At 35.6% G+C, this 72089-nt stretch overlaps 1 protein-coding gene across 1 annotated transcript; it reads left to right on the top strand.

The window, feature by feature from the left end:
* The first annotated feature begins 42713 nt into the window (after nucleotides 1–42713).
* On the top strand, nucleotides 42714–47888 carry LOC142231458 (uncharacterized). Its single transcript, XM_075302065.1, has one exon. It carries the CDS (start codon nucleotides 42714–42716, stop codon nucleotides 47886–47888), a length of 5175 nt encoding a protein of 1724 aa, XP_075158180.1.
* Nucleotides 47889–72089: the final 24201 nt, after the last annotated feature.

Raw genomic sequence — 72089 nt, 5'->3', positions numbered from 1 at the left:
CCTTTGACAAAATTTTTCTATAGAAATAAAAAATTAACAATTTTTTTAAAATTAAAATTTTGACAAAGTTTTTCTGTAGAAATAAATTTTTTTTATGGGATTAAAATAAAAAATAGAAATATAATTTTAATAAAACTTTCTATACAAGTAAAATTTTTGACAAAATTTTCTATAGAAACAAAATGTTGACAAAATCTATAGGAATAAAATGATGACAAAATTTTCTATATAATAAAATTTTGACATTTTCTATAGGAATAAAATTTTGACAAAATTTTCTATGGAAATAAAATGTTAATAAAATTTTCTATAGAAATAAACTTTTGACAAATTTTCTATAGGAATAACATTTTAACAAAATTTTCTATAGAAATATATTTTTGTTTGGTAATTTTGTTGCGTGCTTCCTGATGCTAATCGACCCCCGGCTACTCTTGTCTCTCAGTGAGTCCCAACCCTACTTGCACCAACCCACAGGCACGAACAATAAATCAAGTCAAATTTAACTATTTCATGGTCAACAAAAAAACGATCACAAACACTATGTACACCATTGACACGGGAGCTTGATGGAGCGCCCCCACACTCTGCTCGCCCAACCACGGTCCTTTAATCTACCACTAAGAAATATTTATTATAAAGGACCCCACATTTCAATAGCATTCACTCTACAAAGCCATTCATTCTATACCCCCTTCCAGACCCGATTAGCACAACATGATTTCTTTTTGTATTCTCACATATAACTACATTTATTCGTTTAACGAAATTGTTGCTTAAATTACAGATAAAAATTATTGCGTACTGGTTATTCTTCTCTTCTTTTTTTTCTGTTTTTATACAATACAAAGACCTATCAAATCATTAACACCAGTTTACCTTAATTTTCGAGACATTAACTCAGATTTACTCTGCACTTTACACACCTAGACGCTCACTCAAGCCTTTTAAGTTTTTAGGCTCACCAACACATTAAGTGATTAATCTCGCTATTTCCTAACTAAGAGAGCTCCTTTAGTCGGATATTGAATCCACCAAACCCGTGGATTATCTAAACAAGTCAATTACTTTTGGCACTCTAGTTCGCTTTATGTGACGTTAAGGCAAATCTTATTCTCACTTAATTCTTTAACACTGGCATTAATAACTTTTACAATTAATAAATTTCAGACTAAATTATTGGAAGACATAAATCTTAACAACCGACACATAGGACAACACAAAAACACTCAATCAAGGGTAAAATACACCTTAAAATTTTTGTTTCCTCTTTCTAGCAAATTCAGGCATTTAGCCCTATATTGACACCACCAGTATATCGGACTTTCTTCTTCACGGCCTCTCGCCAGTGTTTAGATTGAATGAAAGTCAGCTCAGACAATTTCTGTAATTATCACTACTCGGTTCTTCTTTCGTTACCTTGCTTTTCACTAAATAATATTAGATTCTTCCGTTTTAGGATATAGTTTCTTGCTGCCAGCTGGAAAATGCCCAATCTCACTATTTACGAGTAAAGGCCACAATAATGCTTGAATCAGTTTCTGACGAACACACACGATATTGTCAGTGTAATTGCCCACGGCAGAGGTAAAAGTGATGAAAAGACTTGAATCGATGAAAGGGCTCCGTCCAGCCTTTATAGTCGTTTGATTTGCACGTCTTGAAAACAAACATTGAAACACACGTAAATACATGCAACATTTTCCTATTTTGTCAATTACCATTTTACTCACTTTATGGAAAGCAACGAAACACAAATAAAACCCCAAAGAAAAGTTTTCTTCTTGCGATTCACTTGGTCTCATCAATCTACTTTCTCCTTAGTCGCGGCAATTAGTTTTGTTATATCAGTATATTTCGGTTCGCTTGGACAATCTTACTGCAGAAAATCTGACTTGTATTTCAATGCGGCACTGATGGTTATGTCGAGGTCAACTGACGCCGGACAGACATCCCTCCATTTGCAAAACTTTCCCTCGCATTTATCATTTTGTATATATAGTTTTATGTGGAACCAAAAATAAAAAAATTGCATTGTAATTCCCCGTCCGGTGTAGCATACTCTCTATATTATTCGCTTAACATTCCTTAATATATATTTCACTAACTAGTGATAGGCGTTTAGATACGGAACAACCAATATATTGTTTGGCATCACCCTAACTGATCAGCTGACTTCCTTATCGACGCACACCTCATTTTCTCAAAACAATTATTTCCCTGTTGGACGTTTCTTTTCTCGAATCACATTCCATCAAATACTATATGTATGTATCACATATATGGAATGATGTGGACTACTTTCCATCCTGGCCGGCGACGCCAGTATCTACATAATTTTTCCATGCCGATATTCACCAATCGAGCCTCCCATTTTTTGGCAAAATGTACCCCAATTTTTGTGAACATTTATACAGATGGTTCTAAAATGGTGGCTGCATTATAGTATATATCTGTCATAAATTTCTGCAATTGCAAATGCTGCTGATTCGCCGTTAATGGGGACGTTTTCAGAAGTGATATCAGTTTCTTTACTGACAGTCAAGTAGCTATAAATGCCTTGGGCAATATGGACATAAGGTCTAAGATAGTCAGCGGCTGTCGTAGAAAACTTAAAGTTCTCACTGAACACCATAATGTAACTCTGTGCCGGATACCTTGGTACTGTGGAATAATGGAAAATGAATAAGCAGATGTGCTGACTAAGGAGGACGCTTGTGGAATAAATAATTTCACTGCGGACGGTTTCCCTCCGCTGTCTTCATATATTTACGGGATTCATTTAAAATATGAAGAACTATGGCGAGGGTATCAGGTCTTCTCGGAGGGTTGCGAAGCAAACCCAGTTAATTTGACACGAAACGCATCGTAGGAAGATGGCGACGGACAGAGAAGAATTGAGGCTTTAATTGGCATTATAACTGGGCATAACACATATGGTAAGAATATGCCTTAAAGATGATGGCATTTGTAGATGATGTCTGGATCCGGAAGTTACAGAAGACTCGTACTACTTCCTGTTCCAGTGTCGAACATTATCCTTCAGAAGAAACACGATAATGGGCTGCTTTTTCTTTCAGGCTCTCACCTATCTTAGGAAGTGTAGCTTAAGGAACATACTCACGTTCATCAGTGCCTGTGGTTGAATTTTTTAAGCAACTTTAAACAAGACGGACAAATGAAAGTTCTTGAGAGACATCAAAGGAATCATAATGGACCTATAGTAGTCTAAGTGGACAGTATTTTGATTCAAGAATTCTTGTCCTCCTCTACAACCTAACCTAACCTAATTACACTTCAGCTCCATCATGTTAACCAATAATTATTTCCAAGTGTACGCATAGATTTAGCATCTCCTACACTCCATCAGAAGCGAGAGGATAGATGTACTCGTCTCAACCTTTGACTCGGAAGTTGTACTTGTTTTTAGCCGACATACTTACTCATATTTCTTTTCCTCTTGGCTTTTGCATAAACCCCATTTTTATTTGGTTAAGATAACAAGAAACGCCTGTCACTACTCACTGACACTCCTTGCACACCCATATGCATAGGCAAGTGAGTAAAGAGCAAAGCGTGCGTATGTGTGTTTGTGTGAACGGATAAAGAAGGATAACAAATAAATGCTTTGATGTTGTTTTGTTGCCTCCTAGGGTGGATGTGGACGAAGGCATAGGGAGCAAAAGTTTGGCCAAAAATGATTTATGATTGGTTATGCTTCAATCTTGGTCTTCATCTTCATAGCCCGAAACACGAAGCCAGTAGAGAAAAGTGGCCACTTGTGTTGACAATAGGGGGCATAAAGGCCACTCGCTCAAAAAAAAAGAAAAGAGAAAAAAACCAAAAAAGAAGAACATAAAATAACCCAAAGAACTAGTAGGTTCATAAAAACTCACCAAATAAAGAAACCATCACACATTCGCAAACCTCCCCCCACCCCACCGAACAGATATGCCATTGCAATTTGGAAAACTTGAGAGAAATGCAGTGAAATGTTTTCCAAAGAAAAACAATTGCGGAAACAACTGAATGACCTTTACCCTTAGGGTATACTCCCTGCAAGGGAATTGAAGAGAGAATGGTAAACAAATTATGATTCAGCAAAAACAGAGAATGAAGTTTACGGTCTTATCCCAGATGATATTATGAACAAGATACAACATGTCCTTTTAATCCCAATGACTTATGAACATGGCACTGAAGGTTGACCCACACACACTGCTGGACTGCATGTGTCGCATATGTAATCCCAATTTTTTTTTTTTTTTTTTTGAAATGGAAATAATCAATTTTCGCATCCTGATGTGCAATTGTATTGGCTCAAGTCAAATCAATTTGGCTACCACAGCAAAGTGCAGGAGGTCTGGTAAGGACACTAAAAATTATTGTGTCAACATAAAACTTATTTATAATTTTCACTAATTTAATCAGACGAAATTTACATGTGACCATAGAAGATCTCAAGGACATCAAAGTAACTAATTGCGGTTTTATATGATTTTAATTACAATTTTCTTTTGGAAAAATTTAGAAGGAATGTGATCACCTCAAATATGTTTCAAGAGCATAATCTTATTTTTCAACGGGGAAAAATATTTTCACAAAATTATTCTTTTTCGCCAAATCATGTTTATATTTGTCGAAATAGGATACATAATTTTCCCAGAAAATAATATGGATCCACTACAACAATTCCAAGAGAACAAAATCATGTGGTTACCCCGGTCATGCCCCAACATCGATGATAAACATTTGGAAAGTTATGACATTTGGAAAGTTGCAAAACCCTTAAAAATCTGATTTGGAAACACTCATATTCAAAGTCCTAACCTACCCGCAGAATGGCCCATATATAACTCCTTTCGATTTCCACTTGTTCCGAGATTACACATATATGTGAGTTGTATTTCTGTAGCAGTACTCGTGTGTTGCCACAAATATAGCCCCCACATAAACGGACCCCCAAATTTGGCGTGCGGATCCTCTAGGGGAAGCAAATTTCATCCGATCCGGCTGAAATTTGGTACATGGTGTTAGTATATGGTCTCTAAAAACTATGGAAAAATTGGTTCACATCGGGCCATAATCCCCCGATCCCCCGATTTGGCTTGCGGAGCCTCTAAGAGAAGGAAATTTCCTCCGAATTTGGTACATGGTGTTAGTATAAAGGGTGATACGGTCAAAATTTGGTCAAGGGAAAACGTGTGTAAATCGGTGAAATCGTTTATTTAAAAACTCAAATTAAATTTCTTTTTCAAGTTCAATTAGTATAAAATTCAGGAAAAATATTCAGTTAGACTTTCGCTTTTCCAAATCCGAATTACCGGGCCTCACGCTTGACACCTGCCATCAGATTTTGTACAGCCACCTTGTCCACCTTCTTCGCCGCAGAAAGCCAGTTTGCCTTGAACTGCTGCTCGTCCTTAGCAGTTTTTTTTTTGTCTTCTTTAGGTTCCGCTTGACAATAGCCCAGTACTTCTCAATTGGGCGGAGCTCTGGCGTGTTGGGAGGGTTCTTGTCCTTGGGAACCAACTGCACGTTGTTGGCGGCGTACCACTCCATGGCCTTTTTACCGTAATGGCAAGATGCCAAATCCGGCCAAAACAGTACGAAACAACCGTGTTTCTTCAGGAAAGGCAGCAGACGTTTATTCAAACACTCTTTCACGTAAATTTCTTGGTTGACAGTCCCGGAAGCTATGAAAATGCTGCTTTTCAAGCCACAGGTACAGATGGCTTGCCAAACCAGATATTTCTTTGCGAACTTTGACAGTTTTATGTGCTTCAAAATATCTGCTACCTTTCCCCTTCCTTTTGCCGTATAAAACTCTTGTCCCGGAAGCTGCTTGTAGTCGGCTTTGACGTAGGTTTCGTCGTCCATTACCACAGCCTCCGGGATCGCGCTCGTATTTTGCCGTCGTATTTTGTTTATCATCGCGATTTGGAGTCACTACCTTCTTGTAAGTCGATAGTCCGGCTCGTTTTTTGGCTCGATGCACGGTTGTAGACGATACACCCAGCTTAGGTTAGGTTAGGTTATGTGGCAGCCCGATGTATCAGGCTCACTTAGACTATTCAGTCCATTGTGATACCACAGTGGTGAACTTCTCTCTTATCACTGAGTGCTGCCCGATTCCATGTTAAGCTCAATGACAAGGGACCTCCTTTTTATAGCCGAGTCCGAACGGCGTTCCACATTCCAGTGAAACCACTTAGAGAAGCTTTGAAACCCTCAGAAATGTCACCAGCATTACTGAGGTGGGATAATCCACCGCTGAAAAACTTTTTGGTGTTCGGTCGTAGCAGGAATCGAACCCACGACCTTGTGTATGCTAGGCGGGCATGCTAACTATTGCACCACGGTGGCTCCCATACACCCAGCTTATTTGAGGCATCTCGGAGAGAGATTAGGGTTTCGCTTGAAACTACCGGCAACTCTCTTTGTCGTCTAAGCTGCTTCCGGTTTTCGATTTCCCCCCGATCCAGACTTCCTGGCTGTCGACAAACGTTTCCCAAACACTTTAATTACATTTGTAACGGTTGATTTAGCAACTTTTAGCGATTTTGCCAGCTTTGCGTGCGAGTAGCTCGGATTTTCGCGATGCGCGAGCAAAAATTTGATACGCTGCTCTTCTTGCTTGGACGGCATTTTGATAACTGCAGTGTGAATTCCAAAATCAAAATAGGAGCAACATTCTACACACACAAACCTTCAAAATGAGGGGTGTTCAGGTTTTATACATGAAAAATTGAAAGAAATACGTCAAGTTTATATTGACCAAATTTTGACCGTATCACCCTTTATGGTCTCTAATGGCCATGCAAAAATTTGTCCACATCGGTCCATAATTATATATAGCCCCCATATAAACTGATCACCAGATTTGACCTCCAGAACCTCTTGGAAGACCAAAGCTCATCTGATTCAGTTGAAATTTGGTACGTGGTGTTAAAAATTGGTCGAAATCGGTCAATAATTATATATAACCCCATATAAACCGATCCCCAGATTTGACCTCCGGAGCCCCTTGGAAGAGCAAAATTCGTCCGATACGGTTGAAATTTGGTACGTGATGTTAGTATATGGTATCCACTAACCATGCAGGAATTGGTTCCTATCAGTCCATAATTATATATAACCCCCATATAAACCGATCCCCAGATTTGAACTCCGGAGGCCCTTGGAAGAGCAAAATTCATTCAGTTTGGTACATGGTGTTAGTATATGGTCTCTAATGACCATGCAAAAATTGGTCCACATCGATCCATAATTATATATAGCCCCTTTATAAACCGATCCCCAGATTTGACATCCGGAGCCCCTTGGGAGAGCGAAATTCATTCGGTTGAAATTTGGTACGTGATGTTTATATGGTATCCAACAACCATGCGGGAATTGGTTCATATCAGTCCATAATTATATATATCCCCCATATAAACCTATCCCAAGATTACACCTTTTGGAGAAGCAAAATTCATCCGATCTGGTTGAAATTTGGTACGTGTGATATTTAACAACCATGCCAAAAGTGGTCCATATCAGTCCATAATCATATATAGCCCCTATATAAACCGATCCCGAGATTTGGTTTTGGAGCCTCTTGGAGGAGTAAATTTCATCCGAGTCAGTTGAAATTTGGTACATTGTGCTAGTATATGGTCGTTAACAACCATGCCTAACTAGGTCCATATCGGTCTATAGTTATATATAGCCCTCAGATAAATCGATCCCCAATCACACAAAAATTGGTCCATATCAAATTAATAATTGTATATAGCCCCCATATAAGCGACTCCCATATTACAATTCTGGCTCTCTACGTACGTGCAAAAGTCCATATCGATTCGTAATTATTTGTAGACTTACCTATATATACCTTTTTTTGTCTAATATATACCACGTGTGGACTAACTTACAATTTAGAAGACTATGTTAAGAAGTTTTAAGATACCACAACTCAAGTAATACGATTGTGAATTACAGTCTTTCGTAGATGTTTCTACGCAATCCATGGTGGAGGGTAGATAAGATTCGGACTGGCCGATCTTACGGCCGTATATACTTCTTCCTTTATTCCTTCTTCAATTTATTTATTTATTTATTTATTTATTCCTTTATTGTAATATAAAGCCTTCAAGGCCAATAACATTATTACAAATATAAGTAGTTTGCAATTCAATTACCTTCTTAAGCAATGTACAAATAACGCGGCTCCCCAGCCATATATTAAAAACACAAAAAATGTTTACAAATATTAATATTAATAGCCCTAGCTGCACTAATGTTAAGTTGGTAGATCATCATAAAACGAACTTCCATCATAGAGTTAAAAAATATGAAGCGAGTTTGTGTCTAAACATAGGAACAGAATATGAAAAATTTCTTAATTCAAGTGGAAGACGATTCCAAGCGCGAATCACTCTCACCAGAAAAGAACGTTCGTAAAATTGGGTTACCATATGGGGAATTATCAACTGCGGATTTCTGGCAGTCCTAGAAAAAATAAACTTGTCTCTCAAAGGGGGCGGTAAACCAGACTTCACAATTCTATAGAATAACACCAACGCCCGTACGTCATATATAAATTTAAATGGATATCCCAAAAACTGAATCGCATAACTTGAGATACTTTCGCGCCGCCTAATACCGAAGACATATCGAACGATCATATTAAACGTACGCTCAATCCTGACTAAATTGGCATTGGACGTTCCGGAGACTACCTCTAAGCAGTAATAAATATGTGACATCAACAAAGCTGATGCAACACGCTCTCGCACGTAGCGCGGCAAAAAGGTGTTCAAGGAATACAGTCTACGAAGCGTGAAAATAATCCTGGACCTAATACAATTGATATGAGTACCAAAGTCAAGACGACAATCAAGGACTACTCCCAAACACTTCATCTCATCAACAATACTAATTCTTACACCACCAAATACTATCTCTGGCTCCCGTTGAACACCCCGACCAGTTAAAAAACACATAGCTTTGCTCTTAGAAGAATTAACATCAAGTCCATTCAAAGTTACCCAATTCTCAACATCGACCAACACACTATTCGCCAGCGCAGATATATCACTAATCGAACTGCCAATAAATAAAAGATGAATGTCATCAGCATATAAATAGGGTATGCAATGGGGGTGATGAATATGGTTAGCGATATCGTTTATAAAAAGAATAAATAAAAGCGGTGCCAAAATGGAACCCTGTGGTACCCCGCAGGTAATTGGACGAACAGATGAATTAAAACCACCTAGCGAAACATACTGCGACCTACCAGACAAATAAGACAGCAGAAGCCTACAAGAAGTATTTGAAAAACGGTAATCGTGTGAGAGTTTTTGAATTAGTTTTAAGTGATCCACACTGTCAAAAGCTCTGGATAGGTCGAGAGACACGAGGACAGCACTTAACCCAGCATCAATACTCCTTCTAACCGTGTCCGTCAGTTGAACTAAATGAGAACACGTACCGTATCCATGCCGAAACCCGTACTGATGAGAACTTATGAGATTATGACCATTAACGTAATGTTGAATAAAATCGTTCATAATATATTCGAAAATCTTAGAAAGAGCGGGTAAAATGCTGATAGGCCTGAAATTCTCAACATTGGATGATTCGCCAGATTTTGGTACTGGTACCACTCGCGCAAGTTTCCATGCCGCAGGATATGTGGACGTAGTGAATATACTGTTAAAAATGTGTACTATGTACCTTGAAATGTAAGGAAAAATTATCTTGAGAAATTTAATGGGTATTCCATCTACTCCGACAGCATTTGATTTAATTCTCTGAATCGCCACCATAACATCCTCTTCAAAAATGCAGTCAAACGAGAATTGGTCATTTTCATAAGAACTCATTTTCATTCTAAATAAAACAACAAAAAACTCAAAGCAAAATGTAAAGAATTCAGAGAAATAAATAAAGTAAGTAAGTTGGAACATTTTCTAGTACTTGGTCCATAACCCTTTATTTTTAAATACCATATTTATACGTTTTGGCATACTTTCAACTAATTCCTGTATAATTTCATCTGGTATATTCTGCCACTCAAGGTGTACTCGTTCCCACAGGTCTTCTAATTTTGATGGAGCTGATTTGTACAATCCCAGTCGTCTTCCCACAATTTACCATAAATTCTTAATCGGGTTGAGGTCGGGGCTTTGCGCTGGCAAATTCATTACTTGACATTTTTGCTCACTAAGCCATATTTTCACTATTTTTGCACTATGCTTCGGATCGCCATCCTGTTGAAATACGACTTAATCTTCAGGATAAGCACTCTTGTCAACAAACTCGGGAAAATGAGTCTGCAAAATGGCGAGGTAGTCTTCCTTCTTCATTATATCATCAATTTTCTGCAATGGCCCAATGTGCCACCAAGTGAAGCCGTTCCAAAACATGATGCTTCCACCACCATGCTTCACAGTTAGTTTAACATGATAGAGTTGAATGGTATCACCAGGACGACGCCAGCAATATTGTTTACCGTCCTATTGGAAACGGTTAAATTTTTTTAACACGTTTCCAGTCATCTGTCGTCCAATTTTTATGCTCTCTTGCTAACTTCATTCGCATCTTTTGATTCTTTTTGGATAATGCAGGTTTATTTTTTTTACAGCTGGGACATAACCAATGTTCTGGAGCGCTCGTCTTGCGATTCATTCACTAGGCAAAGTTAGGTGACAGCCCGATGTATCAGGCTCACTTAGACTATTCAGTCCATTGCGATACCACATTGGTGAACTCTGTTATCACTGAGTGCTGCCCGATTCCATGTAAAGCTCAATGACGAGGGACCTCCTTTTTATAGCCGAGTCCGAACGGCGTTCCACACTGCAGTGAAACCACTTAGAGAAGCTTTGAAACCCTCAGAAATGTCACCAGCATTACTGAGGTGGGATAATCCACCGCTGAAAAACTTTTTGGTGTTCGGTCGAAGCAGGAATCGAACCCACGAACTTGTGTATGCAAGGCGGGCATGCTAACCATTGCACCACGGTGGCTCCCGTTCATTCACTAACTTGCTTATTTTTGACAACAGTAGTGTTTTTCGGCGTTACGGACTTGTTCTGCCATCATAAGGCGAGCGTCCGCTTCGGTCAACAGTTTTCGGCGGCCTCTAGTTTGGGAGTAGCAATTCGTCTTTTTTGGACGCGTATGACCACAGACTGACTTATATTTAGTTACTTGGCTATTTTCCGCGATGAAGAACCACTATTAGTAAAGGAAACTATATTGTCCTCCACATCGCGCGATAACTTTTTCACTTTATTTTTTACTAGATATTATTGCAGTACACTTCGAATAAAGCTTTAACCCTTACTAGCAAACACGTTTCTAAACACAAAGTTGTATTACTGTTCATAAAGAAAGAAAAAAAAAAAAATAAAACAAGTATATACGGCCGTAAGTTCGGCCAGGCCGAAGCTTATGTACCCTCCATCATGGATTGCGTAGAAACTTCATCTAAACACTGCCATCCACAATCGAATTACTTAAGTTGCGGTAACGCTTGCCGATGGCAAGGTATCTTAAAACCTCCTAACACCATCTTCTAAATTGTATGCAAGTCCATACGTGGTATATATTAAATCAAAAAAGATCCATCCAATACGTATATAATTCAGTTTGACAAAGTAGACATAAAATTTTGACAACATTTTCTACAGAAATAAAATTTTAACAAAATTTTCTATAGAAATAAAATTTTCACAAAATTTTCTATAGAAATAAGCATTTTGACAAAATTTTCTATAGAAAGAAAATTTTGACAAAAATTGCTACAGAAATAAAATTTTAACAAAATTTTCTATAGAAATAAACTTTTGACAAAATTTTGTATAGAAATAAAATCTTGGTAGATTATTTTTGGCTCGAGTGGCAACCATGATTATGAACCGAATAAAATTTGAACAAAATTTTCTATAGAAATAAAGTTTTGACAAAATTTTCTATAGAAATAAAATTTTGACAACGATGAAAATTTTATTATGAACCGAATAAAATTTTAACAAAATTTTCTCTAGAAATAAAATTTTAACAAAATTTTCTATAGAAATAAAATTTTGACAAAATTTTCTATAGAAATAAAATTTTGGTAGATTATTTTTGGCTCTAGTGGCAACCATGATTATGAACCGATATGGACCAATTTTTGTGTGATTGGACCAATTTTGGTATGGTTGTTAGAGACCATGCCTAATTTGAACCGGATCGGATGAATTTTGCTCCTCCACGAGGTTCCGAAGGTCAAATCTGGAGAATGTTTTATATGGGGGCTATATATAATTATGGACCGATATGGACCAATTCTGGCACGGTTGTTAAAGATCATATACTAACACCATTTTCCATATTACAACCGGATTGGATGACATTTGCTTCTCTTGGAGACTTCGCAAGCCAAATCTGGGGATCGGTTTATATGGGGGCTATATATAATTATGAACCGATGTGGACCAATTTTTGCATGGTTGTTAGAGACCATATACAAATACCATGTACCAAATTTCAGGCGGATCGGATGAAATTTGCTTCTCTTTGAGGCTCCGCAACCCAAATCTAGGGATCGGTTTATATGGGCGCCATATATAATTATGGACCGATGTGGACCAATTTTTGCACGGTTGTTAGAGACCATATACCAATACCATGTACCAAATTTCAGCCGGATCGGATGCAATTTGCTCCTCTTTGAGGCTTCGCAAGCCAAATCTGGAGATCGGTTTATATGGGGTCTATATATAATTATGGACCGATCTGGACCAATTTTTGCATGGTTGTTAGAGACCATATACCAACATCATGTACCAAATTTCAGCCGGATCGGATGAAATTTGCTTCTGTTTGAGGCTCCGCAAGCCAAATCTGGGGATCGGTTTATATGGGGGCTATATATAATTATGGACCGATGTGGACCAATTTTTGCATGATTGTTAGAGACCATATACCAACACCATGTACCAAATTTCAGCCGGATCGGATGAAATATGCTTCTCTTAGAGGCTCCACAAGCCAAATCTGGGGATCGGTTTATATGGGGGCTATATATAATTAAGGACCGATATGGACTAATTTTTGCATGATTGTTAGAGACCACATACCAACATCATGTACCAAATTTCAGCCGGATCGGATGAAATTTTCTTCCCTTTGAGGCTCCGCAAGCCAAATCTGGGGATCGGTTTATATGGGGGCTATATATAATTATGGACCGATGTGAACCAATTTTTGCATGGTTGTTAGAGGCCATATACCAACACCATGTACCAAATTTCAGCTGGATCGGATGAAATTTGCTTCTCTTTTAGGCTCCGCAAGCCAAATCTGGGGATCGGTTTATATGGGGGCTATATATAATTATGGACCGATATGGACCAATTTTTGCATGGTTGTTAGAGACCCTATACCAACACCATATTCCAAATTTCAGCCGATTCGGATGAAATATGCTTCTGTTAGAGGCTCCACAAGCCAAATCTGAGGGTCCATTTATATGGGGGCTATACGTAAAAGTGGACCGATATGGCCCATTTTCAATACCATCCGACCTACATCGATAACAACTACTTGTGCCAAGTTTCAAGTCGATAGCTTGTTTCGTTCGGAAGTTAGCGTGATTTCAACAAACGGACGGACGGACGAACATGCTTAGATCGACTCAGAATTTCACCACGACCCAGAATATATATACTTTATGGGGTCTTAGAGCAATATTTCGATGTGTTACAAACGGAATGACAAAGTTAATATACCCCCATCCTATGATGGAGGGTATAAAAAACTAACGGCTACACCCATAGAAAAAATCATGACCGGCGTGGTCATTTCGAAACGATCCGATCATGAAAGTGAATCAACACACATGTGTTGTCAAACTGAGAACAGATGGGGTCAATCTGACAACGTAAAAATGACACCATACCTTGTCAAAACAACAACCGGCGTTCATGATCTGAAAACGTAATGGTTACGAATTTATAAACAAAATTCAAAAATACTTCCGCTACCGTGAATCGAACCTGTGTGCCTGCACGATACGCGTTAACAGTCGCCTTAGCACATTGAACCAACGGCGGAGTTGCCATAATAAAGTCTAACGATTATTTTAAGACTTTTCATGGCCAAAGAAAAACGATTGGCGTTCATGAAATCGTGAACGCCCATGGACGAAATCGTGAACATTCCGTTTTGATTTTTTGTGAACGTTTCCGTTTCATTTTGACAACGTCCGTTCACGATTGTGAAACGCAGTTTTTTCTATTAGTGTAGGTATAGTGGCAGCCTGATATTTCAAGCTCACTTAGATTATTCAGTCCATTGTGATACATACCACAGTCGTGAACATCTCTCTTACCGAACGGCGTTTCACATTGCAGTGAAACCACTTAGAGAAGCTTTGAAACACTCAGAAATGTCACCAGAAGTACTGAGAGGCAATAATCCAACGCTGAAAAACTTTTTGGTGTTTGGTCGAAACTGGATTTTAACCCACGACCCTGTGTATGCAAGGCGGGCATGCTCTCGTGGTTCTAACTCTGTAGGTGTAAAATCAAGTACATCTCTTAATATCAGGCATTTCTGTTCATGTTGAGATAAAGTTCCCATAAACATGTACCCCATAAGTTTCTTAACCCCGAATTTATTCTGATAATTGGTTGATAGTTTTGCTGCAAGTAGAGGATGCTGATGAGGAACGTGGCAATTCCAAAATGGCCGTCCATCCAATTTCCATGAATATAGCCATATTACCCATCCTGATGCTGAAGAATATATAGCTCTCCTTTCCACAAATTTGGGCAAAATATCAGAAAAGTGACAACATTTATCTCATCAATTAATTTATGTAACTCACACTAGGTCACATTGTCTAGAATTAAGGTTTTTATTCCAAATTTGTTTAATAATACCCCTTAGATGATAATATTTACTTATTCCTTAGGGGGGCGTAAACCATGTGCAAACATGGTTTTCTGATCTGAAAGATAAGTCATAGTCGACACGTGATTGCAGTGAGAGGAATGGCCAACTAAAACTAGAAACTTATGCCATAAGTCATTACAATCTGTAGCCGTATTGCAATTTGGAATCATTGGTATACTGCCTTTAGAAGCAGAGACAAAAGACTTTCGATTAGCGATCATTTTGTTTTCATCACATTCCTACGGGAAATTGGTACCTGTGCTCCAGTTAGTTGCAATTTTTAAATAGTTGCATTAATTTTAAATTAAAATTTTTGTATTTCCGTACTCGCTTGATATTAAAATCTTAGATGCATTAAGATTTTAATATCAAGCATTTTCACATTTAGTGAAATAAAATTATCAGAATAATCTATTTTTCGACATATTTCAAAAGTTTTTTTTTCATTTCGGGTTCGATTGGGATGCCTAAATTGAAACAGATTTCTCAAAGTTTGTCCGAGACTGGTTCCTGAGGACCTGTCTATAGGGTGCTCCTGCTAAATTGTCCCAGGACGAGTCCTTTGGGATGAGTCCAAGACGCGCCCTAAAATGTAAATTTACCCCGTCAATGACAAACCCATATTAAAGTGACCGGTCCTTCCATACGTTTTGACCAGAACTGGGACTGGTCAATACACACCAGGGGCTAGTCCTGTACCGGTTATGTGCTTCAACCATTTCACGTAGGTATTCGACCACAAAGTTTCCAAGAAATGTCTCCTGCATAAATAGCCAACCTTTATCCAACCAATTATTCTTCGCCAAAAATTAAACAAAGTGAGACATGAAATTAAAGAGGTCCATAATTCTAAGACAGCCAAAGGCTTCTCTAAATTTGATGATGAATATTCTTTGCAAATGGCAATCATAAAATGCCATTGCAATAGGGGCAACTAAGGCCATACCTCCCGCACCACAAAATCCTTTTTATTTAATTGTCTGTTTATTGAGGTCATAACAAGGATTTGCCATTCGAGGCAAATTTAATGACGCCACTAAGAGAATAAAATTAAACATCACCACTTTGGGTCATAACTATGAAATCTGTTTATCCCAGATTAGTAAACGCCTTGAAGGCGGGCGAGTACAGCATTGCAGCATCCATCAGCACTCATATAGCCAAAGGGCAAGTGAATCACTTGGGGTCAGTGGACATCTACTCTAGTCTAGATCATGGCAAAGAGGTGATTAACACCTTGGCCAACAAAAATACCCACACTTTGGTCTAATTGTGAATTTCTCCCAACTACCTATCTACACCTCTCGTACACCTTTGAAGCCTTTAGGCCATTAACAACAGCTTGACTGTCATAAAATAAGGCGCATTAAAAGTTCATAATCGCATAAAACTTATTAGACCACATTTGTCATACCAACCCCTCATTGGGAAGCGATGAAAAGGCATTTGACCATGGCCAAATGTAATTGAGCACAATGGCATAAGGAGAAAGGGTTGGGTTGAGATGGCAGGACAGGTGGTGCTTAAGTATATGATGCCGGATTCAATGGTTTATTGTTGCCTTTTTTCGGTTTTTTGGATAACTTTGTAAATTTATGATGCTTCATTTGCTTTTACGCCCCATTGGGATGATAGCTATCTCTCACACTCACTCTCTCTCTCTTTGATGCTCTTGTGTTAATTAATTTACCCCAACCTTGTATCTTCTTTACATTGGGAGTAGTGAGATGGGCGAAGGAAAAACCAACACCAACAATAACAACTCAACCATGAAAATGACGACTTTAATGTAATTTTCAACATCATCAGGCATCTTCCCATAATCATCTCTCACACCTTCATCAACCCCGCAACGCCTACTCGCGATATTGAGAACGTCACTTCAGTATCATCGTCTCATTATTATCAACCCTGGCCCAATTACCTACAAAAAGTCTGCTGGTCGAATGGAAGGATGGATGGCTGGCTGGATGAATGGTCCACCAGGATAACATGCTGGAATAATGGCGCTTTTAAACAACAAGCTGAGCCAACATTTACATTGTCATTTAAAAGGCAAGCATTTCGTTACAACATCATCTTCATTTGACCCATCTGACAATGGCAACGTGGCTGGCCACCTGCTGTTCTGCTATCACTTACACAAAAACTGAAGGTAACTGTCCTCCTTGGCGAGCACAACGTGTGATGGACAATTAGTGAATCTTAAATTAGCAGCGAATGGGTCACAACCTTGTCTCAGAGAGATAGAGAGGCAGACCGATGGTTATTCAGTCGATGGTATGTTTTCTTTGGCAATATTTGTTGGTCTTACTGTTGTTGCATGCTGCCTTGTGAACGTGTGTGTGTGTGTATATAACGTCTACAATTGTATAAAGTCCTTGTATTTGTTATCCTCATCATTGTTTCATGGTCAAAGCATAGTCAAAGGTGGATCCTCTCCATCAGGATTCAGAACTATACAGCTATAGTCGGACAAACATTGGGTTAGTAACCGATGATAGTTTCGGACTTAAGGAAGAACGTAAAGACAAAGGGCAGACATAAAGTGAAGAAAAACGCAATATGCTCCAAGTTGTAAGTTTTTAGGGTAAAACAAGTAAGTAAAGTAGAAAGTCGGGCGGGGCCGACTATATCATACCCTAAACCACCATTACAGAATTAGTAATCATAAGCATTTGTGGGGTAACATATAGGTCTGGGCGATAAACCGCAGTTGCATATTTAAGAAAATTAAGGGGTACATGTCTATGGGTGCTTTGTGTCAATTTGACTATAGCTCATAGTCAATGTTGCCACGGAAAATGTTCGGTTTACCCTACAAGGACAAAAAAAGTTCCCTACTTTCCCATACATTCCCAAACAATTTTCCCTACTATATTTTTCGTTAAATATAAAAAAATTTTACAAAACAAAAATGGTTCTAAATACTTTATTATCTTAAAACATGAATATGCAACGTATACAACTTAGAATATAAATTTGTATTACCACCACAGTTTCCACAGTTGGTAGAATTCTACCCAAATTAGTAATCTTTTTTGTTAAATCTCTATAAAAATAAAATTTTGGAAAAAGTTTCTATAAACACATTTTTGTGAGAAATTTTTCTATAGAAATAAAATTTTGACAATAAATTCTATAGAAATAAAATTTTGAGAAAAAATTCCAAAGAAATAAAATTTTGAGAAAATTTTTTATAGAAATAATATTTTAAAAAAAAAATTTCTATAGAAATACAATTTTGACAAAATGTTCTATAGAAATAAAATGTTGACAAAATTTTCTACAGGAATAACGTTTACCACACATTATTAAAGATCAAGCCGCTTCTAATTTCCTCCTCTAGAGCCACCAAAATGTAAAAATTATTATAAATTATGTTGTGGCCCTACGTCCCTACCAGACGCTAATTTTAAGAAAAACCCTACATATAGGGAATTTCCCCTACTTCTAGCAACACTGGCTGTGTTGATATTGCACCAACGGTGTTAGTATGCCACTAATATTGAGCCCATTATTAAATAAGAGAAAAACGTTAAATTAGTGTGGGTAATAAATACAAATTTGTAAAAATCGAGCAATATTCTTATGTAAAAGCTACAAGTACGTATATGGTCGTGGTATGGTCAAACGTAAGGTTATTAGGGGCGAATTTTTCAAAATCGGGTGATACATATATGGGAGCTATATCTACATCTGAACGGATTTCGATGAAATTTTGCACATATAGTTAGTACTATAGAGGACTGATTCTAGCAAACTTTTAGTAAGATCTGTTAATAAATAAGGGTTCTATGGCAAAATTTGGGAAAATCGGCCTATACATATATATGGGAGCTATATCTAAATCTGAATCGATTTCGATCATTTTTTGCACATATAGTTAGTGCTATAGAAGACTACATTTAGCCAAATTTTGGTAAGATCGGTTGATAAATAAGGGTTTTATGGCCAAATTTAGAAAAATCGGGCGGTACATATGTATGGGAGCTATAGCTAAATCTGAACCGATTGCGATGATTTTTTGCACATATAGTTATTACTATAGAAGACTACATTTAGCCAAATTTGAGTAAGATCGGTTGATAAATAAGGGTTTTATGGCCAAATTTAGAAAAATCGGGCGATACATATATATGAGAGATATATCTAAATCTGAACCGATTTGGATGAAATTTTGCAGACTTGAAGGGCGATGGCAAAGGTTACCTCTTGCCAAATTTGGTGACGATCCGTTTGAAAATAAGCGCAACTTGACCCCATTTGTCGAAATCGGGCGATACATATATATGGGAGCTATATCTAAATTTGATCCGATTTCTTCCAAATTCAATAGCGTTCGTCCTTGTGCCCAAAAAACTCCCTGTACCAAATTTCATCAAAATCGGTTAATAACTGCGACCGGAATCCTGTGAACAACAAATACATGGACAGACGGAGGGACGGACTGACACCAAGCGCTAGATCGACTCAGGAGGTGATTCTGAGTCGATCGGTATATATTTTATGGGGTCTAAAATCACTATTTCTGGTAGGCAAATTTTTTGGCCGATCAAACTTATTATACCCAAACCACTATGTGGTTTAGGGTATAAAATGAGAAAATGGTTAAATTAGTGTGGGTAATAAATACAAATTTGTAAAAATCGAGTAATATTCTTATGTAAGAGCTGCAAGTACGTATAAGTACGATCGGCTAGAACATCAAAATTTAAAATATGAGTAACATTGGTTAATAAATAAGAGTACTATGGCTAAATTTGGGAAAATCGATCGATGCATATATATGGAAGCTATATCTAAATCTGAACCAAATTGCATAATATTTTGCGGGTTTGATAAATACCACAAAAGGTTACCTTGTGCAAGATTTGACTAAGATCAGTTAAGAAATGAGGCCTGTATGGTCAAACATATGGTTATTAGGGGCGAATTTTTCAAAATCGGGTGATACATATATGGGAGCTATATCTACATCTGAACGGATTTCGATGAAATTTTGCACATATGGTTAGTACTGTAGAGGACTGGATCTAGGCAATTTTTAGTAAGATCGGTTAATAAATAAGGGTTCTATGGCCAAAATTGGGGAAAATCGGCCTATACATATATAAGGGAGCTATATCTAAATCTGAATCGATTTCGATCATTTTTTGCACATATAGTTAGTGCTATAGAAGACTACATTTAGCCAAATTTGGGTAAGATCGGTTGATAAATAAGGGTTTTATGGCCAAATTTAGAAAAATCGGGCGGTACATGTATATGGGAGCTATAGCTAAATCTGAACCGATTTCGATTACATTTAGCCAACTTTGAGTAAGATCGGTTGATAAATAAAGGTTTTGTGGCCAAATTTGGGAAAATCGGGCGATACATATATATGAGAGCTATACCTAAATCTGAACCGATTTGGTGGAAATTTCGCAGACTTGAAGGGCGATGGAAAAGATTACCTTTTGCCAAATTTGGTGACGATCCGTATGAAAAAACGCGCAACGGGACCCCATTTGTCGAAATCGGGCGATACATATATATGGGAGCTATATCTAAATTTGATCCGATTTCTTCCAAATTCAATAGCGTTTGTCCTTGTGCCCAAAAACTCCCTGTACCAAATTTCATCAAAATCGGTTAATAATTACGACCGGAATCCTGTGAACAACAAATACATGGACAGACGGACGGACACCAAGCGCTAGATCGACTCAGGAGGTGATTCTGAGTCGATCGGTATATATTTTATGGGGTCTAAAATCAATATTTCTGGTAGGCAAATTTTTTGGCCGATCAAACTTATTATACCCTGACCACTATGTGGTTTAGGGTATAAAAAGAATGGCGCCAAAAGTTCCCAAAATGGGGACTTATTTCATTATGAAATAAATTCCCAGGCTTCATAAAATAAGTCCCTATGAAATTACTCCCCAATGTGAAAAATGAAGTACATCTCCAACGTCGAAAGACCATTTGTAATTTTTTCGATCATCATCCTGATTGAAATAAATCCGATATGGTTTCTCATTTTGTAGAGCAAGGAGAAAATCGAAGTTCGGGTTATGTAGAAAATTGGCGAAATATGAGAAAAGACAAACAACGGAATAAAAACGAGGTATTGTTTTGTCGCCAAATACTATAGGGACCTTGGGAAAATGTTCCAATGTGACGGAAAAAACAGTGAAAAAGTATCTGAGTGATATGAGAATTCCGAGAAAGTTCAGAAAAAAAGGAAAAAGCGTCAGAAGCTCAAGAAGTTTCCCAAAAGTCTCGACTGTAGTCTTGAGTTTGGTTAAAAACACATTCCAAGCCATTCACATGGGATGGAAACAAAAGACAAGGAAACATTGTTTTTTTTTGATAAAAAAAAAAAAACACGTAGATGATCAAATAAAGTATGTGGAGCATTCAATTTCCTAAAAAAAATTTATTGTGGCTTGTAACACTAGGTCACAAATAACAAAATGTTCTCTGTTATTTGTTTCTAGCATAATTTTTCCCATTGATTTTGACCTACTAATCACGAAAATGAGTTTTAAAAATTTTTCTGTCGATTGGTTTTCGAGATAAACATTTTTGAACTTTTTTTTAATTTTTGGAGGTACATTTACAATTTTGAGCATATCTTTCGTCTTCTTTGACCCATTTGATCCTACAACTCAAATTAAAGAAAATTGAGCCGTCTACAACTCATTCTAAGAAAATTTTCAAATCGGGTAGGTAGTTTTGATGTTGCGGCTTAAAAATTTAAAAAAAAACGGCGTTTTTTTTAAGTAAATATGTGGCAGAAAAAACCATATAAAATATAAAACACGATACTAACAGCACAAGTATGTGTTTTGGCTCAGAATAGAACACTATTGATTTTGGAAGAAACCCTAATTTACATAAAATTTTGCACAAGAAGAACAATTAGTACTATAGTCAAATTTTATTGAAATTGGTTCAGTTTTAGATATAGCTCCCATATATATCTTTCGCCAGATATGGACTAATACGGTCCCAGAAGCCAGAATTTTACCCCAATTTGGTTGAAATTTTGCACTAGGAGTACAATTAGTAGTATAGTCAAGTGTGCCAAATTTTATTGAAATCGGTTCAGATTTAGATATAGCTCCCATATATAGCTTTCGCCCGATTTACACTCATATGACCACAGAGGCCAATTTTTTGCTCCTATCTAGTTGAAATTTTGCACAGGGAGTACAATTACCATTGTAGCTATGCCTGCCAAATTTGGTTGAAATCGGTTCAGATTTAGATATAGGCCCCGCCCGACTTTAGACTTTCCTTACTTGGTTTTTTTAGTCCGGTTTGGTCGTCAATTCTGAAAGATATATCAATTTCTGCTTACCAAAACTTAAAGAGTTTTTGAATAAGAAGCATAGAAACTTAAATGTAATCTTCTGGCCCGACTTAGCATCAAGTCATTACCGTGGTTGCCACAGTTGGTAGAATTTTACCAAAAATGGTACATTTTTTAATGCTGTGTAGTTTGGTAGAATCCTTGAAGTTTTGGTAGATTTTAGAAAATATTCTTCTCCACCTAAGAGGTACTTCAACATTTTATATTGAAATGAAATTTTGACAACGTTTTCTACAGAAATACAACTTCGACAAAATTCTCTATTAAATTAAAAGTTGGACAAAATTTTCTATAGAAATAAAATTTAGAGAAAATTTTCTATAGAAATAAAATTTGGACAAAATTATTATAGGAGCAAAATTGTCTCTAGGAATAACAGATTGACAAAATGTTCTCCAGGAATAAAATTTTGACAAAATTTTCTCTAAAAACAAAATTTTGAAAAATTTTTCTCTGGGAATAAAATTTTGAGAAAAAATTTTATAGAAATAAAATTTTTATCAAATTTCCTATAGAAAAGAAATATTCCTATAGAAATGAAATTTTGTCAAAAAAAAAAAAAAAAATAATAATAATATAAAATAAAATTTTGATTCAATTTTCTATAAAGTAAATATTGACTTTATAGTCAACATCTTTAAAAATATTAATTCTCCTTAGATAATACTAACAAAGTCCATTATGGGTAAGTTCTCCTTTTTTTTAGAAGTAGCAATTTTTCCTTGTTTGGTGCAAGCTAAAAATATTGAAAATTTCCACACAAGTGTAAAGTGTAAAAAGGATATTTATACACACAAATAACATTTCGCTATTAAAAGTGATCATAAAATAATAAATAAACTTTTAAAATAATATAATAAAACATTTCTTTTGAAGAACAATTTTGTTTTCATAACAACGACAAAAATTTAGAACAGAAGCTGCAGAATAAGATTTTTTATTTAGTAAAATTTTTCTGCCTCGGGTAGCACCCACACTAATAGAAAAAGTTTCGTTATATTAACGAAATGTGTCGTTAAAAGACAGCCAATGAAATAAATTCGTTAATACAACGAAATTTTTCGTAATATAACGAATTTTCTGCAAATTAACGTAACGTTTCGTACTATTAACGAATATTTTCATTGTATTAATGAAAATGTTTCGTTATATCAATGAACCTTTTTCATTGGCTGACTTTTATTGAAATTTTCTTTGTGTGCATGGTCATTACCAGTATTTTTCTGGCTTTCATCCCCAAATTATGATGTTTTCGTCCCCAAAAATCCCCAATTTAAATTTCTTACAAAAATCTCAATACATTTTTGACAATTTTTTTTGAAAACAAAACTAAAGCAAAAGGCTCTGCTTTAGAAAATCAGTAATAATAATCCAGCAAGCTGCAATAAGATCAAGATTTCGAACCACAATACCAAAAGACTGGTGATCGTCTTCCAAATGCTGGAGACATGAAAATGCGAGTTTGGAGTTCCTTGTATTTATGAATGAATATAGAAAACATAATTTGAGCAATGTTTTTGACAAAATGTTATATATAAAAATACAATTTTGACAAAACTTTCTAAAAAAAAAATTATAAAATTTTCTACAGAAAAAAAATTACAAAATTTTCTATAGAAATAAAATTTCGACAAAATTTTCTATAGAAATAAAATTTTGTCAAAATTTTCTATAGAAATAAAATTTTAACAAAATTTTCTAAAGAAATGAAATTTTGACAATATTTTCTATAGAAATAAAATTTTGACAAAATTTTCTATAGAAATAAAATTTTGACAAAATTTTCTATAGAAATAAGATTTTGACAAAATTTTCTATAGAAATAAAATTTTGTCAAAATTTTCTATAGAAATACAATTTTAACAAAATTTTCTAAAGAAATGAAATTTTGACAATATTTTCTATAGATATAAAATTTAGACAAAATTTTCTATAGAAATAAAATTTTTACAAAATTTTCTATAGAAATAAGATTTTGACAAAATTTTCTATAGAAATTAAATTTTGACAAAATTTTCTATAGAAATAAAATGTTGACAAATGATCTATAGAAATATAATTTGATAAAATTTTTTATAGAAATAAAATGTGTTGTTTCTTTTTGATTTCTGCTTAAAACCATGCATTGACTAAACTACAAGTGTAGCTAACCAACAGAGGAAAAGAATGTTTGTCAAATTTATTTGGGCAAGGCCCTATAGACTGCAAGATATTTGGATGGACGCACGTTTCAGAATTACCATATTCCTCATCAGCATCCTCTACTTGCAGCAAAACTATCAACCAATTATCAGAATAAATTCAGGCAGTTCATTAAACCCAACAATGAACCACACTTGAACCTTCCGAAAAAAGGTTTTGGATGATAGCCGGTTTATGCCGAAATAAATTCGTACAAACATATCTCTTTTCCTATGCCACTGTCAAATCATCGATTTGAGTGTAGTTGGCTAGGTTTATTTTGAGCGTGCTTCCTCTTTTTTATACCCTCCACCATAGGATGGGGGTATATTAACTTTGTCATTCCGTTTGTAACACATCGAAATATTGCTCTAAGACCCCATAAAGTATATATATTCTGGGTCGTGGTGAAATTCTGAGTCGATCTGAGCATGTCCGTCCGTCCGTCTGTTGAAATCACGCTAACTTCCGAACGAAACAAGCTATCGACTTGAAACTTGGCACAAGTAGTTGTTATTGATGTAGGTCGGATGGTATTGCAAATGGGCCATATCGGTCCATTTTTACGTACAGCCCCCATATAAACGGGCCCCCAAATTTGGCTTGTGATTGCTCTAAGTGAAGCAAATTTTATCCGATCCGGCTGAAATTTGGTACATGGAGTTAGTATATGGTCTCTAACAACCGTGCAAAAATTGGTCCATATCGGTCCACTTTTACGTATAGCCCCCATATAAGCGGATCCCCAAATTTGGCTTGCGATTGCTCAAAGTGAAGCAAATTTCATCCGTTCCGGCTGAAGTTTGGTACGTGGTGTTAATATATGGTCTCTAACAACCGTGCAAAAATTGGTCCATATCGATCCATAATTATATATAGCCCCCATATAAACCGATCCCCAGATTTGAACTCCGGAGCCTCTTAGAGGAGCAAAATTCATCCCATCCGGTTGAAATTTGGTACTTGGTGTTATTATATGGTCTCTAACAACCATGCAAAAATTGGTCCATATCGATCCATAATTATATATAGCCCCCATATAAACCGATTTCCAGATTTGGTATGCGGATCCCCTAAGAGAAGCAAATTTCATCCGATCCGACTGAAATTTGGTACAAGATATTAGTAAATAGCCTCTAAGAACCATTCAAAAATTGGTCCATATCAGTCCATAATTATATATAGCCCCTATATAAACCGATCCCAAAATTTGAACTCCGGAGCCACTTGGACGAGCTAAATTCATCCGATCCGGTTGAAATTTGCAACGTGGTGTTAATATATGGCCGCTAATAATCATGCCAAAATTGGTCCATATCGGTCTATAGTTATATATAGCCGATCCCCAATCACACACAAATTGGTCCAATTGGCCCAGCAAAATTTGTCGAAATTTTATTCCTATAGAAAATTTTGTCAAATTTTATTTCTATAGAAAATGTTGGCAAAATTTTATTTCTGTAGAAAATGTTGTCAAAATTTTAATTCTATAGAGAATGTTGTCAAAATTTTAAATCTTTTGAAAATTTAGTAAACATTATTTCTATAGAAAATTTTGTCAAAATGTTATTTCTATAGAAAATTTTGATAAAATCGTATTTCTATAGAACATTTTGTCCAAATTTTACTTCTGTAGAAAATGTTGTCAAAATTTTATTTTGTCAAAATTTTATTTCTATAGAAAATTTTGTCAAACTTAATTATATACGTATGGACTACGTGGTATATATTACGGTATTAGGAAGTTTTAAGATACCTTGTCATCGGCAAAAGTTACCGCAATCCAATTAAATCGATTGTGAATGACAGTCTTCAGTAGAAGTTTCTACGCAATCCATGCGTATTTTCTATAGAAGTTTTTGACAAAATTTTCTATAGAAATAAAATTATTTACAAAATTTTCTATAGAAAAAAAATGTGGACAAAATTTTCTATAGAAATAAAATTTTAATAAAATTTTCTATTTTGACAAAATTTTCTATAGAAATAACATTTTGACAAAATTTGCTATAGAAATAAAAATTTGACAAAACTTCCTATTGAAATAAAATTTTGACAAAATTTTCTGTAGAAATTAATTAATTTATTAATTAAAAAAAGGTAACTATTAATTACTTTCTGAATTGGCTTAGAGTTTTTATTTGGATTAACAAATGATTGTTTGAAATACATTTTTAATTAAAAACATGTAAGGAAAGTCTAAAGTCGGGCGGGGCCGACTATATTATACCCTGCACCACTTTGTAGATCTAAATTTTCGATACCATATCACATCCGTCAAATGTGTTGGGTGCTATATATAAAGGTTTGTCCCAAATACATACATTTAAATATCACTCGCTTTGGACAGAATTTGATAGACTTTTACAAAATCTATACACTCAAAATTTAAGTTGGCTAATGCACTAGGGTGGAACATAATTTTAGTAAAAAAAATATGGGAAACATTTAAATCTGAAGCAATTTTAAGGAAACTTCACAAAAGTTTATTTATGATTTATCGCTCGATATACATGTATTAGAAGTTTAGGAAAATTAGAGCCATTTTTACAACTTTTCGACTAAGCAGTGGCGATTTAACAAGGAAAATGTTGGTATTTTTACCATTTTTGTCGAAATCTGAAAAACATATATATGGGAGCTATATCTAAATCTAAACCGATTTCAATCAAATTTTGCACACATGACTATATTACTAATTGTACTCCTAGTGCAAAATTTCAACCCAATTGGGTCAAAACTCTGGCTTATGGGGCCATATAAGTCCATATCGGGCGTAAAATATATATGGAAGCTATATCTAAATCTGAACCGATTTCAATCAAATTTGGCACACATGACTATACTACCACTTGTACTCCTTGTGCAAAATTTCAAGCTAATCGGGATAAAACTCTGGCTTCTGGGTCCATATAAATGAATATCGGGCGAAAGATATATATGGGAGCTATATCTAAATCTAAACCGATTTCAATCAAATTTTGCACACATGACTATATTACTAATTGTACTCCTAGTGCAAAATTTCAACCAAATTGGGTCAAAACTCTGGCTTCTGGGGCCATATAAGTCCATATCGGGCGTAAAATATATATGGAAGCTATATCTAAATCTGAACCGATTTCAATCAAATTTGGCACACATGACTATACTACCACTTGTACTCCTTGTGCAAAATTTCAAGCTAATCGGGATAAAACTCTGGCTTCTGGGTCCATATAAATGAATATCGGGCGAAAGATATATATGGGAGCTATATCTAAATCTGAATCGATTTCAACCAAATTTGGCACGCATAGCTACAATGCTAAATCTACTCCCTGTGCAAAATTTCAACCAAATTGGGCCAAAACTCTGGCTTTTAGGACCATATTAGTCTATATCGGGCGAAAGATATATATGGGAGCTATATCTAAATCTGAACCGATTTGAATCAAATTTTACACACTTAACTATACTACTAATTGTACTCCTAGTGCAAAATTTAAACCAAAGTCGGCCAAAAATATGGCTTCTGGGGAAATATAAGTCCATATCGGGCGAAAGATATATATGGGAGCTATATCTAAATCTGAACCGATTTCAATCAAATTTTGCACACTTGACTATACGACTAAGTGTTATGTTTGTACAAAATTTCAAGCAACTCGGTATAAAACTCTGGCTGCTGGGTCCATATTAGTGCATATCGGACGAAAGATATATATGGGAGCTATTTCTTCCAAAATCAATAGGGTTCTATTCTGACCCAAATTAGGAACATGTACCAAATTTGAAGGAGATTAGACTTAAATTGTGACCTAGACTTTGATCACAAAAATGTGTTCACAGACAGACGGACGGTCGGACGGAAGACGGACGGACAGACGGACATGGTTATATCGACTCAGGGACCCACCCTGAGCATTATTGCCAAAGACACCATGTGTCTATCTCGTCTCCTTCTGGGTGTTACAAACATATGCACTAACTTATAATACCCTGTTCCACAGTGTGGCGCAGGGTATAATTAAAAAAAAATCAGCACTTTAATGTTTCTATCATGATTAAAAAGTTAATTGTATCAATTAACTTATTAATTGAAACAAGTATATACGGCCGTAAGTTCGGCCAGGCCGAATCTTATGTACCCTCCACCATGGATTGCGTAGGAACTTCTACTAAAGGCTGTCATCCACAATCGAATTACTTGGGTTGCGATAACACTTGCCGATGGCAAGGTATCGTAAAACTTTTTAACACTGTCTTCTAAATTGTAAGTTAGCCCATACGGGGTATATATTAAACAAAAAAGGCCGGTTTAATACGTATATAATATAGTTTGACAAAATTTTCTATAGAAATGAAAACTTGACAAAATTTTCTATAGAAATAAAATTTTGACAAAATTTTCTATAGAAATAAAAACTTGACAAAATTTTCTACAGAAATAAAATGTTGACAAAATTTTCTATGGAAGTAAAATGTTGACAAAATTTTGTATAGAAATAAAATGTTGACAAAATTTTCTACAGAAATAAATGTTTTACAAAATTTTCTATAAAAATAAAATTTTTGTCAATGGAAATAAAATTTTGACAAACATTTATATAGAAATAAACGTTTGACAAAACTTTCTATAGAAATGAAATTTTGACACAACTTTCTATAGTAATAAAATTTGACAAAATTTTCTATGGAAATAAAGTTTTGGTAGATTATTTTTGGCGATATGGACCAATTTTTGTGTAATAAGTCATCGGCTATATATAACTAAAGACCGATATTGACCAATTTTTACATGGCTGTTAGAGGCCATATATTGACAAAATGTACCAAATTTCAACTGCATCGGATGACTTTTGCTATATATAATTATGGACCGATATGGACCAATTTTTGCATGGTTGTTAGATACCATATACTAACACCATGTACCAAATTTCAACTGGATCGGATGAATTTCGCTCCTCCAAGAGGCTCCTGAGGTCAAATCTGGGGATCGGTTTATATGGGAGCTATATATAATTATGAACCGATATGGACCAATTTTTGCATGGTTGTTATATACTAACACCACGTACTAAATTTCAATTGGATCGGATGAATTTTGCTCCACCAAGAGGCTCCGGAGTTCAAATCTGGGGATCGGTTTATATGGGAGCTATATATAATTATGAACCGATATGGACCAATTTTTGCATGGTTGTTAGAGGCCGTATACTAACATCAGGTACCAAATTTCAACAGGATCAGATGAATTTTGCCCCTCCAAGAGGCTCCGGAGGTCAAATCTGGGGATCGGTTTATATGGGGGCTATATATAATTATGGACCGATATGGACCAATTTTTGCATGGTTGTTAGAGGCCGTATACTAACATCAGGTACCAAATTTCAATCGGATCGGATGAATTTTGCTGCTCCGGGAGGCTCCCCAAGCCAAATTTGGGGATCGGTTTATATGGGGGCTATACGTAAACGTGGTCCGATATGGCCGATTTTCAATACCATCCGACCTACATCAATAACAACTACTTGTGCCAAGTTTCAAGTCGATAGCTTGTTTCGTTCGGAAGTTAGCGTGATTTCCACAGACGGACGGACAGCCGGACAGACGGACAGACGGACGAACGGACGGACATGCTTAGATCGACTCAGAATTTCACCACGACCCAGAATATATATACTTTATGGGGTCTTAGAGCAATATTTCGATGTGTTACAAACGGAATGACAAAGTTAATATACCCCCATCCTATGGTGGAGGGTATAAAAATGTTTAACTTCAATTAACTTTTTAATTGGAAATATTCTGGTGATATTTTTTTCTGCGTATTTAAAACAAAAAGTATATGCAAATAACTTCAGACCCAAAACTACCAAAAATTTGATTCAAAAATTCGAAAGGAGTTTCAAAATATGTCAACATCTACATTTTCGACAGTCATGGAATGAGACCAAATATTTTTTGTTTAAAAGGAAAAAATTTTTTTTGTTGTGATTTCGTTCCGCATACGTTACTGAAAATGGAGGCTGTGGAATGAGGTTGTGACATGTACATGACAATGGCACATAACTAAATAGCGAAAGTAATACTTTTCCAAAATTTAAAATTTTCCAAAAAATATTTCAAAAGTCGAAAATTCAGTCCCAGAGTTAGCTTAATGTCGATGTTTTGGGGTCTGTTATCTATGCAGCACTATACGAACTGCAGTAAGAATTATTCAAGCCAGTTGTTAAAGTCTTTCAACGATATGGATTGAAGAAAAGACTATCTTGCCTAAACAATATTTGACCCCATAATCAAGACATTATAAAATGAGGAAAACGATAGCGCACACTACTTGATTATCTTTTCGATTCTCATTATCCGGTTCTCTACTTCCTTGAAATCACCCTCTTATTTGACACAATCAGCTTTTGCCAAACATGCATTTTAAAAATATTAAACCTCAAACACTCACAGAGGTGAGCCATCAACAGACGACGAAAAATGGCTCCTAAAGTGGTACTAAGTGAAATAAATGAATGTTTGAATTAACTCCAAAAAACCGGGATGGGAAGGAGTGGAGCGATCAACTGAACCATATGCCATTTTGGCATCTCATACTCAACTCACTCACAAAAACAAACAAAATCTACACCAATAAGTAAGAGACATGACACAGAGACAGAGAGAGAATAAGAGAATCCTGTAAGGACAAAATGAATGGAATGCCTAGAATGGGATGAAAGAATTAATGAATTAATGTATGAATTTGCGATTTGTTTCAATAACCCAGAGCTTGTGTACGGGAGTAGGAGAAGCTACATGAGTGTCGCAATGTTCATTGTCGTTTCGCAACAGGAACACCAGCAGTATACAAAATCCTCTTGTTAGAGGACCCATCAAAAGAGACAATGATAAATTAACGACCATAACAACACAACGGCCCATTCCATAGCAACCACTACCGTAGTAGTTACCAGATGTAAGAGGAATACTTTCATGTCCACACAAAGCTCTGCTTAGGCAGAAAGACGAAATCTCATCCTTAAGAAGACAAGAATATCAACTTGTGTGTGCGTGTGTTGGTGAGTGCTGTTGTAATGGGTAACCCTTTTTGCATAGCCATCACTTTTGGCTCCTGTACTTAACAAATTTATGGCCAGCCCTTGGCAGTAAGGTAAATAACGAGAAGGACTATGAACCATTCGTCTCCATGTATCCTTCGAATGATATGTGGTGTTTGGTGAACATGACTAGTTTCCATCGTCTTTGTTTTAGACTCACTTTACTGTCATATACTGGAGATGAATCTGCAAGATGTATGTAGGCCTAATGCCCCAAACAGCGTTCGGTGTAGTTCAGGGGAAAAATGACAGACAGCATAGGTGGTTGAGTTACAGCCACGCCCGAGAGACGTCGGACGTATACATGTACACATGTTACACTAACTGAAATGCCAGACAGTTGGGAAAATGTTGCATCCTGTGGTGGAGACCTACCATCACCATTACATCTAAGGGTTTGGCAAAAGCTACTTGAATAAGTGAATGAACCATACCAACCAAAGAGGGTATGTCTCGTTTTAACATCCATTGCCCCTTAATGTATTCAAACAAATTGAATCTAAGCAGTCTCTTATTTTTGGATGAGGTCTCGTTGAAATTGTTAGATTTGTTCAAATGAATAAACGACCCTGAAGTTGTCTGATGGATTTGATGTAACACGCTAAAAATATTAAATTAAATATGAATTTTAGAGAAAGTTTGACTAAAACCATGAAGGAGGTCTTAAAGAGTGCTACACGATTAAAGGGCACAGATAAAAAAGTAAACTATGTTATGGGAAAAATGAACTATTTCGAGCGAAAATTGAACTTAATTGTATTTCAAATTTTGAGATTTAATAAATTAACGAATATTTTCTGACACTTTTGGATTTTTATACCCTCCATCATAGGATGGGGGGTATATTAACTTTGTCATTCCGTTTGTAACACATCGAAATATTGCTCTAAGACCCCATAAAGTATATATATTCTGGGTCGTGGTGAAATTCTGAGTCGATCTGAGCATGTCCGTCCGTCCGTCTGTTGAAATCACGCTAACTTCCGAACGAAACAAGCTATCGACTTGAAACTTGGCACAAGTAGTTTCTATTGATGTAGGTCGGATGGTGTTGCAAATGGGCCATATCGGTCCACGTTTACGTATAGCCCCCATATAAACGGACCCCCAAATTTGGCTTGCGAGGCCTCTAAGAGAAGCAAATTTCATCCGATCCGGCTGAAATTTGGTACATGGTGTTAGTATATGGTCTCTAACAACCATGCAAAAATTGGTTCACATCGGTCCATTATTATATATAGCCCCCATATAAACCGATCCCCCGATTTGGCTTGCGAGGCCTCTAAGAGAAGCAAATTTCATCCGATCCGGCTGAAATTTGGTACATGGTGTAAGTATATGGTATCTAACAACCATGCAAAAATTGGTCCACATCGGTCCATAATTATATATAGCCCCCATATAAACCGATCCCCCGATTTGGCTTGCGAGGCCGCTAAGAGAAGCAAATTTCATCCGATCCGGCTGAAATTTAGTACATGGTGTTAGTATATGGTCTCTAGAAACCATGCAAAAATCGGTCCACATCGGTCCATAATTATATATAGCCCCCTTATAAACCGATCACCAGATTTGACCTCCGGAGCCTCTTGGAAGACCAAAATTCATCTGATTCAGTTGAAATTTGGTACGAGGTGTTAATATATGGCCTCAAATACCCATGCAAAAATTGCTCGAAATCGGTCAATAATTATATATAGGCCCCATATAAACCTATCCCCAGATTTGACCTCCGGAGCCCCTTGGAAGAGCAAAATTCATCCGATTTGGTTGAGATTTTGTACGTGATGTTAGTACATGATATCCAACAACCACGCAGGAATTGGTTCATATCAGTCCATAATTATATATAGCCCCCATATAAGCCGATCCCCAGATTTGACCTCCGATGCCTTTTGGAGAAGCAAAATTCATTCGATCTGGTTGAAATTTTGTACATGGTGGTAGTATATGATATATAACAACCATGCCAAAAGTGGTCCATATCAGTCCATAATCATATATAGTCCCCATAAAATCCGATCCCGAGATTTGGTTTTGGAGCCTCTTGGAGGAGCAAATTTCATCCGAGTCAGTTGAAATTTGGTACATTGTGCTAGTATATGGCCGTTAACAACCATGCCTAACTAGGTCTATATCGGTGTATAGTTATATATAGCCCTCAGCTAAATCGATCCCCAATCACACAAAAATTGGTCCATATCAATAATTGTATATTGCCCCCATATAAGCGACCCCCTTATTTTAATTCTGGCTCCCTACATACGGTGCAAAAGTCCATATCGATTCGTAATTATTTGTAGACTTACCTAAACATATCTTTTTTTGTCTAAATGGACTAACTCACAATTTAGAAAACGATTTAACATACCACAACCCAAGTAATTCGATTGTGGATGACAGTCTTTCGTAGAAGTTTCTACGCAATCCATGGTGGAGGGTTCATAAGATTCGGCCTGGCCGAACTTACGGCCGTTTATACTTGTTTTATTTAATAAAAATTCCAAGAGTCAAAAAAACGGAAAAACAAATCAGTGATAAATGTAGTTGTTTTCTCAACATTTTTGCGTTTTTTAGCATGAAGATGAAAATCCGAATTAATATATTCAGTATTTTTGTTAACGAGCTGCAACTTTGCTGAAGACTGCAACAACAAATTCGCAGCAGCTTTCGAGCTATGACCACGCGTAAATTGCAAAAAAATGTCTGCAATCGAATTTGGCGAAAAAGAATAAAAAACGAACCACAACCAATCTAGAAAAATCGGGAAATTACTTTTCTCCTCTCATCGAATACTTTCGGCTGGGATAAGTGTTATTTTGTTTGCAGTCGAAAAGTTGAATTTTGCGTGACAGTGCCATTTACGAAATGCTTCATTCTCGAAAAGTAAAAATGAACTGAAAATTAAGAAAAAATTTTAGGCGCCCTATTATTGCCATTTTAACCTCACTGCAGTTCATTCTTACTATTTCTGAGAAGTGCACGTAAAACTCCTTCGGCTTTAGTTAGCATTGAACTTATTTGTATGTCATTGAAATTTTACTAGCAATTAGTTCATACAATTTTTGAGACATAATTGGAGTAAAGAAAAATTCGTTAGACTTAAGCTTCACATTTTAGTTTTTCATTTATTTATTTTTAATTCATCCTTCGTGGTATTTTGCTATTTCACTGAATTGCTTCTTCAGAGATATTCGGTCTAGAAGATTTTGGTAATTAATTAGTCAAATTAAACATATTTGAAATAAATTCTAAGTACATAACACATTATAAACATCTGATTCAAAAACCCAATCTACCAGGTGAACATAAATGTTAGGTAGCAACCAGTGCCGTATCTAGACAACTTTAACCAGGGGGCTATAGCCCCTCTATCTATACTACAGTAATATTATATGTTATAAAGGAAAATCATACGAAGGCGGTTCGGAAACTTCTTAGCCTATAAATGAAAGAGAATAGTTAGTTTTTCAAAAATATTTTTATTTTTCAATATAATCTCCTGAAACTTCAATACATTTAGTCCAACGCTTTTCTAGCAATTCTATCCCTTGATTAAAATAGTTTTCCTCAAGGTCTTCAAAATAGTGGTTTACAACTGTAATTACATCTTCATTTGAGGTAAAACGCTTGTCAGCAAGTAATTTTTTTTTAAATTTGGGAACAAGTAAAAGTCACTGTGAGCTAAAACAGGAGAATAAGGTGGGTGGTCAAGCAACTCGTACTTTATTTTTAATTTTTTCTGGAGGCCCCTAGAGACCTTATTACGCTTATGGTAGCAACAACTACAACGTCAAAAAATCGCTTCTGTAACATATACCCCAAACACATTTTGCTTCCAGCATACATACTTTCACGATTGATCCAAACAAAATATTGTTTGTATTATTCAAAAGTATTATGTTTCACCTCAGAGCATACACTGGTACAAAAAAAGTTTTAATGAAATTTTCTTTGCGTGGATTTATTTTTAAGGCGTCCATTAGTTACTTCCATTATTTTACTTACAGCGTACTCTCTACACCGAAAAACAGTAAACTGTTTTATTGGTAGAATTTATGAACTAACTCGTACACCCTCAAAAAAAATCGCTTCTTTAACATATGTTCCAAACATATTTTGCAGGAAGCACATATATTATTGCATACTGCCGAAACATTAATATGTTTGTTTTATGTGAACATATTATATGTTTGGAAGCATTTTGAGTCAAAAATATTATATGCTTGGAAGAATTTTTCCCAAACACGATTGTGCTCATTCCCTAACATACTCGTAATTTTCACTTCCACGAAATTTTTTAGTTATTGGCACCTTTCTCTGTAATACAAATAATGTTGAAGAAATTATTCACTTTTATACATTTCTTAAATTTTACCTTTCGCCTGCACGGAGAATCGAACCGAGGACCATACAGTTTGTAAGCCAACACACTATCCACTGGGCTACGTAGCTGTTATAGTCACCAGTAGATAATTATCGTTTTAAGGTACATTTATATAGCATAGTTTGCAGCGCCCACGAGCCCATGCAAACATAACATTATTTAACAGAAACATACATTTGTTTGCCACGTGGAGCAGTGGTTAGCATGTCTGCCTTGCATGCAAAGGGTCGTGGGTTCAATCCCTGCTCCGACCGAAAATATTTTTTTTGTTTTTTTTTTTTTTTTTTTAATTTACACATTTATATTTATACTATATTAATTTTTTTAAATGAAACATCGAAATGTGCGTTATTAAAGATTTATAGTCAGTAACAGTGCTTGATATAAACGAAATTGAATGATTTTTGGATAAAATATTATTTTTTATTGCAAAAATAACAATCTTGTAATAAAAAACTGTTTTTGTACAAAACTTTAAAATTTGGAAGGAATTCAAAAACTAACAAAAGAAGAACGTGGGGTCGAGTATAAACATACATACATAATTTTATAATATAAACATAAATTTATTTAGGAGTGAACAGTTTTTTACTAGCATTTAACACCATGGCTCTAAAATTCCTTTTATTTTTCTTTAATAATTCATTTTAAAGAAAATAAACTATTTAAATTGTTTTAGCTGTGAAAGTCGAACTTAATGCCCGCTTTTATATTTGATGGTGTCTGTCAACTCCTCGTGGACTACTTTTTAATAAAGAGAAACTAAACTTTGTTTTTTTACATTTTACTGTGTAATTTTTCACTATTTCCTCCTTATTTCATTTTACCGTCCCAACTCTAAAAAGAGTATAGTGCCCTTTCGTTATTTTTATGAAGACCCCTGATTTCTTTTAACGAACCAAGAAAAAAATAATGCCAAAATGATAAACAAAACACATGTCCACACATACATAAAATGCTGCTCTCAAGGCGAAAACATAAGCTGTTTGTTTTTCAAATGTCTATTCTCTTGGTTCAGAATGTATATTCTCTTTATTGAAATTAAATAATATTTAGACTTAAACATATCAAATTTTTGGCCTTATCATAAAACAGTTTTCCGAAACAACATACAAGCGGTTTCACAGAAATTGTTCTCTTTTGACTCTTTTGCTGTGTTATATTGATATCTTTCGTCAACTCTCCCGGTTTCCATCTCTATTTCTCTCTATACTCTCTCTGTCGCTTTGAATAAAATATCGCAACATATGTATGTTTAGTTGAAATTTGTAAATTTATATATGTTTACATTCACACATATGATTTTTATGAAACATTCATGCCCCAAACATAATATATTCTAACATATTAACATAGATGTCCCAAACATTTAGTGTTAGTTTAGGAAAATTACATGTTCGCACTTAAATATATTGTGGTTTAAAATCGTGCCCGAAACACATTTTGTTTATATCGGAACATATGAAAAACATATTTTTCTAACAGTGTACGAAAATTGAACTAAATTTTACTCCACATTTTGAGATTACCACAAAGCGTTGTTAAAACCACGAAAATTTAATGCCCCGTTGTACTTTTTAACTGCAGTTTTCGAAATTACACCCTCTCATAGAAAAAGAAATTAACTCAAATTAAAGAAGACAAGTATATACGGCTGTAAGTTCGCCCAGGCCGAATCTTATGTACCCTCCACCATGGATTGCGTAGAAACTTCTACGAAAGACTGTCATCCACAATCGAATTAATTGGATTGTGGTATCTTAAAACTTCTTAATATCGTTTTCTAAATTGTAAGTTAGTCCATACGTGTAAGTTAGTCCATACTAGACAAAAAAGATGTGTATACACCCAGAAAAAGTGCCTTCGAAACTAAAGAAAAAAATTTTCATCAATATAGTTTATCCATTTTATTTCCATTAAGGTAAATTTTTGTGAAAAATAATAAAATTTACTCGTTTCAGTAAAAAAATCCTAAACTGTAAGCAGTTAGGAATAGTTCATTAACTAGAATAAGGCATGGAATTTTACTCACACTATTTTCTTCGCTGGGTATAAGAATTTACTACTGAAAAAGAAAATTTTATTCACCGATAACAAAGCATTCGTAAAAATAAACAAAAACCGAACTAAAACCAAGTTTCTTAAAAATTAGTAAAATTTCTTATAAAATGATAATTGCGACTTCCTTTATAATAGAAAGTTTTTCATACATACGAACAACACTTGGCATAGAAAAATATTTTAGTTCATTCGTACTAAGAAGTATACAATCCTTTCAAAACTTAAGGAAACACACTTGTTAGAATATAGGAAATTTTCCTAAATTTCTATTGTCTACCTGTAATCGATACCTGTCATCGTAATCGATGTGTTTGCGAGTGGGTGTAATCGATATATTTGCGCGTCGGTTGTTTTTTTAGTTGGAATCGCGTTGTTTTGGTATACGGAGAGATTGTTAAAAAATAATATGGTAAAATAATATAATAAATAACAAATAAAATATATAAAATATTTGTTATTTTAAATTAGGGAGAAAAATTTTCGTTTTTTTTAAATAAATCTATCAATGTTCGAGATAGTGTATAAAGAAAGAAAACACCAGCAGAATAACAACCCTTTCATTTGTCTTCATTTTGGAATCTTCAATTATCAGGTAATATTCAGTGACGCTAACCTTTTGCAACAAAAATGTTTTATGATTTTTTATATTTGTAGGTATTGAAATTGTAAAAGGAGGACAAAATCGTTAGGCAGCAACTTATTAAAAGTGAAAAGTACAAGAAGAAGAAAAAGTGCGTTTTACAGTTGATAATATCATACGGAAATTGGAAATAGTGAAATAATAAACTAATATTTCAAAGAGATTCGATGCTGTTGATTCTTAATAAATATATTCAATATATTAATAAAACATGTCTTTTATTGAAGATAAAATTGCTTATAGAAATAAATAAAATTCTATTTAAAAACGAAGGTAAGCAGTTCTAATTATGAAGTAAAAGTTTTACCACAAATGTGTAAGATTTGTCGAAATGAATGAAAAAATTTCAATAAAATCATTCCATATATGAATTCAAATTAGTTAAATTTTTTCATTCTGTAGTATAGTGGTACATAAATATAGGAAAATGTTAACTAATATATGGAATGCATTATTCCTAATTTCTACGAAAATCACATCGTTCAAACAAATAAAAATGTCTTTGGCGCTATACGAAGTTCAACTTTCTTCGCAATGAGTTCATTTTAACTTAAAGAAGGGTCACTTTTTCTGGGTGTAGGTAAGTCTACAAATAATTACGAATCGATATGGACTTTTGCACGGTACGTAGAGAACCAGAATTTAAATATGGGGTCGCTTATATGTAGGCTATATAGAATTATGAACTTGATATGGACCAATTTTTGTGTGATTGGGGATCTTTTTATCTGAGGGCTATATATAACTATAGACCGATATGGACCTAGTTAGGCATGGTGGTTAACGGCCATATACTAGCACAATGTACCAAATTTCAACTGACTCGAATAAAATTTGCTCCTCCAAGAGGTTCAAAAACCAATATCAATCATATCATATACTACCACCATGTACCAAATTTCAACCAGATCGGATGAATTTTGCTTCTCCAAAAGGCACCGGAGGTCAAATCTGGGGATCGTTTTATATGGGAGCTACACGCTCACAAAAAATCGCTTCTGTAACATATACTCCCAAACATATTTTGCTTCAAGCATATATATTTTTGGGTATTGCCCAAACATTTATATGTTTGATCTCTTCCAATATATAATATGTTTGAAAGCATATTGGTCTAAACAATATATGTTTGGGTAGTCTAAGTTCCAAACATTTTGTATTTTTGCATCCAAATTCAATAATGTTGTCTTCCAAAAAACAATATGTTATTATGTGAACATATAATATGTTTGGAAGCATTTTGCACCCAAAAATATTATATGCTTAAAAAAAATTCTCCCAAACAATATTGTGCTCAAAATTTTATTTATTTATTTATATATTTACAATCATAATGAATTATGAAAATAAACAGGTAATATAGGTGCTAACAACATAGGTTTTCGACCTGAATGCTCAAAATTTTGTTTCTGCCCAATTGTATATTCCCCGACATCTTTCTCACTTCCACGAGATTTTTTAGTTCTTAGCACCTTTTTCTGTAATACAAACATTGTAGAAGAAATTATGCAATTTTATGATTTTTTTTTTATTTTAATTTTACCTTTTGCCGGACGGGGATTCGAACAGCGGACCACACAGTTTGTAAGGATCAAAGAAGTAGCTGATCAATTGCCTAAGGAAAAATAAAATGTTAATTTTGTAATAACAAGCAACAACCACCAACTTAATTCAATATCGCTCCCTGTTAAAAAGCGCTCCAGCTTCTAAACACATATATGTTTATAGGCTATTTCTAAATTAATATATGTTTGCATCCAAGTATATTATATTTACAAACATTTTATGTCCCAAACATAATATGTTCTAACATATTAACATATATGTCCCAAACATGTTATGCTAGTTTATGAACATTATATGCTTGCACTCAAAAATATTGTGTTTTTTGTGTTCCAAACATATAATGTTTATAGCCAAACATATGAAAAACAGTCTTTTTCATCCGTGTATATATAAGTATGGACTGATATGAACCAATTCCTGCATGGTTGTTGGATACCATATACTACCATCACGTACCAAATTTCAACCGAATCGGATGAATTTTGCTCTTCCAAGGGGCTCCGGAGGTCAAATCTGGTGATCGGTTTATATGGGGGCTATATATAATTATAGACCGATGTGGACCAATTTTGCATGGTTGTTAGAGGCCATATACCAACACCGTGTATCAAATTTCATCCGGGTCGGATGAAATTTGCTTCTCTTAGAGGCTCGGCAAGCCAAATCGGGGGATCGGTTTATATGGGGGCTATATATAATTATGGACAGATGAGGACCAATTTTTGCATGGTAGTTAGAGACTATATACCAACATCATGTACTAAATTTCCGCCGGATCGGATGAAATTTGCTTCTCTTAGAGGCTCGGCAAGCCAAATCGTGGGATCGGTTTATATGGGGGCTATATATAATTATGGACCGATGTGGACCAATTTCTGCATGAATATTAGGGACCATATACTAACACCATGTACCAAATTTCAGCCGGATCGGATGAAATTTGCGTCTCTTAGAGGATCGGAAAGCCAAATTTGGGGGTCCTTTTATATACGTAAAATTGGACCGATATGGCCCATTTGCAATACTGTCCGACCTACATCAATAACAACTACTTGTGCCAAGTTTCAAGTCGATAGCTTGTTTCGTTCGGAAGTTAGCGTCATTTCAACAGACGGACGGACGGACGGACATGCTCAGATCGACTCAGAATTTCACCACGACCCAGAATATATATACTTTATGGGGTCTTAGAGAAATATTTCGATGTGTTACAAAAAGAATGACAAAGTTAATATACCCCCATCTTATGGTGGAGGGTATAATGAATTGGATCAATTCATTTCGTGGTTGAATCCAATATTTTTGTGTGTGTGTGTGTTTAATGTTAAAATAACTCATCTTATTGGAAAAACCTTTAATATATAATATATGATGTGTGTTGGGGCAGATCGTATTTTATGTCATTTATATTACTTTAATTTATATATTTATTAATTTATTGTTTTTATTTTATTTATTCTTCACTATTTATTTTATTAGTCGTTTAATTTTTCTTTATTTAAATTTTATTTACATCCCTTTAATGTTTCCCCACCCTAATATTTACTTTCAAATTCATTTCGTTTATTTACTTTACTCTCTTTTAGTTCTATGACCTATATTCGTTTTTCGTTGGTTTTCGATCATGGTATAGTTGAAGAAAACAACAACAACAAAGCATAAATATCGTTTATGCTTTCGCTTGTTATTTGATGCATTGGTTGAATGCATGTATGTATGTACATACATACATATCAATAACTGTCATCTTTTGGTTTTTTCGTGGTTCAGTGGGAAGAGATGATCAAGGTTAAAGTTAGTTGTCGATTATTGTTTGTCACCAACGCGTTGCTTGAATAAAGGAAAACAATGTTTAAACTTTTTATATTAAAACAAATAGAATATTAACTCTTGTTGTTCGGCACATTACATTGAAAAATTATAATTGCAATAAAACATGTTATATAAACAGAATTTTTACTCGGTCGTTGTGTTTTATAAGGCAATGTTTGAACGGGTAAAAATATAATACAAAATCTAAGTTGTTCTACGGGCGACATATCAACTTTGTGGTTCTGTGCAAACATTTTGGCGACCGTGACAGGACGGTCAGTGTTTAAAGTTGAAAATAATTTGTTGTGGAAAAAGGTTTTCGTACATTTGAAGTGGTGTGGGGTATTTCATCATTGTTGTGTTATTCGTGCTTTCGTTGCCCCTACTGCTGATGTTAAATCCTGTTAGTTTTGTACCTTTGGACACCAACTTTAATTGCTGCCGTCGTAATTATTTTGAAAGAAATTCAACTCGGAGTTTCTTAGCAGAATCAAAGTGAATTGTTGTTAGGTAACAATTATAAAGCTTGGCTTGGTGATACATAAAATTCCAATTTAGTGGAAATTAGCGCCATATTTATTGGAAAGCGCTAATTGCAAAATTGTTGTTCCTGAAATATAAGAAACGCAATTTTCTCTTTCGTCGTTGACGTTCTCTTAAGTTTGCAAAATGACGAGAGACGATAATGATGCTTCTGAAGAAGCAAGTGGTGCTGATTTGTCTTCTCTTAAACAGCAACGTAGCTCTATGAAGAGGAATATCAGCAACATGCATAAAAAGGTAGAAAAAGATGGTGCAAAAGTAGATTCCACTATTTTAGAGTGTCGTTTGCAAATTTTGGAATCATACTTCAAACAGTTGTGCCACATCCAAACTCAAATAGAAACACTTAGTCCGGCTGACACATCGAGGAGTGATTTGGAAGAACTTTTCATAACAGCAAAGGCAAAAATATTGGGCCTTCTGAACAAAAGTCGTAGTTCTATACCTGGTGATACTACTTTGATGAATGCTTCAATTGCCGGAATTTCAACACAATCTCGTTTGCCTTCGTTGAAATTGCCTCGTTTTGATGGAAAATATGGCGAGTATAAAAGATTTATTTCGACATTTAACAACATGGTCCATGAAAATCAAACTATTACCCCAGTTGATAAATTCAATTATTTATTGAACTGTCTCAGTGGTCCCGCTTTGGCAGTTGTTGAAGCTTTTCAAGTGTCAGAGGAAAACTACCCGAAAGCACTAACACGGCTCCAGGAACGTTATGACAATAAGGTATTGATTTTTTTGGAACATATCAACACTCTTTTCGATATTCCGAAAATGGCAAAAGGTGATAGCTCATCATTGCGGAATATTATTGACACTGTTTCGGCTGTTCGTGGTTCTTTGTTGTCGCTTGGGTCTGAAGCAGATGTTATGAACGCAATTTTAGTACATTTGGTTTTGAATAAAGTGGATGCAGATACGAAACAGAATTATGATGAAAAACAAGAATATAAATCGTTGCCCTCTTGGGATTGTTGCTATGATGTTTTGAGTCTTCGTTGTCAATTTCTCGAAAGTCATGGAAAAAGGACAGAATTTGGTGAAAAAGCAAAACTTGTCAAGCCCAAGCAAAATTTTAATCGCACTGCCCATACTTTCGTCAATTCAAATCCAAATTGTGTATATTGTAATTCAACTGATCATTATCTGCAAACTTGTTCTTCGTTTTCGGCAATAGCAGTTCCCGATCGTTTTAATTTTGTAAAACGCGGTGGCCTGTGCATTAATTGTCTGCGAAAGGGGCATATGGTTTCAAAATGTCCATCAAAATCACGTTGCAGATTTTGTAATTCAACTCACCACTCAGTGTTGCACATTTTTAGTCCAGACAACTCGGGACAGTCAACCATTTCGAATACTACTACAGTGCAACCTTCAACTAGTAATCAAAATCCAGTTTCGCTTGTGGCTCGCTCATGTAAAAGGGCAATCATTCCGACTGCTGTGGTTCTCATCAAAGATTATTGTGGAACTTTTCAACCGGTAAGAGCTTTACTTGATTCCGGCTCCGAACTCAATTTCATTTCAGAAGAAACTGCAAAAAGGCTTCGGCTTAAATTTCGACCATATTCACAAGAAGTTTCGGGAATTGGAGAAGTTAGAACCAGAATTAAATTTACCGTGTCCGCTACAATAAAATCAAGAATTAGTTCGTTCCAGTGGTCCTCAACTTTTGCTGTTACCCCAACAATTGCATCTGTACAGCCCGGTGAGTACATATATACTTCAAATTGGAAAATTCCCACCGATATACCGTTAGCTGACCCATTGTTTTTCAAACCGCAACATATTGACATTCTTTTGAGTGCTGAAGTATTTTTTGATTTATTACTTGATGGTCGAATTTCTCTTGGATATGGTATGCCAAACCTTACCAATACTGTTTTTGGATACATTGTTGGTGGTATCGCAAGTACTGGTCAAGCGAGATCTAATTTTACATGCAATTTGATGGTCAATTCTTTAGAAGTGGATCTTGATAAAACTCTAAAAAAATTTTGGGAAGTAGAAGAATACGAAAAGAATCCCAATATGTTGTCCGAAGAAGAAGCAGCATGTGAAAATCACTTTGTTGAAAATGTTAAATTAGATTTTGATGGAAGAGTTGTGGTCCGCTTGCCATTTAAAGAAAATCCCAAATGTCTCGGCGATTCGTTCGAAGCTGCTCGAAAACGTTTTTTGTCCCTGGAAAGACGTTTAGATCGTGATCTACAATTGAAGTCAATGTATAAAGAATTCATGGATGAGTATTTGTCCCTGGGTCACATGTCGCTCTATAATCAACCGTTATGTGGTACCTATTACATAATACCACATCATTGTGTTTTGAGACCACAAAGTACTACAACAAAAATTAGAGTTGTATTTGATGCATCTTCTCGTAGTTCGTCAAATAAATCATTGAACGATATTTTGATGGTTGGACCAACAATACAACAAGACCTGATCACCACACTATTTTCGTTTCGTTTACACAAGTATGCTTTTACTGCTGATATTTCTAAAATGTATCGACAATTTCGAATAGATGAAAATGATAGAAAATATCAACTCATATTGTGGAGAAATCAAAAAGATGAACATTTAAAGGTATATCAACTGAATACTGTTACCTACGGTTTATCTGCCGCCCCATTTTTGGCGATTCGTAGTTTGTTTTTCATTGCAGATAAATATTCGCACTCGCATCCTTGTGGTTCTGAAGTTTTGCGCAACGATTTATACGTGGATGATGTACTCACCGGCGCTGACGACCTTGCAACGCTGGCTCAAAAGAAAAACGAGCTAGTAAAAATATTAAGTTTCCATGGCCTTGAGTTAGCAAAATGGAACAGCAATAACATCATGTTCGGTTCAAATCAAGATGCAGAAATCACCATTAAAACAAGTGAAGATGAAGTTGCAAAAGCCTTGGGTATGTCTTGGAAACCCAAGGAGGACGTTTTTACTTACCGATTCGAGTTACCAGATGTGATGAATCCTACAAAAAGATCTGTTTTGTCAATTGTATCAAAAATCTATGACTTGCTTGGACTATTGAGCCCCATTGTCATTCGATGCAAAATACTTCTTCAAGAAATGTGGGTGCAAAACATTGGATGGGATGACCCATTAACTGAACATCTTAAATCATTATGGCTCCAAATTAAATCGGATTTAAATTACATACATAAAGTTGAAGTCCCCAGGTATGTTTTAACCTCAAATGATACTCTTGGAGAAATTCACGGATTTGCTGACGCCTCGCAACGAGCATATGGTTGTTGTATTTACTATCGAGTTTGTCTTAAGGGAGAATACAAAACGACCCTTTTAATTGCAAAATCCAAAGTGGCCCCAATTAAGGCACAATCACTACCACGGCTCGAATTGTGCGCAGCAGTATTGCTGAATAACACATGGCTCAAAATACAACCAAAAATTTCAAGTTTTGTCTCATCGATATATTTTTGGACTGATTCCAAAATCGTACTACAATGGCTTAAATTACATTCGTCGACGTTGAATTGTTTTGTGGCAAATCGTATTTCTGAACTACAGGAGAAAACAAGAAATGTTAGCTGGAGACACGTCCCTTCGAAGAGTAACCCTGCTGATGTGGTTTCGCGTGGATGTAGCGCGGAGGAAATTTCTAATACCATTTGGTTTAGTGGCCCTTCGTTTTTGGAAGAAGATATTACAAAATGGCCCGGAACTGAAGAACAATTGAACATCGAAATTCTCGAACGTAGAAAGGCAGCTGTTTTTGTGGCAAATTCATCAGAAGTCAACATCATAGATGACCTTCTCGATAAGCATTCTTCCTATATTAAATTTATTAGAATAATTGCTTATATTTTTCGTATATTCAACAGATGTCCTGCTAAGAAAGATGTGAATATTTCTGATGTAATTCATTTGTCCCCAGATGAATTAGAAGAAGGTTTTTGGAGAATTGTGGCTCACATCCAGATGTGGTGTTTTGGTGCCGATATCAAATCACTGAGTAATGGTGGTCTGGTAAACCCATCGCTTCAAAAACTTTCACCATTTGTACATGAGATGACACTTGGAGCAACCACAGTCAAAATTCTTCGTGTTGGTGGTCGTTTGTCCCAAGCGCCCATTCCATATGATGCAAGATTTCCAGCACTATTACCAAAAGACCATCGCTTCGTTAAATTGTATATTGAGCATGTTCATCGCTCACATTTACACGCTGGAGCAAAAGTGTTGTTGGGACTATTGCGCCAGAAAATATGGATTGTAAACGCCAGAGATGTTGTACGCAAAGTTGTTCGCAATTGCGTTCATTGTTTTCATTACAAACCGAAATTGATGGAACAGTTGATGGGAAATTTGCCATCAGATCGACTTCGAGCTCAACGCCCATTTTTGATTGCTGGTGTTGATTTTTGTGGTCCATTCATGACGTCGTACCGTATCCGAGGAAAAGTGCCTTATAAAACATACATAGCTGTATTTGTGTGTTTCACTTCCAAGGCAGTTCATTTAGAACTAGTTTCGGACCTATCGACAAACAATTTCATCTTGTGTCTCAAAAGATTTGTTGGAAGACGTGGCATACCCCAAAAGTTGTATTGCGACAACGCCACTAATTTCGTTGGAGCACGTAACCAAATCAAAGAATTAAAAGAAAGTCTTTTTCGAGATGATGTGGTCCACGACATGAAATCACTTTGTTGTCAACTTGGTTTCGAATTTTGTTTTATACCTCCCCGTGCCCCACATTTTGGCGGACTGTGGGAAGCAGCCGTCAAATCTACAAAAACGCTACTTATAAAGAACGTTGGCAAAGCATATCTTACTTTCGAAGAGCTACAAACAGTCATAATTGACGTTGAGGCAATTTTAAATTCGCGCCCCATCGCTCCAATATCAAACGATCCCAATGATGGTGAAGCCCTAACGCCTGGTCATCTGCTTATTGGTTCTTCATTGGTTGCAGTTCCCGATAAACATATCGATTCATCCCAATCATCATTATTGTCTCGGTGGCAAAGGGTCTCATTTTTGAAACAACAATTTTGGCAAATGTGGTCCCGAGATTATATGCTATCTTTACAACAAAGGTCAAAGTGGTTCAAAGACAATAACAACATAAAAGAAGGGCAACTAGTTCTAATACATGAAGACAACACTCCGCCACAACAATGGTTACTAGCTCGTGTTACAAAACCTATTCTAGGCCGTGATGGAAAGGTTCGTGTGGTTGAACTGAAAACTAAATCTGGCATTTGTTCTCGGCCAATTCACAAAGTGGCTCCCCTACCAAATAATGAAGAGGTTTGAAACATGGAGGTTTCAACGGCGGGAGAATGTTGGGGCAGATCGTATTTTATGTCATTTATATTACTTTAATTTATATATTTATTAATTTATTGTTTTTATTTTATTTATTCTTCACTATTTATTTTATTAGTCGTTTAATTTTTCTTTATTTAAATTTTATTTACATCCCTTTAATGTTTCCCCACCCTAATATTTACTTTCAAATTCATTTCGTTTATTTACTTTACTCTCTTTTAGTTCTATGACCTATATTCGTTTTTCGTTGGTTGTCGATCATTTAATGTTACATTAGTTATTATAGTTTGTTTTGGTTTGATCGATCTCTTCCCACTGCTTATGTTGGTCGTGGGTATAGTTGAAGAAAACAACAACAACAAAGCATAAATATCGTTTATGCTTTCGCTTGTTATTTGATGCATTGGTTGAATGCATGTATGTATGTACATACATACATATCAATAACTGTCATCTTTTGGTTTTTTCGTGGTTCAGTGGGAAGAGATGATCAAGGTTAAAGTTAGTTGTCGATTATTGTTTGTCACCAACGCGTTGCTTGAATAAAGGAAAACAATGTTTAAACTTTTTATATTAAAACAAATAGAATATTAACTCTTGTTGTTCGGCACATTACATTGAAAAATTATAATTGCAATAAAACATGTTATATAAACAGAATTTTTACTCGGTCGTTGTGTTTTATAAGGCAATGTTTGAACGGGTAAAAATATAATACAAAATCTAAGTTGTTCTACGGGCGACATATCAACTTTGTGGTTCTGTGCAAACAATGTGCTTATATTGTATAAATATTGTGACCATTTATTTATCAGCATTAAGACATTCTATTATTACAATTTTAATACAAGCTTATTGGACATGTAAATTAAGAAATTGATATTGTTATTATTATTTCTCTTTTTGATTTGAATAGAATTTTACATCTATGTTCGACATCAAATATTCCACATTGACATTTGACATTTAAAATGTCTAAATATTTCTTAAGACTTTTCTAAATTTATAATGGGTCTTATTACTTAAGAACAAGTATATAAATACCCACCACCATGAATCAAATATAACAGTTATCTTTGAAAACTCTTCGTCGTATCGTGTTACTTGATTATATAAACTGGGTTACTTGATAATGTATAGAATGATAATATATAGAAATTATTAAATAATGCTTCGATTTGAAATCTAAAATCTTTAGATTTGGAAATTTTACTTTCAGTTTCAAGCAATTTTCATGATCAGTGAGCCTTCTATACCCTCAGGAAGTGAAAAAACTAAATCCGTTACAATTTCAGGCAAATCGGATAAAACCTACGGTTTATATAAGCCCAAGGAGTTAAATCAGGAAATCAGTCTATATGGGTAGTATGCCAAAAATATGCACCGATACACAAAATTCAGCACAACTAGTTGTGGTTCTGAAAAACCTATAGAATTTAGACCCCAAATCGGAGGGCGGGTTTATACGGGGAATAAATCAAAATCTAAACCGATACACAATTTATTCGGAACACATTTTTAAGATCCTCAAAAACCTCTAGATTCCAAATTGCAAGCAAATTTTATAAAAACTAACATACGGTTTCTAGAAGAAGTAAAACCGGAAGATTGGGCTATATGGGAACTATAGCAAACCATAGACCGATACACATCATATTCGGCACACCTGTTTGTGGTCCTTACATACATTTAGATTTCCAATATCAGGAAAATCGGATTGAAAATACGGTTTCTAAAAGCCCAAGAACCAAAATCAAGAGGTCGGTCTATATGGGAGCTATAGCAAAACATGGACCGATACACCTCATTTTCGACACACCTATTTGTGGTTCTAAAATATCTTTATATTTCGAATTTTAGGCAAATCGGATAGAAAATAAGGTTTCTAGGAGCCCAAGACCCCAAATCGGGTGGTCGGTTTATATGGGGGCTATACCAAAACATGGACCTCATTTTCGACACACTTATTTTTGGTCCTAAAATACCTATAGATTTCCAATTTGAGGAAAATCGGATTGAAAATACGGTTTCTAGAAGCCCAAGAAGTTAAATTGGGAGATCGGTCTTTATGGGGGCTATACCAAAACATGGACCGATAGGCACCATTTTTGGCACACTTATTTATGCTCCTAAAATACCACCAGGTTTCCAATTTCAGGAAAATCGAATAGAAAATACGATTTCTAGAAGCCCAGGACCCCAAATCCGGGGGTAGGTTTATATGGGGGCTATACCAAAACATGGACCGATATAGCCCATCTTCGAACTTGACCTGTTTGGAGACAAAAAACGAGTTTGTGCAAAAATTAAGCAAGATAGCTTTATTATTGAAGGCTGTAGCGTGATTACAGCAGACATCCTGACTAGAGGTATGGACGTGAGTAATAGTTTACTCACGCACACTCACGACTGAAAAAGTATACTCACGAACGAAATTTTTTGGTAGGACTCACGCACACTCACGAAAAGAAAGTTTGTACTCACACATGAAAACGTCGTGACTCACGAAAAATACCGTGACTCACGAAAAATATTGTGACTCAAGAATAATTTTATGAATAATTTACCTTACCGACGTGTCTGAAAACATGAGCATTATTAAACTCGAGAGTGTTATTAAACTCTTAACATCCCAGATGTCACTAAAATTGTAATTGAATTTAACTCTTAAGCGTTTTATGTTGGTGAGCAGGAATATTTTCGTGAGTGTAATGCGTTACTCACGTACACTCTCGAAGATATTACTTTCGTGACTCACACTCACGCACGACATTTTCGTTTGTTAATGACGCTCACGCACACTCACGCTGTTGTCATGAGCGTGACTCACAACTAACGCACGAATCACGAAAACTTTCGTGAGTATCGACAATTTCGTGTAACGTGCACACCTCTCATCCAGACAGACGGACATCTTTATGTCGTCTTAGAATTTCTCCATCACCATTCTATGGTGGTGGGTATAAAAAATCAAGTCTTCTAATGATTGCAAAATCGAACCCAAACTAAATTTAACTTTTTATTAACCCATCATTTTGGTAATTAAATAAAACACTAACAAAAATACTCTTGCTATGAACATATTTATATTTTAAGAAACCCTTAATGGAATGTCAATAGCCTTTTGTACTGCTTTTGTTTTTTTTCCTAAATTACCAACTGAATACTTTGTAATCCAGGACTAGTAAAAAAATGTTCCTATTTATAGATGTACATTTGTTCTATTACCCTTTACTGGGCGACGAGTAAGTCGATGTTTATAAAAACATTTATTTGTAATTAAATATTTTATGACATTTAAGGGTAGCGTCAATGTGATTATAATAAAAATACAAAAGGGTACATTTACTTATTCCTCATAATATTTTTAGAAATTAGACAACGCTTTTCAAACCCTCATATAAATGAATTTTTTTATTATTTTGATCAATTGTATCAATTAATTAAGATGGAAATAAGTTAAATCAAACTTTAATTACATCAAAATAAAACCTATTTTATACTATTTCATCTTATCAGTATCGGATCAGTTTAAGATATTCAAACAAGTAAGTAAAGTCTAAAGTCGAACGGGGCCGACTATATTATACCCTTCACCATTATGTAGACCAAAATTTGTGTTACCATCTCAACTCCTTCAAATTTGTTGGGAGTTATTATCAAGGTTTATATTCCCCTATACAAATATTTATATCTGAAACGATTTGGAGACACTTTTTTGTACTTCTACAAAATCGCTAAAATTAAAAATTAAATGGGCTAACACCCTGGGATGAAACACAATGTTAGTAAAAAACAAGTATATACAGCAGTAAGTTCGGCCGGGCCGAATCTTAAATACCCACCACCATGAACCAAATATTAGGGTTTCCTTTGAAATGTCAGGAGGGCTTGAGGACACTTCCCGAAGATAAATTTAAGGATTTCACCTATGAGGACTATTTCAGATTCTGGATTTATAATAACCATTTTTGTTCGAGTTTTAGAGGAATCGTTAACATCTCTTGTAAGTGTGCAAGAAAATTATAAAATAACATTTTGATTTGAAATCTTAAATCTGTAGAAGTAAATTTTACATTGAGTTTCAAGCAATTTTCATGATCAGTGCGCCTTCTACACCCTCAAGAAGTGAAGTCGGTCTATATGGAGGCATTACCAAATGGACCGATAAAAACTTAATCCGATACACGTTTTTGTGAGCCTAAAATACCAGAATATTTACAATTTCAGGCAAATCAGATAAAAACTACGGTTTCTAGAAACCCAAGGAGTTAAATCGGGAGATCGTTCTTATGGGGGCTATACTAAAATATGGACCGATACTCACCGTTTTCGGCACACCTCTTTATGACCCGAAAATACCTCTAGATTTCCAATTTCAGGCAAATAGGATAAAAACTTCGGATTCTAGAAGCTCAAGAAGTAAAATCGGGAAATCGGTCTATATGGGGGCAATACCAAAATATGGACCGATACTCACCATTTTCGGCACACCTCTTTATGGTCCTAAAATACCTCTAGATTTCCAATTTCAGACAAATTGGATAAAAGCTACGGTTTCTATAAGCCCAAGACCCCAAATCGGGACGTCTTTTTATATGGGGACCATACCAAAACATGGACCGATAAGAACAATTTTTGGCACACATATTTGTGGTCCTACAATACCTCTAGATTTCCAATTTCAAAATTGAATAAAAAGTGCGGTTTCTAAAAGCCCAAGAAGTAAAATCGGGAGATGGGTCTATATGGGGGCTATACCAAAATATGGACCGATACTCACAATTTTTGGCACACGTATTTGTGATCCTACAGTACTTCTAGATTTCCAATTTCAAGCAAATTGAATAAAAATTGCGGTTTCTATAAGCCCAAGAAATAAAATCGGGAGATCGGTCTATATGGGGGCTATACCAAAACATGGACCGATACTCATCATTTTTGGCACACCTCTTTATGGTCATAAAATACCTCTAGATTTCAAATTTCAGGCAAATTGGATAAAAACTACGATTTCTATAAGCCCAAGACCCCAAATCGGGAGGTCGGTTTATATGGGGACTATATCAAAACCTGGACCGATATAGCCCATCTTCGAACTTGACCTGCCTGCAGACAAAAGACGAGTTTGCGCAAAATTTCAGCACGATTGCTTCATTATTGAAGACTGTAGCGTGATTACAACAGACAGACAGACAGACAGACGGACATCGTTATATCGTTTTAGAATTTCTCCCTGATCAAGAATATATATACTTTATATAGTCGGAAATCGATATTTCGACGTGTTACAAACGGAATGACAAACTTATTATATCCCCGTCACCATTCTATGGTGGTGTGTATAACAAGTAAGAAAAGTCTAAAGTCGGGCGAGGCCGACTATATTATACCCTGCACCACTTTGTAGATCTAAATTTTCCATAGCATATCATATCCGTGTTGGGGGCTATATATAAAGGTTTGTCCCAAATACATACATTTAAATATCACTCGATCTGGACAGAATTTGATAGACTTCTACAAAATCTATAGACTCAAAATTTAAGTCGGCTAATGCACTAGGTTGGAACACAATGTTAGTAAAAAACAAGTATATACAGCAGTAAATTCGGCCGGGCCGAATTTTAAATACCCACCACCATGAATCAAGTATAATAAAGGGTGATTCTTTTGAGGTTAGGATTTTCATGCATTAGTATTTGACAGATCACGTGGGATTTCAGACATGGTGTCAAAGAGAAAGATGCTCAGTATGCTTTGACATTTCATCATGAATAGACTTACTAACGAGCCACAACGTCGAATTTTCAGTGAATGGGCCCTAGAAAAGTTTGCAGAAAATCCGCTTTTTTATCGACAAATTTTGTTCAGCGATGAGGCTAATTTCTGGTTGAATGGCTACGTAAATAAGCAAAATTGCCGCATTTGGAGTGAAGAGCAACCAGAAGCCGTTCAAGAACTGCCCATGCATCCCGAAAAATGCACTGTTTGGTGTGGTTTGTACGCTGGTGGAATCATTGGACCGTATTTTTTCAAAGATGCTGTTGGACGCAACGTTACGGTGAATGGCGATCGCTATCGTTCGATGCTAACAAACTTTTTGTTGCCAAAAATGGAAGAACTGAACTTGGTTGACATGTGGTTTCAACAAGATGGCGCTACATGCCACACAGCTCGCGATTCTATGGCCATTTTGAGGGAAAACTTCGGAGAACAATTCATCTCAAGAAATGGACCGGTAAGTTGGCCACCAAGATCATGCGATTTGACGCCTTTAGACTATTTTTTGTGGGGCTACGTCAAGTCTAAAGTCTACAGAAATAAGCCAGCAACTATTCCAGCTTTGGAAGACAACATTTCCGAAGAAATTCGGGCTATTCCGGCCGAAATGCTCGAAAAAGTTGCCCAAAATTGGACTTTCCGAATGGACCACCTAAGACGCAGCCGCGGTCAACATTTAAATGAAATTATCTTCAAAAAGTAAATGTCATGGACCAATCTAACGTTTCAAATAAAGAACCGATGAGATTTTGCAAATTTTATGCGTTTTTTTTTTTAAAAAAGTTATCAAGCTCTTAACAAATCACCCTTTAGTTTACTATGAAAACTCTTCGTCGTAGTGGGTTACTTGATAATATATAGAATTGTAGGTGGTTTGATGACAAATCTTCTCCCAAACGAGCCAGCTCCCGAAGACAAACTTTAAAGATTCTACCTATGAAGACCAGATAAGATTCTGGATTTATGAGAACCAATTTTGTTAGAGATTTAGAGAAAATATAAACATATCATGTATATGTCGAAATTACGCCTGGATTTAAAATCTTAAATCTGTAGATTTTTCCGCATTTATTTAAATACGATGAGTAAAATCTGGAAGTTTTACTTTCAGTTTGAAGCAATTTTCATGATCAGTGCGTCTGCTATACCCTGAAAGAAGTGTATTCTTTTTTGAGAAACGTAATTTTAGACAAGCAAAGTTTTTTTGACACAAATTTTAGAGACAATCGTTGAATAAACGAAAACACTTAATAAGAAAAAGAAATTTCGTTTGTCTAAAATTTTATTATAGATTACTAATTTCCAGCAAATCGGATAAAAACTACGGATTCTAGAAGCCCAAGAAATAAAGCCGGGAGATCGGTGTATATGGGGGCTATACCAAAACATGGACCGATAGGCACCATTTGCTACTCACATATTTGTGATCTTAAAATATCTCCAGATTTTCCATTTTAAACAAATCGACCAGAAAATATAGTCTCTAGACGCCCAAGAAGTAAACATCGAAAGATCAGTCTATATGGGGGAGCCACCGTGGTGCAATGGTTAGCATGCCCGCCTTGCATACACAAGGTCGTGGGTTCGATTCCTGCTACGACCGAACACCAAAAAGTTTTTCAGCGGTGGATTATCCCACCTCAGTAATACTGGTGACATTTCTGAGGGTTTCAAAGCTTCTCTAAGTGGTTTCACTGGAATGTGGAACGCCGTTCGGACTCGGCTATAAAAAGGAGGTCCCTTGTCATTGAGCTTAACATGGAATCGGGCAGCACTCAGTGATAAGAGAGAAGTTCACCACTGTGGTATCACAATGGACTGAATAGTCTAAGTGAGCCTGATACATCGGGCTGCCACATAACCTAACCTAACCTATGGGGGTTATACCAAAATATGGACCGATATACCTCAATTTCGGCACTCTTATTTGTAATCTAAAAATACCTCTAGATTTCGAATTTCAGGCAAATCATGTAATAAATACAGTTTATTATAGCTCAAGAATTCCAGGCAAAGCGGATGGTAAATATAGTTTCTAGAAGCCCAAGAAGCAATGGGGGCTATATCAAAACATGGACCGATGAGCACCATTTTCGGCACACCTTTTATGGTCCTCAAATACCTCTAGATTTCCAATTTCAGGGAAATCGGATGGTAAATATAGTTTATAGAAGTCCTAAAAGCAAAATCGGGATATCGGTCTATATGGGGGCTATACCAAAACATGGACCGATGAGCAGAATTTTCGGCTCACCTTTTTATGGTCCTCAAATACCTTTATATTTCCAATTTCAGGAAAATTGGATAAAAACTACGGTTTTTATAGGCCCAAGACTCCAAATCGGGAGATCGGTCTATATGGGGGCTATACCAAAACATGGACCGATATGGACCATTTTCGACACACCTCTTTATAGTCCCACAATACCTCTAGATTTCCAATTTCAGGCAAATCGGATGGTAAATATAGTTTCTAGACGCCCAAGAAGCAAAATCGGGAGATCGGTCTATATGGGGGCTATATCAAAACATGGACCGATACGAACGATTTTCGACACACCTCCTTATGGTCCTAAAATACCTCTAGATTTTCAATTTCAGACAAATCGGATAGAAAATACTGTTTCTAGACGCCTAAGATGCAAAATCGGGAGATCGGTCTATATGGGGGCTATACTAAAACATACACCGATACGGACCATTTTCGACACACCTCTTTATGGTCCCAAAATACCTCTAGATTTCCAATTTCAGGCAAATCTGATAAAAACTACGGTTTTTATAGGCCCAAGACCCCAAATCGGGAGGTCGGTTTATATGGGGACTATATCAAAACTTGGACCGATATAGCCCATCTTCGAACTTGACCTGCCTGCAAACAAAAAACTAATCTGTGCCAAATTTCGGGACGATAGCGCCATTATTGAAGGCTGTAGCGTGATTACAACAGACAGACAGACAGACAGTCAGACAGACAGACAGACGGACAGACGGACATACTTATATCGTCTTAGAATTTCTCCCTGATCAAGAATATATATACTTTATATAGTCGGAAATCGATATTTCGATGTGTTACAAACGGAATGACAAACTTATTATACCCCCGTCACCATTTTATGGTGGTGGGTATAACAAGTAAGGAAAGTCTAAAGTCGGGCGGGGCCGACTATATTATACCCTGCACCACTTTGTAGATATAAATTTTCGATACCATATCACATCCGTCAAATGTGTTGGGGGCTATATATAAAGCTTTGTCCCAAATACATACATTTAAGTATCACTCGATCTGGACAGCATTTGATAGACTTCTACAAAATCTATAGACTCAAAACTTAAGTCGGCTAATGCACAAGGGTGGAACACACTGTAAAAAAAATATGGGAAATATTTAAATCTGAAGCAATTTTAAGGAAACTTCGCAAAAGTTTATTTATGATTAATCGCTCGATATATATGTAATAGAAGTTTACGAAAATTAGAGTAATTTTTACAAATTTCCAACTAAGCAGTGACGATTTTACAAGGAAAACCATATTAGTCCATATCGGGCGAAAGATATATATGGAAGCTATATCTAAATCTGAACCGATTTCAATCAAATTTTGCACACTTGACTATAGTACTAATTGTACTCCTAGTGCAGAATTTCAACCAAATTCGGCCAAAAATCTGGCTTCCGGGGCCATATAAGTCCATATCGGGCGAAAGATATATATGGAAGCTATATCTAAATCTTAACCGATTTCAATCAAATTTTGCACACTTGACTATAGTACTAATTGTACTATATATGGGAGATATATTTAAATCTGAACCGATTTCAACAAAATTTGGCACGCATAGCTACAAAGCTAATTCTACTCTCTGTGCAAAATGTCAACTAAATCGGAGCAAAAAATAGGGCTCTGTGGTCATATGAGTGTAAATCGGGCGAAAGCTATATATGGGAGCTATATCTAAATCTGAACCGATTTCAACCAAATTGGACACGCATAGCAACAATGTTAATTCTACTCCCTGTGCAAAATTTCAACTAAATCGGAGTAAAAAATTGGCCTCTGTGGTCATATGAGTGTAAATCGGGCGAAAGCTATATATGGGAGCTATATATAAATCTGAACCGATTTCAATCAAATTTGGCATGCATAGCAACAATGCTAAATCTACTCCCTGTGCAAAATTTCAACCAAATTGGGGCAAAACTCTGGCTTTTAGGACCATATTAGTCCATATCGGGCGAAAGATATATATGAAAGCTATATCTAAATATGAACCGATTTCAATCAAATTTTGCACACTTGACTATACTACTAATTGTACTCCTAGTGCAAAATTTCAACCAAATTCGGCCAAAAATCTGGCTTCTGGGGCCATATAAGTCCATATCGGGCGAAAGATATATATGGGAGCTATATCTAAATTTTAACCGATTTCAATCAAATTTTGCACACTCTACTATACGACTAAGTGTTATGTTTGTACTAAATTTCAAGCAAATCGGTATAAAACTCTGGCTGCTGGGTCCATATTAGTGCATATCGGGCGAAAGATATATATGGGAGCTATATTTAAATCTGAACCGATTTCTTCAAACATCAATAGGGTTTTATTCTGACCCAAATAAGGAACATGTGCCAAATTTGAAGGCGATTGGACTTAAATTGCGACCTAGTCTTTGATCACAAAAATGTGTTCACAGACAGACGGACGGACGGACAGACGAACATGGTTATATCGACTCAGGGACCCACCCTTAGCATTATTGCCAAAGACACCATGTGTCTATCTCGTCTCCTTCTGGGTGTTACAAACATATGCACTAACTTATAATACCCTGTTCCACAGTGTGGCGCAGGGTATACAAATATGGGAAATATAAAGCTAGAGCAATTTTGATGCAATTGTACAAAAGAGCATTTATGGTTTATCGGGCGATACATATGTATTCGAAATATAGGACAATTTGAGTAAAATTCACAATTTTTGTTACACAGTAGTGGCGATTTTACAAGGATATTGGTTAAATCTCGCCAAGCTATATGGTCAATTGTGGGTTGTTATATTTTATTTGGCCAATTCGGGCGATATTTCCACAAGTCGGAGCTTTATTTAAAATTCGATCATTCTGTGGAAAGTTTGGCATTACAGTGTGTAGAGTATGACTACGCTATGGGGAAATCATCACAGAATTTTGTGTAAAATGTGGGTATATTGGCAATATTATATTAAGATGACACACTTAAAAAGCATATCAAATGTATTCTCTTTGGAAACTATCGAGTCAATTGGATTAAACTCCCATTGAAAATGGGTCTAAAATATGAAACATTCTACCATATTTCCCCTACTGTGGCGTACATATATATGGGAGCTATATCTAAATATGAACCGATTTTGACCAAATTTGACATGCATAGTTAGAATAATAATCCTGCTATCTCAGCAAAAAACGTAAATGGGAGAATAATTTTGGCCTCCGTGGTCATATGGGTGTAAATCGGGCGAAAGATATATATGGGAGCTATATCTAAATATGAACCGATTTCAACCAAATTTGGCACACTTAACGATACTATTAAACGTACTTCTTGTGCAAAATTTGAAGCAAATCAGGGCAACCCTCTGGCTTTTGGGGCCATATGCGATTGTCTTTGAGCCAATGTAAAACTCTGTGCCAAATTTGAGGACGATCGGACTTAAACTGCGAGTTGTACTTTGCACACAAAATTACATATACAGACAGACGGACGGACAGACAGACGGACATCGCTAATCGGGAGCCACCGTGGTACAATGGTTAGCATGCCCGCCTTGCATACACAAGGTCGTGGGTTCGATTCCTGCTTCGACCGAACACCAAAAAAGTTTTCCAGCGGTGGATTATCCCACCTCAGTAATGCTGTTGATATTTCTGAGGGTTTCACAGCTTCTCTAAGTGGTTTCACTGCAAGATGGAACGCCGTTCTGACTTGGCTATAAAAAGGAGGTCCCTAGTCATTGAGCTTAACATGGAATCGGGCAGCACTCAGTGATAAGAGAGAAGTTCACCAATGTGGTATCACAATGGACTGAATAGTCTAAGTGAGACTGATACATCGGGCTGCCACCTAACCTAACTATCGCTAAATCGACTCAGAATTTAATTCTAAGACGTTCGGTATACTAAACGATGGGTCTCAGACTTATCCTTCTTGGCGTTACATACAAATGCACAAACTTATTATACCCTGTACCACAGTAGTGGTGAAGGGTATAAAAATACAAAGAATTTTAATTTCAAAGCTTCTCTGATCTCACACATAGAATAGGTAACTGATATGAGCACATCTCATATTTATTTATTTATTTATTTATTTATTTATTTATTTCGTCTAGGGAAAATATTCCTTACAGACTAATGCTTAATAATAAATTGTGTTTAACAAGTTCTTAAATTGATTAATATTCAAAGAAAAGTCTACGTCGTATAGCAAACTTATTCTATTACATTCTGTAAGAAATCTAGTGATGGGCTCATTCATAGCGTAGCTAGTTCTATGACAAGGAACATGAAAAACTTCAAAATTTCTTAATCTTCGGGATGGTACATGAAATCCTATTTTACTAAGAATATAAGGACAATCTAAAGTGCCACATATAACTTTATATAAGAATAGAATGCATTGCAGAAGTCTTCGATCTTTTAATGTAGGCAAATGTATCAATTTACATCGATGCTCATAGAGTGGAATTGGCTCAGTAAAATTGAGTGAACTTAAGCAAAACTTCACAAATTTTTTCTGAAGACGTTCAATACGATTAATATGCGTACTACACGACGGGCTCCAAACAATTTGTGCATATTCTAACTTTGTCCTTACAAGCGCAGTGTACAAAGTCTTGCGAACATAAGGATCTTGAAACTCTGTACTATGTCGTCTGATCAAAGCTAAAAGGGCATAGGCTTTTGGCATTATGTAATCAATATGAGCATTAAATGATAATTTAGAATCGAAAAAAATGCCGAGATCTAAAATCTCACTAACCTGCCTAACACGATTATCGGTAACATAATACTCAGATATCATTGGGGAGTGACGACGACTAAAACATACATAAAAACATTTTCTAACATTTAGTGACAAGTGATTAATCTCACACCAATTCACAATCGAATTTAAATCACATTGAAGATGAATAGCATCTAATAAACTATTGACGCACTTGAATAATTTTAAATCATCTGCATATAACAAAGTGTTGGAAAAAGAAATGCTCTTAGGCAAATCATTTATGAACAAATTAAATAATAGTGGGCCCAGAACACTACCCTGTGGAACCCCTGATTTCGCAAAATAATTATAAGAGTTTACGCCATCAATAGACACCAAGTACACTCTATTGAATAAATATGACCCAATCCACTTTAATGATTTTGAATGAAATCCAATCCTTGCTAATTTCGCAAGCAATATATCATGATCGACTTTGTCAAACGCCTTGGATAAATCAAGAAAAATAGTATCTACTTGGCAACCCCTTTCGAAACTATCTATGCAAAAATTAGTAAATGATAAAAGATTCGTTGTTGTAGACCTGCCACTTACAAATCCATGTTGGTAAGTAGATAAAATCGGCTTAACAGCAGCAGAAATGTAACGATACATAACATGTTCAAATACTTTAGAAACATTCGACAATTTTGATATGGGCCTATAATTATATATATCAGTTTTATTTCCCGATTTAAAAATTGGAGTTACAAAAGAAATTTTCCAACGATCGATAAATAACCCCGATTGTAATGATTTATTAAATATTAATCGTAACGGTAAACAGACAGAAATAGCAAGTTTTTGTAAAAGAAACGCAGATAAACCATCAACATCAAATTTGCGTGAAGCTTTCAAGGATGCAATTGCATCCAAAATATCACTCTCATTAATTTGAATGAAACCAAAATCTAAACAATCATCAACAAGGTCCAGGTAAGAAGTACTATCATCGTAGTGAACTTCCTCATTGAAATTTGATGCGAAGAAAGTTGCGAATAAGTTAGCTAAATCCACAGAATCATTAACAATAATATCACCTATCATATAAAAAAATACATACAAGAAAATGTAGCAAAAACACCATGTCTTTTTGCTGGGTTTTGTTTCAAAAAATGTTTCATATAATAAATGTTTCATATAAAAAAGTCCAACCTCTACAATTAACTTTTTAATCGAAAATGGAAGATTAAGACGGTTAAAAAAGTCACGGAATTATTTTTAAATTTTGAAATAAAAGTTTATTTCAAACAATCAATTTTTTAATCGAACTATAAACACAAAGTTATATAAGAAATTAATGGAAAATGGTTGCGTTTTTAATTCAAGACATTAATTGATTAATCAATTAAAAAAATAATTGAAATTTTCAAACGAAATCAATTAATTGTTTAATCAAATATTTTTTATGGCCAATTAAAGCTGTGATTGTTACTATAATTTTCGTGATTGAAGACATTTCAATTAAAACATTAATGGGAACAATTAATTTCGTGATTGAATCCGATTTTTTGTTGTGTGTGTATATAATTCTAGATGTAAGCTTACACACTCTCAAAAGAGTATTATTAAGCAAAAATAATTTATTTTTATTTGTTTAGTGCGTTCTAGTGTGTTTATTTGATACGAAACAATTTCTTAGTCCTTATTGTTGTGTAATTTATGGTATCAAACATAAAAACCATTATCATACATTCAAATCGCTAACGTTACAAAAACAAACTAACGAAAGGTATTAAGGAACAAATACTCACCGCAAAACATCTAAAATTAATAATTATTTCATTTTAAATTGCAAATCGAAACAATTTCAAGCCAAAAATTTCCACCAAGTCAGAGAGGAAACGAAACTGAAATAAAATAAATTCCACTACAGCCAGCTCACAATTAAGCAAAGCATACAGGAAGGAAGCAAGCAGGCAGGCAGGCAGTCGGCAAAATAATGAAACACCAAATGGCAGTAAAATTATCCTCAAATTAAATGGCCTCAGAGCTAAGATTGTAGAGATTAAATTGAGAAGATTTTCAAATTAAAGAACTCGTAAATCTCATTTAAGACCATTTGTTGCCATCACCACCACCATCAGGGGGAGGAGCTATAATTCCCTCAACACCAACTCCTTCAAACCCATAGGCCCTACAGGAATAATTGAAAATACCTTTGGCTCATTTTGCCCATAGGCTGATTGGTAGGTGTGATGTGGAGCTATGGCATGCGATGCGGTTCACTTCGGTTAGTAGGAATGCGATGCCATGCGGTTGTTATCGATTATTTTATGCCATCCCATAAATCTTTTCGCCTTGTCTTTCTATCTATCTCTCTGGGCTTCGGTGTGTGTATGTATGTGTGTAGATTAATTTCTTTTGATTTTCCCATATCTTCGATCATTGTTGGCATAGTCAGGCCCAGCATGAGCAACCATCCGAGGAAAGAGAAACCGAAGCATTTAAGTTTAACTACAAAAATTTATTGTTTCATGTGAAGATTTTCAATTTTTTCTCGAATAGTTGTTGGAGTTTTTTTTTTGTAAACAATCACCTTCATATCCTGCACAATTACACCTACATACACACACACACAATGACATTCACAAACGCCAAAAACATTCAATATCAGCTACCACGATAGTGCGTGGGATGCTGCTTACTGCTACTCCTGTGCATTCACTGTGAAGAGGGTGTGTGATAAGTTGGGTAAATTTAATGACAGCCATGATGCTTCCATGCCTACTAAAAGACTGATGACCAACTGGAAAAAAGGTCAGACATGACCGTATTACAAATTGACACTTGTTACTTGAGAATGGGTCATGGATACTGGCAACGGTTGGTTAATTTCTCATCCTTTACAGATGTGTCATTTGTTCATGTCAATGCATTGTGAAAATTTAATACTTCAGCGGATATATAATCCAAGGGATATTAATCACTCACAGCCTGGGAATTTTAAAGGCAAAAATCGAGTATTTTTCGAGAGAGTGAAAAACTTTCAAAATTCTTAAAAATAGTTCAAGAATATGTCCCAATTGTATTATCTTTAATTGTAATACACTTTACATTAATCGAGAATATGTATATAGAGGAGCCACCGTGGTGCAATGGTTAGCATGCCCGCCTTGCATACACAAGGTCGTGGGTTCGATTCCTGCTTCGACCGAACACCAAAAAGTTTTTCAGCGGTGGATTATCCCACCTCAGTAATGCTGGTGACATTTCTGAGGGTTTCAAAACTTCTCTAAGTGGTTTCATTGCAATGTGGAACGTCGTTCGGACTCGGCTATAAAAAGGAGGTCCCTTGTCATTGAGCTTAACATGGAATCGGGCAGCACTCAGTGATAAGAGAGAAGTTCACCAATGTGGTATCACAATGGACTGAATAGTCTAAGTGAGCCTGATACATCGGGCTGCCACCTAACCTAACCTAACCATATAGAGGGTATAACAATTTAATTATTCCATTTAGAATGTAACAAAATATTGATTACTTCGGTCTATCTGTTATCTGTCACAGAATGAGTTCATGTTTACAAAACAGTGATGGGCTTTGTCTGTCCGTTTTATACCCATCACCTTAAAATTGTAGGGGATATAATTAGTTTGACATTCCGTTTGTAATACAAACAAATATCAAATTTCGACTATCCAAAGACCTGTCTTGAATTTAGTTTCTATCGGTCCATGTGATGGTATAGCATCCATATAACCAATCTCTCGATATGACTGTTTGGGCTTCTAGACTCCGCAATTTTTATCCGATATGACTGAGATGGGTGGTATGTTGATATAGTTCCTATGCACGTCATACGAAACAGTGTGGTTAGATTAGGGGAATTTTTTTCCCAAACTAGGAATTTTTTGCGGTTGGGGATATTGCTTTGACCTGAGGATCTGGGGATAAAGCCGTTGTTTAGGGATTTTTCTGGGAATATTAAACTTATTATAGAACGTGTATAATCGAAATACAATGAGAGTTATATGTCACTCTTTACAAGTTCATTTATATGACCATAGTGGCCAAAGTTGTACTCTGCACACAAAGAAAATTTCATTAAAATTCAGCCAACGAAAAATTTTTATTGATATAACGAAACAGTTTCATTAATATAATGAAAATATTCGTTAATAGTACGAAATGTTACGTTGATTACCAGAAAATTCGTTATAATAACGAAAAATTTCGTTGTATTAAGGAATTTGTTTCATTGGCTGACTTTTAACGACACATTTCGTGATTTACTCCGATTTACTTGAAACTTTGTACAGGGAGTATAATAAAGATATCCATGCCAATTTTGGTTGAAATCGGTTCAGATTTAGATATAGCTCCCATATATATCTTTAGCCCAATTATCCCTCATAAAGGGTGATACGGTCAAAATTTGGTCAAGGGAAAACGCGTGTAAATCAGTGAAATCGTTTATTTAAAAACTCAAATTAAATTTCTTTTTCAAGTTCAATTAGTATAAAATTCAGGAAAAATATTCAGTTAGGCTTTCGCTTTTCCAAATCCGAATTGCCGGGCCTCACGCTTGACACCTGCCATCAGATTTTGTACAGCCACCTTGTCCACCTTCTTCGCCGCAGAAAGCCAGTTTGCCTTGAATTGCTGCTCGCCCTTAGCAGTTTTTTTGGTCTTCTTTAGGTTCCGCTTGACAATAGCCCAGTATTTCTCAATTGGGCGGAGCTCTGGCGTGTTGGGAGGGTTCTTGTCCTTGGGAACCACCTGCACGTTGTTGGCGGCGTACCACACCATGGCCTTTTTACCGTAATGGCAAGATGCCAAATCCGGCCAAAACAGTACGGAACAACCGTGTTTCTTCAGGAAAGGGAGCAGACGTTTATTCAAACACTCTTTCACGTAAATTTCTTGGTTGACAGTCCCGGAAGCTATGAAAATGCTGCTTTTCAATCCACAGGTACAGATGGCTTGCCAAACCAGATATTTCTTTGCGAACTTTGACAGTTTATGTGCTTGAAAATATCTGCTACCTTTCCCCTTCCTTTTGCCGTATAAAACTCCTGTCTCGGAAGCTGCTTGTAGTCAGCTTTGACGTAGGTTTCGTCGTCCATTACCACGCAGTCAAACTTCGTCAGCATCGTCGTGTACAGCCTCCGGGATCGCGCTTTGGTTGTCGTATTTTGTTTATCATCGCGAATTGGAGTCACTACCTTCTTGTAAGTCGATAGTCCGGCTCGTTTTTTGGTTCGATGCACGGTTGTAGACGATGCACCCAGCTTATTTGCGGCATCTCGGAGAGAGAGGTTTGGTTTCGCTTGAAACTACCGGCAACTCTCTTTGTCGTCTCAGCGGCTTTCGGTTTTCGATTTCCCCCCGATCCAGACTTCCTGGCTGTCGACAAACGTTCCCCAACCACTCTAGTTACATTTGTAACGGTTGATTTGGCAACCTCGGATGTTCGCGATGCGCGAGCAAAATTTTGATACGCTGCTCTTCATGCTTGGATGGCATCTTGACAACTGAAGAGTGAATTCCAAAATCAAAATAGGAGCAACATTCTACACACACACACCTTCAAAATGAGGGGTGTTCAGGTTTTTTAAATGCAAAATTGAAAGAAATAAGTCAAGTTTATATTGACCAAATTTTAATGCCCTTTAATGCACTGGGAAACATTTAAATCTGAAACAATTTTAAGGAAATTCACAAAAGTTTATTTATGATTTATCGCTCGATATATATATATATATATATATATATATATATATATATATATATATATATATATATATATATATATATATATATATATATATATATATATATATATATATATATATATATATATATATATATATATGTATTTGAAGTCAAGGAAAATTACAGTCAGTTTTACAACTTTTCGACTAAGCAGAGGCGATTTTACAAGGAAAATGTTAGTATTTTCACCATTTTTGTCGAAATCAGAAAAACATATATATGGGAGCTATATCTAAATCTTAACCGATTTCAACCAAATGTGGCACGCATAGCTACAATGCTAAATCTACTCCCTGTGCAAAATTTCAACTAAATCGGAGTTAAAAAATGGCCTCTGTGGTCATATGAGTGTAAATCGGGCGAAAGCTATATATGGGAGCTATATCTAAATCTGAACCGATTTCAACCAAATTTGGCACGAATAGTTACAATGCTAATTCTACTCCCTATACAAAATTTCAATTAAATCGGAGTAAAATATTGACCACTGTGGTCATATGAGTTTAAATCGGGCGAACGATATATATGGGAGCTATATATAAATCTGAACCGATTTCAATAAAATTTGGCACACTTGACTAGTACTAGTTGTTCTTCTTGTGCAAAATTTTAAGCAAATTAGGGTAAAACTCTGGCTTCTGGGGCCATATAAGTCCATATCGGGCGAAATATATATATGGGAGCTATATCTAAATCTGAACCGATTTCTTCCAAAATCAATAGGGTTCTGTTCTTAGTCAAAACACATACTTGTGCCAAATTTGAAGTCGATTGGACTGAAACTGCGACCTAGACTTTGATTACAAAAATGTGTTCACGGACAGACGGACATGGCTATATCGACTCAGGAGCCCAACCTGAGCATTTTTGCCAAAGACACCATGTGTCTATCTCGTCTCCTTCTGGGTGTTGCAAACATATGCACTAACTTATAATACCCTGTTCCACAGTGTATAAAAAGTAAAATTACCTTTCAAAATATCAAAAAAGGCGAATTATAAAAAATTTCATTAAAAGAACTTTCAGTGAATTGAAAATAAAGAACATCGTTGGGAAGACATTTTTGGAAGTCCCATTTTTTGCCTTCAGGTGAACTTCCAAATTTGGGTTACATTTGAAGTTTAGAGATACTGGCGATCAATATTATTTCCAAGAAATTATCGTGAAACTATAGTTTGCCCATGTGATGCATAAGAAGTATACTTCTTATGCCTCACATTGGCATATTCTTGGTCCCCCCTCGTAGTGAAACGAACACAGTATCCATCTTAGGATGCCACTTAAAAATCCACGAGAAAAAACACAAGAGTGAGTAATCGCTGACTATAATCGTAGTTATCGCAGACAGCTAAAAATGTTAATGCTGTTATAGTTGTAGAGTCCTACATTTAAGTGGATATTAACAAGGGACGAAGTGAGTACGTGTGCGAGTGAGGGATGGAGTGAAATGCATGTGTGACACCAGGTGCTTTCGTTCTAAAGATTGGCGTTGCGTGAAAACGTCGGAATTTATAGCTCAATTGGGAAATGAAAACTTTTTTCTTGTAGATCAACATAGCAGCATCTAGCAGCATGCGAATAACACACACACATATACGCTGCACAAATAGGCAGATGAATTGAAAAGACCGCAGACACATAACACACACATATGCATACACATGAATGCCACGCGTAATTTAAACGAAAACAGCCAACGGAATGTAGCAACAACAACTACAACGCGACTACCACACAACGTAAATGACAAGAAATTTTATTCAAAGTTGCAATTTCCATATGGTGGATATGTGTGTGTGTGTGTGTGTGTGAGAGAATATGCAAAAGGTCCTGATTGTTTTCGAATTTGTGGTTTATCAGATTGCAGATGATGCTGGCTGACAGCAGTGCCACACACTGAGACAGACTACAGAGCTTATGCCAAATTGTCTGATACCTTTAAACCAAAGAATATCAAAGACGAATCTTCTTTCGTATATGTATGTGTTTGTGGTGAGATAAATAGAGAGTGCGGGTATTATTGAGTTTTGAAAGGGTTTTCCCAAAAGAGGTGTTATTTTCAATAAGCCTGCATTTTGGTACACTGAAAATAGTACAATTCTTTATAAGAAAAATGAACTATTTTGTGCGAAAATTGATTCACTATACGTTGTTAAAACAAGTAAGGAAAGTCTAAAGTCGGGTGGGGCCGACTATATTATACCCTCCACCACTTTGTAGATCTAAATTTTCGATACCATATCACATCCGTCAAATGTGTTGGGTGCTATATATAAAGGTTTGTCCCAAATACATACATTTAAATATCACTCGATTTGGACAGAATTTTATAGACTTTTACAAAAGCTATAGACTCAAAATTTAAGTCGGTTAATGCACTAAGGTGGAACACAATGTTAGTAAAAAACAAGTAAGTGAAGTAGAAAGTCGGGCGGGGCCGACTATATCATACCCTAAACCACCATTACAAAATTAGTAATCATAAGCATTTGTGTGGTAACATATAGGTCTGGGAGATTAAGAAAATTTAGGAGTAAATGTCTATGGGTGCTTTGTGTTAATCTGACTATTGCTCATAGTCAATGTTGCCAGGGAAAATGTTCGGTTTACCCTACAAGGACAAAAACAAGTTCCCTAATTTCCCATACATTCAAAAACAATTTTCCCTACTATATTTTTCGTTAAATTTAAAAAAAGTTACAAAACAAAAGTGGTTCTAAGTACTTTATTACCTTAACACATGATTATGCAACGTATATAACTTAGAATATAAATTTGTATTACCACCACAGTTGCCGCAGTTGGTAGAATTCTACCCAAATTAGTAATCTTTTTTGCTAAATCTCTATAAAAATAAAATTTTGGAAAAAGTTTCTATAAACAAATTTTTGTGAGAAATTTTTCTATAGAAATAAAATTTTGACAATAAATTCTATAGAAATAAAATTTTGACAATAAATTCTATAGAAATAAAATTTTGAGAAAAAATTCCACAAAAATAAAATTTTGAGAAAATTTTTTATAAAAATAATATTTTTAAAAAAATTTCTATAGAAATACAATTTTGACAACATGTTCTATAGAAATAAAATGTTGACAAAATTTTCTACAGGAATAAAGTTTACCGCACATTATTAAAGATCAAGCCTTGCCGGCTTCTAATTTCCCCCTCTAGAGCCACCACAATGTAAAAATTATTACAAATTGTGTTGAGTGAAAATGTCCTACGTTGTGGCCCTACGTCCCTACAAGACGCTAAATATTAGAAAAACCCTACATATAGGAAATTTCCCCTACTTCTAGCAACAATGGCTGTGTTGATATTGCACCTACGGTGTTAGTATGCCACTAATATTGAGCCCATTATTAAAAAAGAGAAAATGGTTAAATTAGTGTGGGTAATAAATACAAATTTGTAAAAATCGAGCAATATTCTTATGTAAGAGCTACAAGTACGTATAAGTACGATCGGCTAGTACATCAAAATTTAAAATATGAGTAACATTGGTTAATAAATAAGAGTACTATGGCCAAATTTGGGAAAATCGAGCGATACATATATATGGAAGCTATATCTAAATCTGAACCAATTTTGCGGGTTTGATTAATACCACAAACGGTTACCTTGTGCAAGATTTGAGTAAGATCAGTTAAGAAATGAGGCCTGTATGGTCAAACATAAGGTTATTAGGGGCGAATTTTTCAAAATCGGGTGATACATATATGGGAGCTATATCTACATCTGAACCGATTTCGATGAAATTTCGCACATATAGTTAGTACGGTTAATAAATAAGGGTTCTATGGCCAAATTTGGGAAAATCGGGCTATACATATATACGGGAGCTATATCTGAACCGAATTCGATGATTTCTTGCACATATAGTTAGTGCTATAGAAGACTACATTTAGCCAAATTTGGGTAAGACCGGTTGATAAATAAGGGTTTTATGGCCAAATTTAGAAAAATCGGGCAGTACATATATATGGGAGCTATAGCTAAATCTGAACCGATTTCGATGATTTTTTGCATATATAGTTAGTGCTATAGAAGATTATATTTAGCCAACTTTGAGTAAGATCGGTTGATAAATAAAGGTTTTGTGGCCAAATTTGGGAAAATCGGGCGATACATATATATGAGAGCTATATCTAAATCTGAACCGATTTGGATAAAATTTTGCAGACTTGAAGGACGATGGAAAATATTACCTTTTGCCAAATTTGGTGACGATCCGTTTGAAAAAAAGCGCAACGTGACCCCATTTGTCGAAATCGGGCGATACATATATATGGGAGCTATATCTAAATTTGATCCGATTTCTTCCAAATTCAATAGCGTTCGTCCTTGTGCCCAAAAACTTTCCTGTACCAAATTTCATCAAAGTCGGTTAATAATTGCGACCGGAATCCTGTGAACAACAAATACATGGACAGACGGACGGAAGGACGGGCGGACACCAAGCGCTAGATCGACTCAGGAGGTGATTCTGAGTCGATCGGTATATATTTTATGGGGTCTAAAATCAATATTTCTGGTAGGCACATTTTTTGACCGATCAAACTTATTATACACTGACAACTATGTGGTTTAGGGTATAAATATGGGAAACATTTAAATCTGAAGCAATTTTAAGGAAACTTCGCAAAAGTTTATTTATGATTTATCGCTCAATATATATGTATTAGAAGTTTAGGAAAATTAAAGTAATTTTTACAACTTTTCGACTAACCAGTGGCGATTTTACAAGGAAAATGTTGGTATTTTGACCATTTTTGTCGAAATCAGAAAATCATATATATGGGAGCTATATCTAAATCTGAACCGATTACAATCAAATTTAGCACGCATAGCTACAATGCTGATTTTACTCCCTGTGCAAAATTTCAACTAAAACGTAGTTAAAAATTTGCCTCTTGTGGGCATATGAGTGTAAATCGGGCGAAAGCTATATATGGGAGTTATATCTAAATCTGAACCGATTTCAACCAAATTTGGCACGCATAGCTACAATGCTAATTCTACCCCCTGTGCAAAATTTCAATTAAATCGGAGTAAAAGATTGGCCACTGTGGTCATATGAGTGTAAATCGGGCGAACGATATATATGGGAGCTATACCTAAATCTGAACCGATTTCAATAAAATTTGGCACACTTAACTACACTACTAATTGTACTCCTAGTGCAAAATTTCAACCAATTTGGGGTAAAACTCTGGCTTCTGGGACCGTATTAGCCCATATCGGGCGAAAGATATATATGGGTGCTATATCTAAATCTGAACCGATTTCAATAAAATTTGGCACACTTGACTATAGTACTATAGACTATAGTACGAATCACCTCTTCAACGATAGGGTTAACTCTTTACCTAGTGAAGGCAGGACAGTGATAAAGACAGTGTCCAATGTTCTCCTCATCCTCACAACAAGACCTACATTCACAATCCTCATTTGCTCCTATTCAATACAGATTTGCTGTCAATTCTAGGTGCCCGGTTATTATTCTCTCTCATTTATACACTGAAAAAAAAGCATGCCCGGATCCAAAGATTTTGCCTTTACTTTAAAAAATTTTGTATTGATTCCTAGCCAAAGAAGCGGAGAATACAAGTAAGGATACTTTTAAGACACAATTCTCTTTT

The sequence above is a fragment of the Haematobia irritans genome, chromosome 3, assembly GCF_050003625.1.
Source record: "Haematobia irritans isolate KBUSLIRL chromosome 3, ASM5000362v1, whole genome shotgun sequence".
NCBI classification, from domain to species: Eukaryota; Metazoa; Arthropoda; class Insecta; order Diptera; family Muscidae; genus Haematobia; species Haematobia irritans.
The sequence above is the reverse complement of the archived record's forward strand: the minus strand, read 5'-3'. Positions and strand labels throughout refer to the sequence as shown.

Excerpts from the sequence above, each read along its gene's own strand:
- LOC142231458 (XM_075302065.1), top strand. The coding sequence starts at position 42,714 with ATGACGAGAGACGATAATGATGCTTCTGAAGAAGCAAGTGGTGCTGAT.